This window comes from Adiantum capillus-veneris, chromosome 2, assembly GCF_014529385.1.
Source record: "Adiantum capillus-veneris isolate H3 chromosome 2, ASM1452938v2, whole genome shotgun sequence".
In the NCBI taxonomy this organism is placed as follows: Eukaryota; Viridiplantae; Streptophyta; class Polypodiopsida; order Polypodiales; family Pteridaceae; genus Adiantum; species Adiantum capillus-veneris.
In genome coordinates, this window is record NC_140932.1 from 53,209,343 (window position 1) to 53,281,431 (window position 72,089).

Genomic DNA, 72,089 nt, shown 5'->3' on the forward strand with positions numbered 1-72,089 from the left:
GATATTAGTTTTTATGACATCTTTAGCATTTTCACTTAACTGCTAAACAATTTAACTATTCACATTGCTTTTACGTAGTTTGATTCAAACATTGTCCTCTGGTTCACACAATTGGATGACACCCGTACACAATTACTAGGTTGGTAGTGTATTTCAATTTTTAGGCTATTGATGCTTTCTGTATTTTTTAAGTTTGTCAATGCTTCCTTAAGTTTAGTTTAGCTACATATTTTCTTCACTAGTGGATGCTCAATTTCGACCATTGAATCTATATGTCAAATAGATACACACTTCTTATCTCAAAGTTTGGAAATTCAAGTTATGTATTTACAATATTGAATGTACTAGATTGCACATGCTTACTTTATTCATAAGTGGTTGATGTGAATCTATATACTTCCTTGTTTGGCAATTCATCGTTCTCTTTTGCATAACAATTTTGCACTACGAGGATAACTCTTTATTCTAATGTTTTCTTCGTCAAATATGTTCTGCACTAGGTTGTGTGATCGACAACCACAACTCCTTGTTCCCTCCGACTGCGACAACACGTAACTCTCTCTCCCTCTCTCTCAAGTTTTATAAGAAGAAAGAGAAAATTAACTGCGTTTGATTTGAAGAATAAAGTTCATTTTTAGAAATATGTAAATTCAGTGAAATTGGACCATTTTACAGACATCTGCAAGCTACAGAGGTAATTGGTCACGATATATGCAATTCTTTTTTAAAAATTCGTCAATGCCCTTTGTAATTTGACCTCTGAGCTAGATGCTCGATGTCAATCTGTGAACGCGCATCAAGCAATACTAGTTGGAACTTGGGCGTCACCCCTGTTTGGTCGCCTATTCTGCCCTACGACGTACGGGCGTAGAGGTACTTGCAGTGCCGCTGCCTTTCTAGCGCCGCCTCTTGCTCGCCAACAATCTCCTGCTTGTTCGACACTGCCTTTCCCACTGGTTGAGGGAACCAATACTGCAAGCACGTCCTCTGCCGGTTCACGTCTGTGGATACCTCTCTAACAAGAGCAGTCTTCCTTCCTCGGGCTGTCCTGGTCCTACGGGCATAGCACAGCGCTTGCTGACCGCTTTGGATAGATCTCTCTGCCTGCCAAGGCTATGCGGCAGTAACCGGCATGATGGCATCAGTATTTTATCATTCTCCTATGAAGTGAGGCGCAACGAGGAGGGCAACGCTCACAGAGAGCTGGTCAAGCCCAGTTTCTCCCTGGGGGCAAGCCGTGTTTCTGCTTGCTCTCTTTCCCTAATTGGAGAACGCCAATATGTGTGGCATCCTTGCTGTGCTCTTCTGCCAGGATTGCTCTCTTACTAAGCGCTCCCGTGTTCTTGAACTCTCTCGCAGGTATCTCTCTTCTTTCACAAATCTATTCATTTTTCTCTGTGAAAGCTCAGTGCTGTCTTTTTTGAGAATTTTCTTTCGCTTGCAATGGGTTCGTCTGATTCTTTCTCTCACATTTGCAGGCTTAGACACAGAGGTCCTGACTGGAGTGGACTCTTCCATCATGGCTCCCATTTCCTGGCCCACGAACGGCTTGCCATCGTTGATCCTGCATCTGGGGATCAGCCTCTTTTCGATGATGAGAGAAAAATAGTTGTCACGGTTTGATGTTTCTCACCTTGTTTATACTGCTAAACTGGATGCATGCTTTACATACGGATTTAACCATAATTCTTGATGCCATTGGTTGCACGATTACGCAACTTTGCAGATAGGTAGCTCTTTTATTTAGCACATGGTTTGTTTACCTGAACGTTCCTTGTTTGTATCTGCATGATCTTACTACTGACTTGACCATCATTATTTGTCGTGTGTTAAGGTGACTCTTTTGTCCTCGGTAGCTCATTTATTGGGTACATGGTTTTGTTTAACTGCACGTTCGTTCTGGTCTCTCACATTGTCCTTCATGGATGGTTGTAAATCGTGCTCATGACCTTGCAAAGGAGCTTCGGTATTATGCATTATGTGCTTACTGTATGTTTTGCATGCATGCCTCCTTGTGTCCAGCATTGCTCTGATTGGTACACATGCATACAGGTAAATGGAGAGATTTACAATCATGAAGCTTTGAAGGCTGAGCTCAAGCAAACACACAACTTTCGCACACAAAGTGATTGCGAAGTTCTTGCCCATTTGGTAAGTGTATTTGTCCCTTATGTGACATACTATTGTGATGTGAAAATTGCTTGCATCGCTTTTTCTAATGTGGGTATTCTAGCTTTTTGTGGAATTTTCTGAGATTTTGTAGAAATTGCTTGACATGCTTGCCTTTCTACCAAGCAATTGTAATGGACAAGCCAAAGTAGGCGTAAGGCCATATAAGCACATAGGGTCTATAATTGCCCCCATTCTCCTCAAGCCGAATTCTCATCTCAAATGCTAAACAGCATGCCAAGTGGCTTATCTTCTCCTTCACCATTGATTTCCTTAAGTATTTCACATGCCACTTGTGAAGAGAGCGGTTTGTGTGGAGACCTCTGGCCTGACAATCCTTTTCAATAAGTATGACTTCCCGTATGTTGACCATTAGCGCATGAAATGACATCATAGAGGGCAAGGCACTGTGTTTTTAGCACATGTTTTCCCACATCATAGCATGTATGATGACATGCTAAACCTCATGTGTAGCCAACCGGCCAGCAATGGCACATGAATGCTGTGGGTTGATACTACTGCCCTTGCTTCAGTAATATTTGAGAGGTTTTTCCACCATGATCTACTAAATATCGAGGCTACAATCGGTTTTTAGTTTTAACCTACAAGCCACAGGCAAGGTGGTAAGATTATTGCAACAATCATTGAACTCAATTGAAACAAGCAAATACTTACTCTTTACAGAGAGAACACCACAGACATAGTGGCACAGTTTCACATCTAGAAGCATTGGCACCTAGGTAAGGCATCCCTTTCGGCAACTTTTTATTATTCATAATCATATGCTGGAGAGTTGCCCTTCATTCGTGCACCCATGCACTGATCCCATCGAGTTGACCGTGAAGGCTCGTATATTAAGGCACTTAGGCCTCAAAAGCAACACTTGCTCAAAGCTGGTGCCCAAGAAGCCAAATGCTTTCAAATAAGTGGCCAAAAAACAACCGGTCTAATCTACCGTGTCTGCACCTGTAAATCTTGTTGCAAATCACGCGGGCAGCCATGTTAGCATTTGATTCTCGCTCCCCCTCTTTCTGTGTGTTGGAGTGTAGTCCATTTGGTTGGTTTGCCACTTCAGCACTTTGTGAAATACCCCCCATTAAGAGGAGTATTTGCCCTCAATTACGCCTGCATAAATATTAAACAGTAAACTAGCTTAGTAGACTCTGACTCTATGCATATATGCATTTGACCACTCAAACTATGCACCGGCACAAAGAACATTAGCCACTCAACAATCACATTCACATCATTATGTCCATCGAAACGTCATACATGAATTGTGTTCATTATGACTTCCAGATCGTACTAATCTCTAACAGATGTAGCATGTCCATGACCATCCTCACAAGATTGTACATTCACAAAACATACATCTGCACAAAGCCTAGCCCACACTTGATTTCAAAATCAACATTTACATAGTTTCCATTGAACACTCATGCAAACAATGAAACTAGATCTCATCTCATCCGAAATTGTTAATGCGCGAAGATTACCAACTAGCCATCTCATCCTTTTGAAAGTTTTGATGCACTAAGGTCAGTATACAGTCTTCATAGAACTCTTGATGCAGTAGGATCACATTCACAAATCACATTTACACCAAATGAGACCTTGGCCTTCGTTTATAAAGGTGACCGGCCACATTGGCTGGGTTCACACATTGTCTGTCCGGACAATGGACACCCATTCCGACGGTGTCAGACTAGGTCCCTCTCCTTTAACAAAAAGCTTTATAAATAGAAAGCAATTTCTGTGAAGTGATTCTGTAATAAGCTCCAAAAAGCAAAAAAACTTCTTGTGCAATTATCTCTTTTTTTCTTAGATTGTTTCTCCTTTTCTTCTCCTCATTCTCGAGGACAATAAAGCACTTCTTCCACAGTCTATTTCTGCAATTTTGGTTGGATTGCTTTGAGAAGAACAATTGTTTGAGCTTTGATACCACTGTAACTGTCAAGCCACTGGCAAGACGGTAAAATCATTGCAACAATAATTGGACTGAACTGAAACAACAAATTTTAAAACTTTTTAGAGAGAACACTACACAATAAACAAGAGACATAGAGTGGTGGAGGAAAAGTGGCCCCTAAGTCAGGTGCTCCTTTCGATACTTATTTTTATACTCATAAACCACAGAGTACAATTGCCGGGGAGGCATCCTCTGCATACGTGCCCCCATGCACTGATCCCCAAGAGTAGACCCTCAAGCCTCATATTTAGGCCCTAAAAGCAACAAGTTGTTATAAGCTGGCGCTCTCAGAAGCAACTGATAAAAACTGACGTCCAAAAAGTGTGCAAGTCAATGCTTTCAAGAATCGGCCAAAAAGAAACACGTCCAATCTGCCACGTCTTTATTTGTAAATCGTGCCGCAAATCACACGGGTAGCCACGTAAGCATTTGATTCTTTCTCTCACTCTCTTTCTCTTCCGAGTCAAGGTTGGGTCTGTGTTCCCATGTCATCACTTTGTCACAATTATTAACCCCTTGGATATTTTGACTCGGAAGCTTGAAATTTATATGTTTTTGAGCATCAAAATCCAATTCAAAATCGAAGGCATTGCATGTCGAGCAAAGTCATGCAACAGAAATTATGAGGATCAACACTCTCTTTACAATCAAGTGTATGAAGTCAACAAACACATGGAGACTCTTCTAAGAAAAAGTGGTCAATAATATACTACTTATAAGCTATTAAGCTTAGCTTACTAAAGCTACGTGAGTGCAAAAAAACACCTAAATGAAAAGGTATTGGGAAAGTTTTTTTTAAAAAAGAACCATAAAAGCCTAACTCTTTGATACCTTTTGGTGGTGCATATTGGAATTGGGATGTTGTTTATTGTCTATTGCAGTTGACTGTGAGTTTAATCGGTTCGTTTTTTTAACATAATATTGACGAGCTTTTACTCTGGTGCACAGTACAAGGAGGTGGGAGAGGAGATGGTGTCCATGCTGGATGGGATGTACTCTTTTGTTTTGCTTGATACACGCGATAATAGTTTTATTGCTGCCCGTGACCCAATTGGTATCACGCCTTTGTATATTGGTTGGGGAACTGATGGTATGACTTCTTTGAGTATGCTTGTGATTGCTGTAATCTTTTTCCCATGTGATAAGTCGTGCATGAGTTGCTTTGAGTATGTTTGTGATTGCTGTAATCTTTTTGCCATGTGATAAGTCATGAGGAGTTGTTTTGATGTTTGTTTTGGTAATACAGGTTCTGTGTGGTTTTCATCGGAGATGAAGGCTTTGAAAGATGACTGCGAACAATTTCAATCTTTTCCACCTGGCCATATTTATTCAAGTAAAACTGGTATGCTTCAGATGGCCTTGTCTTTACTCGGTCGATGAGACACTTAGTAAGAGTTAGGTGTCCTTTGTGTGATGACCCCACAAAATGGGCTAAGAAGGGGTGAATGTGATCATGGAAGCTTCTCTTATTTGATCTCTTTTGCTCAATTCATTGTGAGCAGTTATTGTTTTCAAACTTCAAAAGTAAGAAAGTGTAACTAGTCTTATACACTAGTCTTATACCTGTTCGAACTTCTCTTTCATAGTTATGGTCGTGTCTCTTGATTTTGTATTTTGTTGCAAATGTTTGAACCCTTTTTATGGTTAATAAGATATAGACCTCTCTGCCCTCGTGAAGGTATAAAACTCTCAATGGAAAGAGAAGATGATGAAGAAGGATGCACTGCAAAATTGAACTCAAGATTTTACGTTTCATAATCAAAATTAGGAATGTGCTACTTCTCCAGCATGAGACGGGCGGAGAGACTTTCCCTCAAAGATTGGTGGCAATGTTGTCCATGGAAGATGCTTTCTATTGGAAAGGCTGAATATCCGCTGTTATAAAACTCCATTGAAAAATCTGCATTTTATTCCTATTAGATTCAAATCTGGAAGCTACAGCTCAGTGTATGTGTTGTTTTGTTTCTCATTTTTGCTGTTAGATTTGCATCTTTTAGCTGTGTAGGCTGTTATGTTGGCGTGGGTTGCTTATCTTGACCATTGTTAATTTGTTTGTTTTTCAACCTATTTTGAAGTTCTGGGCAGTTACACAATTAACCTGCACATGCTTGATATAAATAATTAAGCAGTCATTCTTGAGGTTCAGCGCTGATTTATCAAATGCTGACAATGACTTGAGTCTGCCCTGCATCTCTAGAGTTATGACAGAAACTCAGTACGCAAATATTTGTATTGATGTATGCTCATGTGTGTGTGCGGGAGCATATATTGGTACCTAGTTCTACACCCACTATTGGGCACTAACGACGGTAGTGGGGATGTCGTATTTAGTCAATACTATTCATGATGGAGCTGATGGTTATATTGTCTTGTGGGTGACTGCCATGAATCTATACCTTGCAATTTTCTTTAAAGGTGAATCTAGGCTTATTCTTGATTCATCTAGGTGTATGCATGTACAAGGGATCCAGCAGATAAGCAAGGAGTACACAAGCAATTGGCTGGAGCTTTAACTGCTGTTGTTGATGACAGGTGGATTGCGCAGGTATTATGAACCTCAGTGGTTTTCAGAAGCTATACCATCTGCTCCATATGATCCTCTTTTGCTGAGAAAGGCATTTGAAAAGGTATGCAGCCCACCAGTCTACATTCTGGCTTTATTGTCAATTTTGCATTTGTTTTTATTTGTGCAACATTGTCTTCAATATTGAGTGACACATAAGATGCTTTGTTTTGTATATATTATCGGGCTGAACATGTGCGCGGTGTTTTACTGAATCTCGTACATTGTCTGTTTGTCCCTCGCCATATCCATCCTACACACATGACATGACACAAGCCATACTCACACAAACACAAGCATAGAGAGTAGACATCAGACTCACCTCCCAACTATAGAGCCAATATGGGCTCACCCCCGAGCCTGGGAGCCTATAGCGCTGGTGTCCCATACCACCAAGCCACACCAAGCGTGTGGGTAGAGCTGCCAATGGCCCAGAGTCCAAGTGTGGTGATCACAAAAGAATCAAAGATGTCTCACAAATGAGTTCTCAGTCCTATTCATAGGACTTCTCAACCGTCCTTAACCTCCCTTCAACTAAGGGTGCGTTCACACGCAGGGTCGGTTCACACTTGCTGGACATATTGCAAATGCCCACCGTGATGTATGGGGACGTAACATGATAACATCTCCCCACTTATTTGTAATTGTTGTCCTTAGCAATATCGTCAGTGATAAAACCAAGGAACGAGTCGTCAACGAGCGTACTAATTCCCAAGTAGCGGGACCAGCAAGGATCCTCTTGCTTGGTATGACAAACACGTGCGCATTTGGCCTGGTATGCCTGAAGTATGTGACCCGTTGAACTGGTACGAAGTGCGGGAGGCCTGTTGGCGGTTGAAGAGACACAAGGCAGCTGGAGGTGATGGGTTACCACCCGAATTCTTTAAGCTGCTTGTGAAAGATAAGGGGCTTAGGTCGGATCCGCGTAAACCACGATCGGAGATGGGCAAGGCTTACTTGCACATGATTGAGGGCATTTATGATACCGGAGACATCCCGGCCGGCGCTAGCGATGCAGTGATTGTGTCAATCCCCAAGAAGGGCGATTTGACCAACACTGATAACTACCGCGGGATCGCGTTAATCTCCGTTGCCATAAAAGTCCTCACTATGGTCGTGATTAGGCGGATCACTAAGCTGCTTGAAAAGAGGAATTTCTTCAATCCCGGCCAGGCAGGCTTCCGTACTAATGAGGAATGCATAGGGCAAGTCGCTTGTCTGAAAGAGATCGTGAAACTCCGTCACAAGGATGGGAAACCAACTTATGCGGCCTACATTGATTTCAAGAAGGCATACGACACAGTAGTGCACGAGGCGTTGTTCCTAAAGCTCGCTGCGGCTGGCCTGCAAGGTCGAGCACTTAGATTCTTCCAAGCGCTCTACAGGTCCACCTCTGTTAAAGTTCGACATATGGATCAACTGTCGGATTCGATTCCGGTGCAGTGGGGAGTCCGCCAAGGATGCCCGGGATCGCCCTGTCTATTCAACATATACATCAATGATATTTTAGACGTAGATGGGGAAACATGGGGCCTGGAAGTACCTAACCTCCTCAAGAGAATAAAAGGACTCCTTTTTGCCGACGACTTGGTTCTACTTGCCGACTCTCCTGAAAGCCTACAAACGAGCCTTGACAAGGTAAGTGAATGGGCAAAGACCTGGGGCATGACCTTTGGAATTGACAAATGCATGGTCACGGTGTTCCACGGAGACCTGCAAGATCTCTCTATGAGGATCTTTAATTTGGGTGGTGAGATGGTTGAAGTAGGTGAGACGTACAGATACCTTGGCATCGACGTTGACTCGACCTTTTCCATTGAACGTATCGTTAAAGAGCGAGCGGTCAAGGGGAGGAAAAGTCTCTTCGCATGTCAACACCTACTGGCGAACGAGCCATCCCTATCTGGTCTCGATTGCCTGTTTTTAAGGCGTGCGTGTATCCAGTGATTTGTTATGGTGCGGAAATTATGGGGGCCCACGACCAGTGTGTCCTTCACTCTCTGCAGTGCCTCGTCGCCACCGGGATGCGAATGTTACTCGGAAAGGGAGCAAGGTCAACCTCTGTAGGGACGGCAACTCTCCATCATGAGTTCAACATACCTCCCGTACCTGCCTTTTGTGGGGGACAACGAGCACGTGCCTTTGACAAGTACCGCTCGGTTTCATCTACTTGGATAGGCTCCTTGGTAAAACAAGAAGCCTAAGAACCAACCGTTCAAGAAGTGGACTTGGACGACAAGAACCGAGAATTGGATGAATAAATATATCCCAGCGGCTGACTTCAGCTCAGTACGCTACCACGCATGGGACAAGTGGGACGAGAGGCATTCGTGCCTGGCGTTGGAGCCCTATAAGGAGGCCGGCTATGAACAAACACGTGGATACTTGCTGCAGCTCAATAGGAGCACAGTAGTTACTAGGAAGGAGGAGAGAATGCTGGCTCTCGCGAGAGTAGGTGGGCTCAAACTGGCTGATAGTTATATGCGCGGACACAGCATTTGCCCGTTGTGCTCCCAGTTAGAGGGTCGTTCGCTTTCGCATTTGCTGGTGAGGTGTCCGGCGACAGATGATTCTAGGGGGAGATGGCTAGACCAATTCAACTCCGCCTTCAACGATCTCGACCCTTCGTTGGACCTTGAAGAAAGGACCGTTATCCTCCTTGGTGGGGATGCTCGCGGGAAGCGGCTGCCCTTCTGGGTACGCCGTGATCCGCACTCGAGGGACGGAACTGCAGGGCACATGCATGTGGCGAAGTTCCTCGGTGAAGTTGTACCCCGTTATTTAGGTGCTCTGCATAGGCGGATGGGGAGATAATGCTCCCCTTCCTATACCGTTATTTTGAATCCGATCCCTTCCGGGGGAAATGACGTAATTCTCCCCAAGCGAAGCCAGATGAGCTACGAGAGCACCTAAGTGCCGTCCCCCCCCCCCCCGGGGGGGTCAACTTCACCTAAAAGGGGTTGGGAAATGCATAATGGGAGACATTACCAGCCTCAGCGGACGCCACCTGTGAGTCGACGCCCTTCCAATTGGGTATGGCATTTCCTAGGGGAAAACCGTCGGGTTTCAAAGGCAGTTCAGTGAGGTGAGCGATAAGTTACCTGGAGGAGGCAACTCCAAATTGAAGACCGAAGCAAGTCCCGCAGTACCTGGGCCTTTGAACAGAGGTACTTGGTCGCTGTCACGCCCACCGAAATGGGTCTCTCACGGGAAAAGTCATCGCCCTAAGAGTGTAGATAATTCTGGCCTTCCGAGTCCAGAGGAAACTAGTGACAAAAGCGTCTGCCTTCGGTTTCTCGGGGCATAGTCCCGGTCGTTCTTCTTGTTCACTTTTATGGTGGATAAGGGGAGCGGCCGGGCTTGCCCCGCCCGACTCCGAAAACAAAACAAAAAAGCTTGATTCATGTCGATGCTTCCACTTGTGCAAATATGCGGGGTAAGGAGTCTTTCAAGACCACTTGACCCTTTGATCGAGAACCGATTCAGGTTCAGACGGAATATAAAGAGAGGTATCCTACAAACTCAGAACTTTCTCCAGAGGAACCACTTGCTCATCTTGTCTTAAAAACCGCTCTGTCAAGCAACTGACGTAGAACAGAGGAAGATCCAATTTGTAGGAGATATCTAATTCTTAATAAAACTAGAATGGTCCACAATTGCAAGAGCATTGACAAGTACAGATCGTTTCACAATTCTTCGGTACCTTAAGGTACACCCACATCCCCTCCTGGAGATTACGAGGCTGTTAATGTTGGGTAGCATAAATGGTGGCTCAATTTTGGGCGGTCTTTATGCTTCTTTAGCGATCACAAGCATTTTCTACATGTTGTGCAAGAAATCGGCCATCTTAACCCCCTTGATTCCAAGAGCGATTGGTGTCATAACCATACATAAGCATGAACAGGCTATAGCTTGTAGGCAAGTGCTTAATATTGTTATAAGCAAAGTCATTCCGTGGAACATAACGTTTCCAATGAGATTGACGATAGGAGACATGCTCGTAGCATCTCCTCCATGGTTTGATTAGTGCGTTCGGTCTGTCCATGGGTTCTTGGATGATCCAAGGACGACATAGCTAAGTGGGTCTCCAATTTTTGGAAAATTGTTTGCCAGAAATTGCAAGTGAACTTAGGATCACGGTCACTAACAATCTCCTCAAGCAAACCATAGAACTTATATAAGTGCTCCACAAAGAGCTAAATGTTGCACAAACTTCAAAGAGCTGATTGAGCTAACTCATTGTGACATCCCCATACATTAGGATGGGCCTGCAGTTATGTTCGGCCAGTGTGAACATGGCCCTTTGGTTATGAAGTCCTATTAATCTTGTGTGATCACCACACTTGGACTATAGGCCCTTGGCAGCTCTGCCCGCACACCCGTATTGGTGTGGGCTCGGTGGTATGGGACACCGGCCCTTGTGGCAGAGGCTAGCCCGCTTGACTGCAGGCTCCCAGGACCAGGACCCAAGCTCAGGGGTGAGCCCGTATTGGCTCTATGGCTGGGAGGTGAGCCTGATGTCCGTTCACTACGTGTGTCTAGGTGTGAGTTTGGCTTGTGTCATGCCATGTGTGCAGGATGGATCAGGCAAGGGACTAACACTCATGGCTCTTTACATTGGTGTGAGTCGGTCAATGACCCAGATGGCATCATGACCACTGCTACATGCTTGGATACTCCTAGTGAGCAACACACGAATAAAATCTGCAAATAATTGAGAGAAGAAGAGAGTTGGCACGGCTCGACGGAGTTTTAACTTTTAAGCCAAGATTGTTGCTAAATTGGCTTTATTTGAAGGAAAAATAATCCTAAAATGAATTATTGGATTTATACGTGAGAGGGTTTGTCTCATTGGAGACATCCGAGCACATATATTTCTAGTGCGTCATTCAAAGTAATGACGGAGCATTGTGAACGGGAATATCTGTAAGGTCACCAAGAACGGATACTTCTGATGCGTCACATCAGCGATAGGGAGCATTGGGAAGAAGTATTCGACCATTCGGGAACTGACATCTCTGCTGTGTCATAGGATGGGCAACATGAAGCATCGCAAAGGAGATTGTACCTTAAGTTCGGTGAGAAAGGACTAGGTGATGGGTATTCTTGATGCGTCACAAGGTGGGTGACGGGTGCATTGGAAAGGGAATATCCGTAGTCAAGAGGAAATTCCGAATTGTGTTAGAATTGTGCACAAGGATGTGCAAGCACTTGAATGAAGATGGGTCTGAAATAGTTGCTTTCTAAGAAAGCAGGTTGCTTTTCGGGAAAGCATTTAAAAGCAAATGCTTTCCCGCGAGGAAGTCTGTCTGCATTGCATTTGTGCATGTGGTTGCATCCAGGGACACCTGGGAAGTGCTGTGTAAACATTGTTTTCAGCTAATAAGGTTCTATTGAGTTTAAACAGGTTCAGACCATTTTTACAGGGAGGCCGGCCGCCCACAATATAAAAAAAGTAGGAAAAACAGCAGCACCCCTTTCTCTCTCTCTCTCTCTATTTAGGCAGAGCAAAAGCGCTCTCTCTCTCTCTCTCTCTCTCTCTCTCTCTCTCTCTCTCTCTCTCTCTCTAATTGAGGCACCCTGCCTGCTATTCCTGCGGTGGAAGAGCGACCCGAGGCTCAATTCTTGCCCGGCTATCTGGAGCAATAAAAGCAGACTCTCTCACACTCTCAGATCACCAGAAAAAGCTAGCGCTAGCAAGGAGGAGATGGCTGCTGCAGATTTCCGCCATGAAGTCGATACCATCGGTGATGCCCATGGCTGCTCCGAGTGTACCGGATGACACCAAGACCATGTAGGTGAGTTCCATCGTAAAGAAGTGCTTACGGAGAGTGTTCCATCGCGACAAGTTGCTGTTTTTTTCTGTTTTCAGCCCATAAATATCATAGATGAGGCTGACTTACGAGAAGGAACGCGAGAGCACACCTCTTGTGTGTGTAGGATTGGAAGAGAGGATTCTTTGCGACGAGGACTCTTCCAAGGACTTTTCGAGAACCGAGTTGCGTTTCGAGCATCGAGATTTGGAAGGTAACATTTTTCATGTCATGATCTCTTAGTATTTGTTTGCAGGTGTACTTCCTCTTTGCGACGAAGTAGGAGCAGAGGATGGCACGGGCCTTCGTAGGAGAAAAGCGCTTTGAGAAACTAGAGCCGCGTCAGCCCAAGGGTTTTGTAACCGAGTTTGGGAAGTAGATTCACAGCTAGACTCTCGAGTTGGAATTTGGAAGTTGACTTCCAAGGAAGGACTTCGTGTCCAAGAAAGCAGTCTCTGCTAGGATTTCTACGGAAGGGGACTCTAGGAATCTAGTTGGAAAATGGATGGAGGGATGCTATGCCTTGAGTCTAAAAGGTGAGATTCTGAGGCGAGAACCTTGGTTCTCTAGGATTCAGAATAAGGAACGGAGTTCCTTGGAATAGGGTGCTGCCCTAGGAATAGAAAGCTGAGGCTTCCAGGAACCATCGAGTCTTATTCTAAAATGAACGTGGGAATACGTTCGGTTGAAGTGGTTGTATAGACTTTTCCTCAGTAATAAAGATACTATTACGCGGGGGGACCAACCCATCTTTTGGTTCCTAGTACTATGTCGATCTTCTCTCTCTCTCTTTCTCTCTCTCTCTCTATCTCTCTCCATATCCTCTGGCTTCAATATTAAGTGATAAATTCTAGTTATCCGAGTATATTTTCCTGTTTGTGACAATGGTATCAGAGCATGGTCTCCTCTCTTTCTTTATAAAGGAAGACGACTCTGGGAAGATACGGGAAGAAGCCATAACAAGCGCAAAAAGAAGTATGTAGGCAGAGCCCTAAGACCTGAAAGAAAAGCTCGCAGAGTTGAGAAATTTTTTTCTCTCTGCAGGAAGTCGATAAGTCTTGGGATTTTCTGAGAAGGTGACAAAAGCATGATGCTTAAGAACCTAGAGAATTTGAGGAGCGGAATGCTCGAGATCCTTCAGACCTAGAAGTGAGCCAAATTCACCGTTGAAATTCAGAGAAATCTGAAAGAACTTTCTCTATCATCCACTGTTTCACCTCACTCCTTTGTCAGAATATCCATGAACATTCAGTTTAGAACCATAGCTAAGAAGATCTCCTCATTTCAGGAAGGATATAAAGAGTGTCTCTAGACTTGAAAACATTCAATACCTGTGACGGAAGGGGAGATGTCCCGAAAGCTACCACTTTCATTCGACAGTGCCACAAGACGGTCACCATGTGCCAACGGAAGAGAACAGATTGAACAGACTTTTAGCACTTTAATAACAACTGAACTGAAAGAGAGAGTACATGCGACACGGAGCGACGAAATTCCACCCCAGAGAGAACTGGCCCCAAACCTTGGTGCCCCTTTCGGTATTTCTTTATATTGCTTGAACTCGGTACTCGCGCTTTGTACCTTCTCACCGTAGAGTGCTGTCACAAACAGGAGCGCATAACAATATAAAATATACTCAGATAAATAGAATTTCTCTCTTATTATTGAAGCCAAAGGATATAGAGAGAAATAGATAGAGAGAGAGAGAGAGTGAGAAGATCGACACAGTATTGGGGACCAGAAGATGGGCTGGTCCCCCCCCCCCTTAAAGAGAATTCTTTATTAGGGAGAATCTTTTTACAAGCACAAGAACCGAAGAAAACCCCTCCGTTCTGTAATCTTAGACCCGAAGGTCGTGCTTTCTCGTAAAGGGCTTGGGCACAAGGCTGTTCCTTCCCGTAAGGGACTTAGGCGTGAAGCCGTACTTTCCCGTAAAGGGCCTTCCCGTAAGACGGGAGATTCTTGCAAAACAAACCACACAAACACGCGACAACAATTCGCATGGCGAATCCACAATAGATACCTGTCGCTCTTGTGCGGGAAAAAGCGACTTCCGTGCTTCGTAGTCTCGCGATCTCTTGCGGCAGAGTCTTCTCTTGCTGATGTTGGTACCTCCTGTGAGTGAGGGCATGTGGTGCTTTTATAGCTCCCTGGCCACGGCACGAATAACTGCTCGTGTAGAGATCGCGGCCGTTTTTTTTTTTTTTTTTTTTTTTTTGGTGCGCTGTTCTACCCGAAATAGGGAGAGAGAATTCGGTGGCTGGTTTTGTTGCTTTATCTTCTAAGTGGCTGCCCACTTATTAAGTGGGCGGTCGGCATATTTTAAAATTGGTCTGAACCTGCCCAAAAACTCAATAAAACCTTATAACTTAAAACCAATGCATTTCACAACACTTCCCAGGCGTCCCTGGATGCAACCACATGCACGAATGCAATGCAAAACATAGATTCCTCGCGGGAAAGCGTCTGCCTTCCCGCGATTGTTCCTGCTTTTCGTAAAAAGCTTCATTGAACCCATCTTTATTCTTGTGCTTGCGTTCTTACGCGTATTTTCTTACTCAGTTCGGATTTCCTCCTTAGCCTATGGGATGCCCCCTTACTGATGCACCCGTCACCCATCATGTGACGCATTAGGGGCACTCGTAACTCGGCCCTTTCCACCGAACTTACGGAAACTCCTTTGCGATGTTTACCGTCACCCATCAAATGACACATCAGAGTTGTCCGTTCTTGATGGCAGTTCCTGTAGCTACAATCTTTTAACGGTTCTTAGTGCACACAATAAAATATCCTAAAAAAGAGATTAATCATTAAAAATAAGAAAATAGTCCAGTTAGCAACAAGTGCCAGAGATTGAGCCCTTTGCACTTATTCAAAGGCCCTTGGCCTTGAAAAGCAGTTTACATGAAAAGCTTGAAACTCAAAAGCATCTTGTTCAAAAGCTGGCGCTGAAAATCAGCCAACGTAAATCATGGAAATCCGTACAGGCTGCCATGTCAGCAGGAAAGAGGAAAACGCGAAAATCCGTACAGTTCTGCTTCGTTAGCAGTTAGCGCGTTTTGCGGATGTCCGTACAACAGGTGACACGTCATCAATTTTCCATGCTGTCTTTTGTGTGTGTAAGTGTCCAACTTTATTTTAATGCCTTTATATCAATTGGGTCCCATCGGACGAGGTCCCATAAGTTGGTGGGAACTCTTCTTTAAAAATAGGCCACCCGACAAGACTTTGCAAGTTGGTAAAACTTCTTCTGTGGCTTCTGCTTCTTCACTTAGGGTTTTGGCCCCTCGGTCGGGATCTGTAGGTTGGCTGCGTTCTTCAGTGGCTTGACACGTCAACAAATTGTGACAGACAGTTTGAACTTGCCTCTGCAAATGGCAATTTCTTACAAGAGTCTAAGGTGAGGCATGTGACCAAACCTCCAATGTATGAAGAATCTAATCCACATGGTGTGGGATGGGAACCATTGAACACGGAGACAACAAATTTTTGTTCTCTCCTCGAAGGATACGTTGTAATCCGGAGAAAGTTTTGGAGTAAAGAAATCAAATCTAACTTCCTAGATTTCAAACAAAAGACCCTCAAACTTTAAGTGAGAGGGTAGGTCTTTGATCAAAGTTACATCTTTGAGGAAATCATAGAGTGTGTTTCTTTTTTTCACGAGATATGCATGTGTCTAACTCGGACCGATCTCTCTCGAGTGTCTATGAGATTAGAGTCGAGTTGAAACATTGTTTTATACGATGATTTGGTTTGATCAACCATGCAAGGTCAATAAATGATTTGCTATTCGGCAACTCTCCTACAGATTACGTGCTACGGCAGGGAGGACATTACAAAGGAACCATTCGAAGTTTTCACTAAGCTTGAGTACTCTGTACGCCCACGCCGCTACCTAGTTAGGGAAGATATGGTAGTACTTTTTTCACAAGTGAATGAACACTCTCTTCATGAGAAAAGGAGCAAAAGCCGGCTATGGCTTGTGCTCATGGAATTCCAAATTTGAGATCCCAGTTTACTTGATGAGGGGGTTTGCTTCGGGACCAAGTTGAGGGATCATGTGGTCGAGCATTTTCGCTCTAAGAATCTTACGAAAGGAAGGAAATCTTCTAAGTTCACCAATGCTCTAACACAGCATGAGTATTATGTACACCTTTTGGGTATATGGATAACGCATAAAGATGGAGACCTTGTTGTCAAGGAAGTGGAATGACATTTGGGATACCTCTCTTGAGCACCTTTTTGCGTGCACGATTTTCTGGCACGAGAATCTCTTTGTAAGATGTGTTCGTTCGCTTTGAGCTTCTCGATTGGTTTACTTGATGGTCATTGATCATCAAGTACGCCAAGCTGTGATACCACTGTTACAAGCTTGGACACTCCAATTGAGAAATCAATAGCAACACACATACAGGAACTACAAAATCACTCGACTTGACGAGAAAGAGAAAGAGAAGGAGAGTCAACACGACACGGTGGAGTTTTTGCGCCCAGATGCACTGGCTCCAAAGATTGGCACCCCTTCTGGTATTGCTTTGTTATCGTGCTCACAAAGTACAACTCCCTGAGGGTCCAACTCCGTCCGAGACTCTGCATCCAGATGCTCTCCGGAGAAGTGACCCTCTGGGCAAAAGCAGAGCCCAAAAGCATTAGGTCCAAAAGCACTTGAACCCAAAAGCTTTTGCTCTCAAAAGCTGGCGTGAAAAGCTGTCCAAAACAGCCAGCACAAATCATGGAAATCTGTATAGCCTGCCATGTGGCACAGCTAGCGCAAAACGCGGAACTTTCGTACAATCCGTACGATCTTGCCACATCATCGACCATTGCATTTTATGGGATCCCCTCTCAGTGATCAAGCTCTTTACTTCTAGGTTTTTAGGCCTCTCGGCCAATGCTTCATAAGTTGAGAAGCTCGGTTTTTCTTGTCCACTCGGCCATTTCTTTCCAGTTGGGCACGCCACATGATCACTTTGTAACACTGGGGACGTAACATTGTATGCCTTGCATAATTGAAACTCATATTGACCCAAAGAGATCAAGACTTTGTAAGTTGTCTTTCACCAAGCAGTGCATTTATCATGCTCTAGATTAGTTATACAAGATGTGCACAAGTCTTGTTGATTGCCAAGAGGGATTTCTATCTCAGCTTGAAGAGTAATCAGCTATTGATTTTCCAGAATAAGGGATTGTATAGATGGGCTATCATTTCCGTAGAGTAGGGATCGGATACTTGGGGTGTCTTGGCATGCCAGAGAAAAAAAATGTAATTAGCTATCATTTTTCCAGAGTAGTGATCAGATACTTGGGTTGAGTCTTATCAGGTCAGTTTACCCATTTCAGCAAATGCAATGAGGCACTTGTTTTCTTTATTCTGGATCAAATATTCTGATTGAAACAGCACACAGGTAAAATCATATTTAGGCAGGTTTCATTCAACGGCTCAATGGCTTTCTTAAAAGGTGCCATTTTTGCTAATATCTTTTTTTAGCCCCCTTTTAGAAATGCTGGCCTTTATGAATTCAAGGAGTCATACGATAATCTTGTCAGCAACTAATAAAATGCAATGTAATGCACTTGAACAGGCTGTTGTGAAACGTCTTATGACAGATGTACCTTTTGGAGTGCTGCTTTCTGGAGGATTGGATTCATCTTTAGTTGCTTCTGTGGCCTGTCGTTATATTGCGGACACCAAAGCAGGCAAGCAATGGGGGTCGAGGCTTCACTCGTTCTGTGTTGGTTTGAAGGTGAAGACTAATTATATTATTGCCATACTGTTTAGAGCATACTAGATGCAGATGAACATTTTGCTCTGCAATTTGCAGGGGTCACCAGATCTGAAGGCTGCCAGAGAGGTGGCAGATTATCTTGGAACATTACATACAGAGTTTCACTTTACTGTCCAGGTTCAATGTTAATTCTTTCTATGTTATGTGGTGCGCATGCCCTATCAACTACCTTATCCTTGTGCTTATTTTTCCTATTTAATGCTTCTCTTAGTGATAGGCTTGACTATGACCGAGTCTGCCCTGCATCTTTAGAGTTATGACTGAATGTCAGTATGCAGATCTGTGTGTTGATGTATGCACGCTTGTGTGTGTCTGTGTGTGGGAGCATATATTAATACCGAGTTCTACACTTACTATTGGCCACTGACGACATTAGTGGGAATGTTGTAATATTCGATAAATACTATGCGTGATGAAGCTGATGGTTATATTGACTTATGGATGACTACCATGAGTCTATACCTTGCACTTTCCTTTAAAGGTGACTCTGGGCATATCCTGGATTTATACATACATACGCACATACATACTGATACCTTGTTATGCCATGGCTAAAATTTATCAAGCTGTGCTGAAATTTCCAAGTCTGTATTTACGCAACAGGAAGGTTTGGATGCGATACCGGATGTGATCTATCACATAGAGACTTATGATGTCACCACTATCAGAGCTAGTACCCCTATGTTTTTGATGTCCAGGAAAATTAAGGCTCTTGGGGTGAAGATGGTGCTTTCTGGAGAAGGTTCAGATGAGTTGTTTGGTGGATATCTTTACTTCCATAAAGCTCCGAACAAGGAGGAATTGCATAAAGAAACCTGTAGGAAGGTATGCATCATCTTCTTACTATTGGGGTACTACTACTACGTTCCGGGATCGTCATCATCTTGATATTTGTTCATACAGGTTCTGGCTTACACTGTAACTTCATGAAGAAAGCTTAGGTCTTTAGTTGTTTCAGTAGTTCTGGTTATAGTTATCTGTTTTGTTTAAAAGACGTCATGTGAAGAGACCCTTGTTTGTCTACTTTCTTAGGACTACGGTCCATTTCTAGATCCATTTTTCGTGAAGTAGCAAGCACTATAACTTCAGCGTGACTGCGCTACTTGAAGTGGTCTTTTATTCATCTTGAAACAACATATGCCGGTATAGTTCGATAGGTTTGCAAGAGTGCAATACTCCAAAGATCGCACAGGAAAAATGTCACCGGGTGGTGAAAATGGTTTTACAAGTAGCTTTGTTGGTTAACCGCTTTCTGGCCTACGTCCTCTCACATAAACATTAGGCATGCTCAAGTCCATCATGTAAACATTTCTAGGTTAGTTATTGACTAGAGGTTTCTTCTTTCATTTAATCCCTTTCTAAAGCAAGGTTGCAGAATGACTCAACTGCTTTGGTAGAACCATCCAAATCAATTGATCAATCTGGGAAAAATGATGGTTTAGTATAAAAGACACTTGCAAGGTTTTTCCTTAACAAATCAAGAATATATGGGTATTGCTATTCAGCTTGGACTGTAATACGTTACAGTAAATCAATTATCTTCTGATGGCTCTCTCAATTTTTCCTTTGTGATCCTTTAAAATTTGCCAATTAAAGGGCTTCTTACATTTGTTTGGTCTTGTTCTTCCTTAGCTTTACTGTTTCCAGTGCCATCTATCTTGCTGTGTTGATGTATACCCGAAACCCTAACCCTAACCCTAAACGTGCTTATTTAATATTTGTGGCAGGTCAAAGATCTGCATTTGTATGATTGCTTGAGAGCCAACAAGTCTACTTCAGCATGGGGAGTGGAAGCTCGAGTCCCATTCCTAGACAAGGAATTCATCAATGTGGCACTGGGTATGGATCCTGTGGCGAAGATGGTACAGTACTCCAGATTGCCTTGTTTTTAAAAAAAGTAAACTTTGAAGTTTTCACCAATGATACCTGTGGTTACAGATCAAACCCAAGGAAGGTCGCATAGAGAAGTGGGTGTTGCGCAATGCTTTTGATGATGAGGAAAATCCTTATCTGCCTAAAGTAAGCTTATTTTTTGGGAGTTTTTTCTAGTCAGTGTAAGTTAACACAAAAAGGAGAAATGATGCTTGATGTTTTTAATTCGAGGTCAAATTGAGATGCCCGCTCACATGCATGCCGCATGTGCATGTATAACAATTATGCACAACATACATTCGCAAATAGACTGTCATGTTCATATATATGCAAGCTCACATGGAAACAAACATGCAAATGGTTCACGAACTCCCTCATACGGTTCAGACTCGTGCTCTAGATTTGTACATGCACCGTGCACGTTCTTTTTCCAATTGCATACTAATATCTTATGTGTATATATATATGTGTGTTTGCGTGCGTGTCTGTGTGCATGTGTTTGTGCACTTGTATGGGCATGAGTGTGTGTACTCATGTGCACATACATACATACATCGATTACTCTCTCTCTCTCTCTCTCATACATACATACATACATCGATTACTCTCTCTCTACCACAGCACACCTTGTCGCCTCACTCCAAAGGCACACTGATCGACCGAGCGACTGAGCTGGGGAGATCCAGACGGCCACGACCACGACCACGGAGGACTACACAGCATCGACGGAGGCTACATCAGAGGATTCGGATCACTTTGGCCCGACGTGCACGACGCCCGGTCAGACTGCTGACCATGGAGGAGATTGATGAGATCTGCCAGCGACCGATGCTGGATCTCTTGTGACTTGTGATTTAGCCATCCGAGCTAGCTGCCTAGTTCACACCTATCTGTTTAGGATTCCATAGTATTTTTATTTTATCATTTTGTCATTTCATTTTGTTACTCTGACTTTGTATCAGATCCACCACATTGTAACGCTCTGGTCTCATAGGTCATTTTGGACGTTAATATAATATTTCATTTCATTTCTCTCCCCTTTTTTTTTGTGTGCGGTGTGTCTGGCTACCACACACCACCAGAGAGCTCAGCTTTTGCTCACATCTGTACTTGCTTCCCTCACATTTCCAGCTGTGACTTAGACCTACACACTTCCCTCTTCCAACCACACTGTGGGCTCTTCATTTCAATTTTCATGACCACGATCCTTGAGCATCGAGAGTTACTTATCAGCCCCACACATAAAACATCACATCTATCTTTGGTCCCATAGGTCATATTTGACCTCCTCTAATGAAATCTCTCTCTCTCTCTCTCTCTCTCTCTCGTCGGATAGATCTTTAAGGTCTCTTGGGATAGTTTCCTACGACGCTAAAATTCTCTTCTTCTTCTTCTCTCTCTCTCTCTCTCTCTCTCTCTCTCTCTCTCTCTCTCTCTCTCTCTCTCTCTCTCTCTCCCCCCTCCCCCGCCCCCGTGTTAGGGTGTGTGCTGCAGACAGAGGCGTGTGTTAGTGTTCGTGCTGCAGTCAGCAAGTGGTTTTAGGGTTCGTGCAGTAGGTAGCAGGCTGTTTTTAGGGCTCAAGGCCTGTTTTAGGGTTCGGGCAGCAGACAGAGGCCCGTTTTTAGGGTGCACGCAGCAGACAGCAGGCTGTTTTAGGGTCCTTGCTGCAGACAACAGGTCATTCTAGGGTTCGTGCGGCCAGTTTAGGGTTTGCGAGCGGACAATAGGGTTTGTGATGCAGGCAGCGGACAATGCTGACTGTCCAAAGCATCTTGGGTGAAGCAATTTGTCAGCAGTAGGCCAACTACAGTGGCAAGTCAGTTAGGGTTTCGGCCAGCGAGAAGGATTTTTCAGCAGCAGAGGAATTGCACAAATTGTGGAACAAACGCACAAATAGAACAAGCGGACATGAGGAAGCAAAATGACAAGGACGACCCCCTCGAAGATGCCATCCAAAAATGCAAAGAGGAAATGCGAAGACTTCAATGCTAGGACTGCCCATCATCAGACAATATTCTATGATACTTCAGGGAGATGCTTGAGGAGCTTGATGTTACAGACATGGGCTTATCCAGACTATCACAGGATGAGGAGCACACTGAGTATGGCAAATACTTGATAGATATGGGGACTGCACATGGATTGGCCATTTTGAATGGCCTACAGAGATTTCCTACATCGGGAGGTTTCACATGTTTTCCACACTGCATAGTTACTCGGAATGGGAACGGGAGGGTCCGGAACGGGATGGGAACGGGGAGGAGGAGGGGGCCCGGAACACTCGACTATAATAAGGCTTGAATTACCTCCATTCAGCTTAGTCGCAAATCAACTCATAAACAACCCCAAATCTGTCCCCAAATCTTCCCCCAAACCTATCCTCAAATTGTCCCAAATATGTCCCCCACACAACCACCCCAAATGCCTACTTTTGCCCATTCTGCCCCGCTGTTCCGTTGTTCTGCTGTTCCACCCCACGTCCCCCCCGTTCCTCCGTTCCGGTTACACCCCGTTTTGGAGCGGCGTTTCGTTCCCGACTCCGTTTCGGGAACGTGACTTGTCTGGAACGCCGTTTTGGAATGTTTGGGTTGCGTTTTGCCCGTTCCCTGTTACACTGCCATATCAACATGGGGCTAGCACAGTGGACTATTTTATGGGCCAGCCATGTCTCATTCCATCCTTTCAGGATTTCATCATGGGTACTAGGTAGTTGGAGTAGCAGTTGATCATGCTATCTTGTCTTTCACTCTCATGTTTCAGTTTAGCACAGCTCCACTAGGGGAGGTCTCCACACACACGCGGTATACCTTCATGAGGGAGACGGATTCTGTGTACATGGATGAGATATACAAGCAGCTATGTACCCAGGACTCAGGACGGCCACTAGATGAGCTCACTCAGATAGTGACAGAGACGCTCCATGATGCAACATTAGAGGCATATCCTCACAATCAGCTTACACGGAGACGATCTGGGAGCATGCCCCAGGATAGTTGGTATGATGATGATGAGTGTCGAGAAACGAGGATCAGATTGCAGAGGGAGGTGATCATGGGTATTACCGCACATAGACAGTCGCGGATTGTCTTCTGTCTGCTAGCGGGACGCAAGAAGAGGGATCTGTATAAGCTGTTTATGAGTCGTGACTCGGGCGAGGCATGGAGACTATTCCATGAGCATTCACTACCACCAGCATCACCTCCACAGAGACATGGGGGGAATTGCCACATCTCTCTATGTCACGGGGATGTGGCAACTGTTAATTATGTCACGAGGACGTGGCAATTGCTAACTTTAGTTGTTGGTTTCTTTCCAAGGGGTTTTGTTTTATTTTTGAGACCCTCTTATGGAAGTAGCAAACGGTCAGACATTGCATGGCCAATGTGAACGGCAGTTTCAACCGCGGATGGGTAGTGGTCGGCACAGGAATTCGTATGGTAAGAGGATGTCTAGGCTCACAGCAAGTTCCATATAGGTCCCTCCGTCGCACTTAGCAAGTTGGTGGATACTAGGAAGTGAACTCAATAAAGGCCTAAAGTCAAGGTGTGACTACCAACTGAAAGTATCCGATAGTTGGGCCACATTGCATTTTTGGATGCGGTCCCAATGAGGATAGATGGTCAGAAGACCAGTGGGACCCAACGGAAGCATCTCCTAAAATTTAGGGAATTTCTATTTTGGGCCGAGAAATGTGTTCGCGTCATTACCTCCGGTATGACTAGGGGAACATTTTACAACTCTGCCGCGAAGTCAATTGGGCAACCGGTCAGGATATTTTTAAGCGGCGAACCCGAAACGGGAAAATGCTTGTAAATGCGCCAAGTGTCGATTTCTCTTGCACTTGCCTCTTCAAGAAGAAAGGGCGCTGAATTTTAAGCTGGGAGAGGCCTTCACTTGCATTCTGTCACACAGGTTAAGAGCTATGGAGTGCTTCCTTTCCCTCTTATGTACAGTGCGGTGCCAGGAGTGATGCCTTGCACGCTACGCACTGCCCTCTCTCTCCCCTACGAGCAGTATGTTATGCCCCACTAGTGGGCTTTTCATTTGACCAATGTACAGTTATGTGGGTTCATGCGCGATTGCCAAGGCAAGAGCCTCTTGCACAGGTATTGGATTAGCTAGCGGCTAATCCCCCGCAGGTACAGGTGAATTCGGAGAGGTTTCACGCCAGAAATCTCGTCCGATTCAAAGGGCAAGTAGCCCTACAGGTGCGGGAGCTCGAGGTCTTGCTACAGATGCGACCGGCACGCGAAACGGAGCCCAAAACAGGGAATTACAGCCTGCTGTGTATTTTTGCAGGTTTAGGGTTTCGGCCCTAAACGGACCCTAATACCCCTAGGAGGTTCGGGGACGCAAGGGGACCGCTGTACAGGTGAACTGGCACATTTTCGGGGCAGAAAACAGAGAATTCAGCATGCTGCAGATTCTCGCCAGGTTTTGCAAAGTGTTCGTATGCGTCGGGAAAGTCACTTGTTGCGTGGGGATACTGACTGTGAAGCGTCCTAGTACAGTTATGTTGCCAAAATCGGGCCAGAACAGGTGTTTCTTAGCCTAGATTGTGCGGGGCAGCTTGTAGGAGATCAAAGGTTTTATTCCCTCTGTTAAAGAATAAAGAAATACCGAAAGGGGCGCCAATTTTGGGGCCTACAGGTTGTCGGTGTCTGCTCGGGGCATTCTAGCTTCTGGGCCGTGTGTGTATTCCAGTGTTAATTCCCGTTACAGGTTACCTTTGCAAAGTACTCTGTGTGTGTCTAAAGTAAAGAATTTTGGGTGAAAGCCAATGGCTACCGCCCTACGGGCCTGTTTCATGGTTCCATTGCCGGGATATCAATCACTTTTTCCTTAAGGAGTGAGCGTGGATTGTTTTGGGTAAAGACACAATGCAGGAACGCGGGGATTACACTATGGCCGACAAGGGGAAGGGAATTATGGAAGAGGGTTCCTCTTCAAAGGACAGGCAGGAGATTCCTATGGTTTTTGAGATTGGCGAGAGCTGACGGCCATGTCAGTCTGTACCTCCTGTCAACGTGAATGTCTCTCCACTAGTACAGGGCTTTATGATTGGGCAACTTGAGGATGATGCGTTCAAGACTCAGTTAGTTGCCGCGGTGAATGTCTTTTCGCAGCTGGTGCAGAATCCGAGGTTTATGGAGTTCTTGCAAGCACCACCAATGCAACAGCAAAATAGGCAATCTACGCCGCGTACGGAGCTTGTTGATGCTCAAGCCCAGGTACTTCATGTGGCGCAGGAGGAAAGGGAACACTCGCATGTTGCGGAGTCGGGGGCTCCAAAGCAGGTTTCTCCCGTGCTTGAACAGGTGGCTAGAACGTCTATTCCACAGGTTATGCCAGTTCAGCCCGCCACCTTTCAGAGCCAGCATGCTGTCTTGAATGGACAGGGAGCTGGATACCAGGCAATGCACTCAGTTTTTCCTCCACCCACGGTACATCCTGGATATTTCGGGGGTGGATCAGTGTTCCAAAGTATGGCTGGTTATGCGCCTGGAAGTCAGCCGTACATGCCAAGAACAGTGTTCGGGGGTATGCAAGGCATCATGCCAAACCCATGTATGGTAGTATCGGCATGCAGCAAGGTTTTCACTGCAACCAGGGCCAATTTGGGGTGCCACAGGGTCATTTTGGCATGGCTGGTTTTTCTGGACAGCAGCCAGATATCGCACCTCTGACGCAAAATGTGAATAGCCAAGATGTGCCGATCATGCCTACTACAGTGCCCATGCTACAGACCATCCCTTATGCCACAGGGTCATTTTGGCATGGCTGGTTTTTCTGGACAGCAGCCAGATATCGCACCTCTGACGCAAAATGTGAATGGCCAAGATGTGCCGATCATGCCTACTACAGTGCCCATGCTACAGACCATCCCTTATGCCACAGGGTCATTTTGGCATGGTTGGTTTTTCTGAACAGCAGCCAGATATCGCACCTCTGACGCAAAATGTGAATGGCCAAGATGTGCCGATGATGCCTACTACAGTGCCCATGCTACAGACCATCCCTTATGACAACTTGGGGGCCATGAGAAGCCGAAGGCTTACAAAGAAGGTGGTGCAGCTGTAAAGCTCAGTACCTTCAGTGGTTTCGAGGATAAGACGAAGGCTCTTACCTTCCTCCAGCAGTTTGATACAGCTTATGCGGGAGGGAATTTTACAGAGGCCTCGAAGGTCAGGAAAGCTGCCACTTTCTTAAAGGACAATGCGCTTACATGGTGGACGACATTGTTAATGCAAGGACAGGCACCTGCCACTTGGGTTTTCTTCAAGCAAATTTTTGCATTTGCTTGGTTGTCAAATGAATTTGAAGCCGACGTCATGACAGATTGGCACCAACTTACTTCAGCTGCGTGCAAGAGCTTGCTGGAGTACAATAGTAGGTTTTGTAAAGCGTTACTCTCAGTGACCTCCTACAGATTTGTGCCATTGACAGAGCAGATAGAGAAGTACTGTTGTGGGCTGCCTAAAGGGCTTCGCGATTACTGTACAAAGAACCGAGTGGCTACCCTTACTCAGCTTATGGAAGTTGCGAACACTGGTCTTGCCTTGTTGAAAGGAGAGGACAGTGGATTTCCGAGCAGTGAGAAAGGAGGGCAGCAAAAGAAAAATTCAGCGAAGAAGCCCTTTGTGAAAACCATAGTTACCAAGAACGGGGAACGGGGAACGGCAACATGCATGAAATGCCATTCCTTGTTTCGGGTACTCACGTTTGAAACACGGAACGGGGATTCAGAACGGGAAATTGGGATGGGAACGGGGAACTGAAAATGGCCATTCCTTGTTACTATGGTGAAAACGGCTCTTGATGCGTCACAGGGGTCAGAAAAGGCCGCCAAAGACAAGGATTCAGCCGGGACTTCTGGAGCGCAGGCAAAGAAACAGAAAATGAAGCCTTTTGTGCGCAAGTCGCTCGAGGAAAAGAAGGTCCTAATGGCTGAGAACAAATGCTTTATATGCGAGCAGCCTGGTCACTTTTCTATCAATTGTCCACAAAGGAAAAGACCAGCTGACTCAGAGGATAAAGAAGACCAGAAAGGCAAGAAGCCTAAACCCACTGCAGGTTTAGTGCCAGACATGCTAGGTGACAGGCCCAACACAGATGCCAGTGAGTTATGCAGGGCATGGGGTAAAGTTAGGGATCAAACGGCACTCATCTTCTTTGATCCAGGTGCCAAAGCCAACTTTATCTCACCAGAGGTAGCTATGAAGCTGGGCATCAGAGGTGAAGAGATGGGGTACACAGCAGAGGCAGGGTTGGCATGTCCTGGCCACTCAGAGTGTGTTACTCCCATCATTGGAAAATTGCATTTGCATATTCAGTCGTATGTGGACACTGAAGAGTTTTACATCATGCTGCTGGAAGGTTGTGACGCCTTGTTAGGGATCCCGTGGATGTTCGGAGTGCATGGAGTCTTGGATGCCTACAACAAAAAGATCACTGTACAGCATAGGGGAAAAACTCACATCTTGGATGTAAAGCTTAAAGGAGAGTCAGTCCCTATTGTATCTGCTTCTGCTATCACTTCTATAATAAAGAATCATCTTTCTGTGTACTTGATTTTTGCACGTGATGTCTCAGATAGTGATCAGTCAAATTTATCTGTGTTAGATAAAGAAAGGTCAGCATTTTTGCAAAAGTTTAGTGACTGTTTTTCTGATTCATTATCGTCGCAATTGCCGCCAGAGAGACCTGAGGACCATCGGATAGATTTGGTGCCAGGGTATAGCCCACCAAATAGACCTCCCTACAGGGATAGTGCGGCGCAGCAGAAAGAGATTATGGGCTAGGTTGAGGAGTTATTAGAGAAGGGGCTGATTCAGCCTAGTTCTTCACCCTTTTGCTCCCCAGTGCTGCTAGTGCAGAAGAAGGATGGCTCATGGCGCATGTGTATTGATTACCGTGCGTTGAATAAGAATACCATCAAGAATAGGTTCCCTATTCCTAGAATTGATGATATTCTTGACCGTTTAGAGGGTGCTGCAATTTTCAGCAGGATAGACCTTAAGAGTGGTACCATTAGATTCGTATAAGGCCAGAGGATGTGCACAAGACTGCGTTTAGAACGACATTTGGTCTTTATGAGTTTCTAGTGATGCCGTTTGGGCTAACAAATGCTCCTGCCACGTTCAACAGAATGATGGACCGGATTTTCCGCTCGCATCAACAGTTTGTTGGAACATTCTTCGATGACATGATTGTGTATTCAAAGAATGAAGAGGAGCATAGGCGTCACTTGACCATTGTGTTCAAAGAGCTGCGCAGTCACAGGTTGTCAATCCTAAGAAAAGTGAATTCTTCCTCGAAGAGATCCACTTTCTCGGCCACATAGTCTCAAAGGATGGTGTTAGAATGGATCCCACAAAGGTCGAAGCTATCAAGACATGGCCAGACTTGAAGAGTGTGCACGATGTCAGAAGCTTCTTGGGATTGTGTTCCTATTGTAGAAGGTTTATCAGAAATTTTGCAGAGATAGCATTGCCTCTTCACGCTTTGCAAAAGAAAGAGGTCACTTTCAGATGGACCCAAAAAGAGATTTCAGCTTTTAGTCTCTTAAAGGAAAAGTTGACTTCAGATGCAGTAATTGTTTTGCTAGATCTCAGGAATTCATTTGTGGTCCAGTGTGACGCGTGTGGCAGTAGCATCGGAGCAGTGCTAATGCAAGATGGACGGGTAGTAGCTTATGAAAGCCGAATTTTGCAAGGGCCAGAGAGGACTATGCAAGTCTATGAGAAAGAGCTCTTGGCCGTGATTCATGCGCTTTCTAGCTGGAAGCACTACCTCTCAGGTGCTGATTTTGTTGTCCAAACAGATCATCAGACCTTGCAATACTTCTTGACACAATCAAAGTTATCCGAAAAGCATATGCGACGGGCAAACATTCTTTCCATGTTCCACTTCCAGATTATGCATGTGGAAGGCAAGAAGAATGTTGTGGCTGATGCGTTATCAAGAAAGCCACAAATTTCATGTGTGTCAATTCCTTATCATCATGAGTTAGATGACATGAAGGAACAATATACTGTTGATGAAGATTTTGCAAGGATCTTTGAACAGTTAAAGAGGGGCAACATCACGAGCACTACCTCCTTAGAGATGGTTTTATGATGATGCATGGCAGACTTTGTGTCTCTAGGCCAATGCGACATAAGGTCATGGAAGAGAGTCATGTCCCACCGTATGCAGGGCATCGTGGCATTGATGCAACAGTTAAAGCGGTAGAGACATTCTTCTGTTGGCCTACCTTGAGGAGAGATGTGGATGCCTTTGTACGAGCATGCATAGTTTGCCAAAAGGTTTTGACAGGCAAAAGGCACCAGGGTTGTTACAACCACTGCCGATTCCGGATGGGCCATGGGAAAGCATTGCTATGGACTTTATATTTGATCTTCCAAGGACGCCAACAGGGAGTGATGGTATATGGACCATTATCTGCAGGTTCAACAAGATGACGCATTTTATCCCTGTCAGGAAGATAAAATCTGATCAGATGGGACGCTTGTTCATGTATAATGTGTTTAAGTACCATGGTATGCCACAATCGATTATCAGTGATCGTGATCCTCGCATGACCAGTTTGTTCTGGAGAGGATTGTTTGAGAACATGGGCACTACGCTCAAGTTCTCGTCTTCGTTTGATCCACAAACTGATGGACAGTCAGAAGAGGCTAATTCTACTGTCTTAGATCTGCTGAAATGCTATGTGTCAGATAATTAGGGCAAGTGGGAACAATATTTGCCTATGCTTGAGTATGCGTACAATAATACGGTGCATTCGTCTACTGGCAAAGCACCTTTTGAGATTGTTGAAGGCGGCAAAAAGGTTCCTCCCAGTTTGCATACAAAGGACAAGATCTTTGAGGCAGATCGATATGTTGAGGGTCTGCCAGGTGAGTTACCACCTGCTCGTCTTGAAGATCATACTATTGATCTGATACCTGGAAGCACACCACTGAACCGGCCACCTTACCATGTGAGCCAAGCACAGAACGAAGAGATTATGAACCAAGTGAAAGACCTCTTGGAAAAGGGTCTTGTCCAGCATAGTACTTCATCAAATTGCTCTCCAATGTTGTTGGTTTTGAAGAAAGACGGAATTTGGAGAATGTGCATCGATTATAGAGCTCTCAACAAAATCACATCAAGAACAGAGTTCTGATTCCTAGGATCGATGATATACTCGAGAGATTAAGGGATTCTTGTGTTTTAGCAGGATTGATTTTAAGAGTGGATATCATCAGATCCGAATCGCGCCAGGAGACGTCTACAAGACAGCCTTTCGTACGACTTTTGGGTTATTTGAGTTTTTGGTGATGCCTTTTGGCTTAACCAATGCTCCTGTGGCATTTAACCGGATGATGGACATGATTTTTCGAGAGTACAGGCTATTTGTTGACACTTTCTTTGACGATTTCATTGTTTTCTCCGAGAATTAGGCAGAACATAGAGATCATCAGCTTCAGGTCTTTCAGGCATTACGAGATCACAAGTTAGTGATTAATGCAAAGAAAAGTGATACACTTTTTGAGACACATTTGTGTCCGCAGCAGGAGTGCAAATGAATCGGGCCAAGATAGAGACTATTCGTGATTGGCCCGATTTGAAGAACGTCCATGAAGTTAGAAGCTTCTTGGGATTGTGTTCATACTACATGCGGTTCATTCGAAAGTTTGCAGAGGTTGCTTCCCCTTTGCATATCTTGACTTAGAAAGGAGTCCCTTTCTCGTGGGGACCCACAGAGGTGACTGGACTGCCTTTCAGACTTTGAAAGAGAAATTGACTACAGAACCAGTTTTGACTTTGTCGGACTTGCAGAAGTCGTTTGAAGTATATTGTGATACTTGTGGTCGTAGTCTGGATGCAGTCTTAATGCAAGAAGGCCAATGTCATTGCCTACGAGAGCCGATTGTTCTCAAGGCTGGAACTGACAGCACAGGTTTGTGAGAAAGAGCTTTTGGCGGCTATCCATGCTCTTATTCAGTGGCGACATTACCTACTCGAAACCGATTTTACGGTTTTCACAGATGATGGGAGTTTACGCTACTTCTTGTCACGGATATCGGAAAAAGCAGATGCGGTGGGCAAACATCTTGTCACAGTTTACTTCCGGATTGTCCATCTGTAGGGACAAAAGAAATTGGTGGCAAATACTTTGTCCCGAAAGCCGTTGGTTCTGGCTATTTCCGCGATACATCATAGAAACTTTGAGGATATGATCGGTTAGTACGCCACATAACAGATTTTGCAGATCCATTCAGTTGAATACAGAAGGCTACTTGATGAGGAAAACCATGTTGTGTGTTACACAGCCGTTGAGGGCAAAGGTCATAACCGAATGCCACTGTCCGCCTTTTACGGGTCACCGCGGCATTGCTACCACCTTGAAAGGGGTAGAGAGATACTTCTTTTGACGGAGACTCAAGAAGGATGTGGACGAGTTTGTGCGCAATTACTTGGTATGCCAGAAGGTCAAGTTTGACAGGCATAAAGCACAAGGATTGTTACAGCCTTTACCCATACCCACCCACCCTTGGGAAAGTATTGCAATGGATTTCATCTCCCGAGAACACAGCGTGGGCACGACTGTTTATTGCCCATGTCTTTAGATTACAATGGCATGCTTGAGACGATTGTCTCCGACAGGGACCCCAGGTTCACGAGTTGGTTTCAGACGGCTATTTGGGAGAACATAGGCACGCGGTTGCAGTTCTCGTCATCGTTCCACACGCAGATTGACGGGCAATTAGAGATTGCTAATTCAGTGGTACTGGATTTGTTGAAGTCTTCTTTGTTGGATCAGAAGACTACTTGGGAAAGGTTTTTTACCTTTGGTGGAATATGCCTACAGAAACACGCTTAACTCATTGATGGGAAAGGTGCCATTTGAGATTCTTGAATTTGCTACGAAGGTTCCATCCTTGCTTAGCACGGAAGATAAGATTTTTTCTTTGAAGCCGACCAGTTCACGAGGGACTTGGTCCAGAAGGCTTTGCAGAAATTTCAGGAAAGACAGAAAAAGGTAGCAGATCACCATTGTCGCGATTTGAAATTGAAGGAGAATGATTGGGTGCTCTTACATTAGGGGAAGGCACGCTTGAGAAAGAAAAAAAAGGGGAAAGGAGCGGCTTCTTTGAAAGCTTCGCATGAGATAGTGTCGACCTTTCCAGATTTTCCAAAACGATAAATGATATCTCCTTTGGACTGAAGCTGCTAGAATACTTGGAGGGTTCACAATGTTTTTCATGTGAGTCTCTTAAAGCCTTTTGAAGGTGATGTGCCCGATGATGGGAAGCTAGATGTGCAACCCGAATTGGACGAAATTGAGCAGATACTCGTTCAAGAACAGAAAGTGGCACAGAAAGAAAGAAAGAAGGTAAAGTGAATTGACGGTTCTTGGTTAAATTCAAGACCTACTTCGCAATGGATGCGAAGCAAATGGAGGAGGAAGACCTAGCAGATATTCCTCGGAATGTGAACCTTTACCTTCAAGCTTTTGGTTTAGTATAGTCTAGTCCAAATGGAACCCAGAATTCAGCTTGGCCGTAGATCTGGTGCAGTGGGTTACTCCGCTCCTTTGTCAACAGATGCCTTGATTTTTACTAATAGAGTCACTGATATCTCTTTGAGCTTCAGGGATACTGAGAGTTGACAGTATTCTGCTGGATGACTTTATGAAATGGAATTCCGGAATTGTTCTTGACTTGTTTTTAAGTGCAGGAACTGATAGACGAAATGACTACAACATTTTGGTCTAAATGATCTCGAATAGACATGGTTGCAATAGGGGTTAGTCGATCGGGCATCTATGAGGTCCCGACTGGATCTAGATGCGATTGCTAGCTACATTACCGATAAATCATGGTCTAAGATCCGAATGAATGTTGAATGTCATGTGATGTCCTGTGATGTCAAGTTATATCCTGTGATGTCGTGTGATGTGATTGTCGGCTGGTACATGTGCTAGATGTGTGTTCCTAGTACGTAGGTACTAACAGTCAGTGTCTGCTAAGACGGTTTATGGCCTCTGTCTGTTTTGCAGGCGTAATCGAGGGCGATTACAATGCTTTCAAGACGGTTTATGGCCTCTGTCTAAGACGGTTTATGGCCTCTGTCTGCTAGGACGGTTTATGGCCTCTGTCTGTTTTGCAGGCGATTACAATGCTTTCAAGAGAGGGATATGTCACAAATTGGTGACATGGCGTGCCAATACACATCCACACACCTTGCAGGAAACCCTAAAAGGTGACGTGGCTGGTTGACTGCAGAGATGACACGTGGCAGGCTGTACGGATATCAATGCAAAATGCGGCGCAAATTGCGGAATTCCACTGCTGACAAGGCAGTTTTGTACGGGCAGCTTTTTGGCAGTTTTAGGCCTTGCTTTTTCCTACGCAATTGGAGAGAGAGAAAGAGCTCTCTTGCTTTATTTTCAGAAAAGTAGAGAGAGAGAGAGAGAGAGAGAGAGAGAGAGAGAGAGAGAGAGAGAGAGAGAGAGCGCTAAAATCTCCACTTTAATCGCCAAAAGAGCAAGCGAGCTTGATAGCCGAGGTGGAACGCTTGCAAGCCACCTCAGGGATCTGCAAGATCATTGGTACTCGACCCAGCCGAGGTGATGTTCGGGATCTACTTCAGGCCCGACTCCTCTCCGATGTGTGCAAGATCACCGATGTCGAGATTCTCGGGAGAGAATATTACAAGATAGAGTTCGAGTCTCCAAAGATGACGACCAAGGTGATATTGATGAGCCCGCTCGGCATAGCAGCTCGAGCTTACTTCAGACGATGGCATCATGGTTTCGACCCCACTATAAATGTGCTTGAGGAGGAGGCCGACTTGCTTATCTCGGTCTGCTTCCCAAGCCTGAGTATCTCCCTTTACTTCACAGAATTGGTTCCATGTTCGGGCGGTTTTGGAGTGACTGTGTGGCAAACGGGAGCGTACATGAATAATAATCAAGGTGAAAATAAATAATCTTTCAACAAAGAGGGTCGAGCGAGAAGATTGACACAATATTTGGGACTAGAAGATGGCCCCCCCCCCCCCCCCCCCAAGAGAATCTTTATACAAGCACAAGACTGGAGTAAACCCATCCGTTTTAATTCTCAAACTCGATGGTCGTTCCTTCCCGTGAGGGAGATCCGAGAGACGAGCTCTCAATCCTTTTTCCATCTGTACTCGGAGTCAAGGCTCCGCAGACAATTTCCTAATCGCGTGCTCGGAATTCCCAAGCGTAGGCTGAGGCCGTCCCGCTTCTTCTTCGCAATGAAGTACTTGCAAACATACACAAACACGGGACAACAATTCGTATGGAGAATCCATGATTGATGCCTCTTGCTCTTTGCGCGAGAAAAGCGACCTCCGTGCTTCGTAGTCACGCGATCTCTTGCGTCTTTTGGTGGCAGAGTCTCCTCTTGCTGGTGCTGGCAACTCCTCTGTGTCTCAAAGAGGAGGCGAGTGTTACTTTTATAGGTTTTGAGGACCGACAGGAATAGCTGAGCACTAGCTGCCTGCGCAGAGATCGCTGGCGGTTTTTTTTTTGAAAGAAAGAGGGAGAGAGAAAGCGCTGGTTGGTTTTTTGCTGCTTTATTTTCCAGGTGATTGTCCACTTATTAAGTGGGCGGTCGGCGTATTTTAAAAATGCTATAAATTTGTCCAAAAACTCAATAAAACCTTATAAGTTAAAAACAATGCTTTCACAACACTTCCCAGGCGTCCCTGGATGCAACCACATGCACAAATGCAACGTAGGATTCAGACGACTCCTCTCTATCTGCGTAGTAAGGCGCTTATCTGGTGGCGCGACATGACAAAGAAGCCTTCGACGTGGGCTGACTTTTGTGTGAAATTCAAGAAGGATTTCGCCAAAATGGATCCTTTGAAAGCTTACGCTAAACTGCAGAGTCTTTCGATGAAAGCTCTATCTTTTGATAGTACACAACAACTTCCAAGGAAGCGCTCACCTTTTGAAAGGTGGATTCCACGCACGTTATGCACATGTACGTGCAGTGGCAAAGGCCAGGACGTTCCATTTGATAAATGGAGTGAACTATGATAAGAAAAGAAGTTCAGACCATCAATCCGGTAAGCAACCTCGATTCCAGCAAAAGTCCAAATCACCGCCGAGATCTTCTTAGGAGAAGAAGAAAGCAAAAAATGCTTAATTGCTAATGCAGTGAAGAAGGGGGCTTGCTTCGGATGTGGCCAGGCAGGTCACCAAATCAAGGATTGCCCCAAGAAGAAGACAAAGAAACCGCAAGGTTGTTCTTTGGTTCAAATTCATGAGATTCTAGGTAACTCTGATGTTATTCAAGTTGAAATCCATCATTTAGCGCACAGTTCATGCACTAACTGTACTTTTAGCACCAAAGTGTTTGATAAGCACAGATCAATGGTCACGACGTGACCGTACTCCTTGATAATGGAAGCTCACACAATTTTGTGGATGCAAAATTAGTGTAGCAACCGAGCCTGCGGACGCGGGACAGTGACCATGAGTATCTCGTGAAGATGGCTTGTGGCGAGGATACGAATGTATAGAATCGGATGGTTCTAGATTTGTCGCTCAAGCTAGCTGGTTACGAAGAGAACCTGGATTTCCACATCATGCGCCTGGATAGAGCAGATGTTATTTTAGGAATTCCATGGTTTTATGACAAACAAGACTCATTGTGTGTAGGCTATGTACATCACTCTCTTGTTTTTGCAAAATTGGTGCAACAACTGAGCCTGCGGACGCGGGAGAGTGACCATGTGTATCGCGTGAAGATGGCTTGCGGCGAGGATACGGATGTATGGAATCGGATGGTTCTAGATTTGTCGCTCGAGCTAGTTGATTACGAAGAGAATTTGGATTTCCACATCATGCGCCTTGATAGAGCAGACGTTTTAGGAATTCCATGGTTTTATGACAAACAAGACTTATTGTGTATAGGCTATGTACATCGCTCTCTTGTTTTTGTTAAACGAGACATGTCTCATGTATCTATGTCGCTTTGTAATAAGAATTCTGTAATTAATGGTTTTGCAATACCAGTTGTTATTGCTTTGAAAATGTATAAAGATACAAAGTCTTCTGAAGTTGACTTTTATCAATGTGTACCATCTGCTTGGTTTGATTCATTAGTGCTTGGTACTTCTGTCACTGAATTTTGTAAAAATGTTTCATGTTCTTCCGTTGAGCTTGGGGATTCCGACGAATCCAATCTGATCCGAGAAATCATGACCGATTTCAAGGATGTCTTTCTTGATGATCTACCTCTTGGCTTGCCGCCTTCGAGAGGAGGAGATCATGGCATTGAGTTGGTGGCTGGTAGTTAGCTCTTCTCAAAGCAACCCTATCGGTTTAGTAAAACCGAGGAGGATGAGATTTAGCGCTAGCTGAAAGATTACTCTGACAAGGGTTTTGTTTTGCCACGTAAATCCGCATGGGGAGCGCGAGTGTTACTTTTTCGAAAGAAGGATAACACCATGCGCTTTTGTGAATTACAAGGGCTTAAATAAGCTTACTGTCAAGAATAAGTATCTGCTCCCACGTATGGACGATCTTATAGATTGGCTTTGTGGAGCGTTGTATTTTACAAAGATAGATCTGCGATTAGGCTATTATCAGATATGGATCAAACTGGGAGATGTTCCCAAAATGGGTTTCCATACGCGTTATGGTCACTATGAGTTTTTGGTCTTGCCTTTTGGTTTGATCAATGCTTCAGCTACGTTTCAGCAGATGATGAATGATCTGCTGAGACCATTTTTAGGCACCTTGGTTGTTTTATTTCTCGCTGACATCTTGATCTCATGTCGAAGTTTGTATGAGCATTTAGTGCATATACGCGTTGTTCTTGAAGTACTGAGAACTGAGAAGCTTTATGCTAAGGCTTTTAAGTGTGAATTATTTAAGAAAGAGCTTCTGTACTTGGGTCACATTATTACTCGCGATGGAATTCGCGTTGACCTTGAAAAGTTGGATAAAGTGCGAAATTGGCCCATTCTGAAGAATGTGCGCCAAGTAAAGTCCTTTTTAGGCTTTACTTGTTTCTTTCACAAGTTTATCAGGGATTACTCTAAAGAAGTTGCTGCTCCGCTCACACAACTTTTAAAAGGAGAAATGAAAGGACCGAAGACTTGGAGTGCTCACCGTAAAGGTAACCCCTCTATTGTCTGGAATGAGCGTCTCGACGAGAGCTTTCGGACACTAAAGCACTTGGTGACTACTACGCCAATATTGCACATTGTGGATCCTAGCAAACCGTTTGTGGTTGAAACTGATGCTAGTGATTATGCCATTGGTGCGGCGTTATACCAGGATGGACATCCTGTTGCGATTGAAAGTAAGAAACTTTCTAACGTTGAGATGCGTATCCAACGTATGAGAAGGAGCTTTACGCCGTAGTCCACGCCTTGAGGAAATGGCGACACTACTTGTATGGCTCTACATTTGTTGCATGGACAAATCATCACTCTTTGCGCTATGTCTGTGATCAGGGCGATCTCAGAGGTGGAAAGGCTAGATGGGTTTAGCTTATGTAAGAGTTTGACTTTGAGATTTGTTATAGAAAAGGATCTAGCAATCGAGTTGCTGATGCACTCAGCAGGATTCTTGAGGTTAATACCTTGTCTATGGTTGAGATCCCGACGGATTTCTATCTCTCCCTGCGAGGGCTATGTCGTTCCGATAGCCATTTTGGCAAGATATGGAGCGAGGTCGAAGCGGGGCATGACTCGTGTACAGGCTTGGGTGGTCCGGAGACCCAAGTGAGTCGTGCTGGAGAGACGAGACAACGACAATATTCCATTAGAGGTGGACAATTGTTTAGAAATAGAAAAGTCGGCGTGCCGGAAATCGATGAGGTTCGACAAAGGATTTTGTTTGAATGTCACGATGTTCCTAGCGCTGGGCACTTAGGCATCTAGAGAACTTTAGCTTTGGTCGAGCGATATTTTTTTTGGCCAAGGATGCGCTCTTACATAGAGAGCTATATGAAGAGATGCGCTCAGTGTCAGGTCAATAAGGCAAAGCGCCTTAGGAGAGCTGGCCTGCTACATCCATCGGAAATCCCAGATGCCAAGTGGCAGAGTATTTCCATGGACTTCATCGTTGGTTTCTCAAATACTAGTCAGGGCAATGACGCCATTTGGGTTGTGGTCGATAGACTTACAAAAATGGCGAAATTTATAACGACGAAGTTGACAGTAAAACGTCATGAGTTGGCGGTTTTATTTGTCGATCAACTTTATAAGCTGTATGGTCTACCAAAGGATATCGTCAGTGATTGAGATAGTAAAGTTTACTGGCCAATTTTGGCGAGATGTGTTTGCTCATCTTCAGACAAAGTTGAGTATGTCGTCTTCTGACCATCCCGAGTCCGACGGACAAATTGAGAGGATGAAACAGACGTTAGAGGACATGTTGAGGGCCTGCCTCTCACCGGCAGTCTGATTGAGAAAGGTATCTTCTACAATTAGAGTTTGCATACAATAGTAGCAAGCATTCTGCTACTGGATTTAGCCCATTCATGCTAATGTATGAATTCGAGCCTAAATCCCCGATTGCTATTGGCTTAGAAAAAACCAAGGAACGCCAAGCTCGTAATCTCTGGTATGACGTGTAGGAAATGCTCGAATTGGCTAAGGATAGTATAAGAACGGCTCGTAATCAAGTCACTACTTATGCTAATCAAAAGAGATCTCGCAGGACTCTAGAGGTGAGACAATGGGTCTATCTGAAGATACCTAAAGATTCCAAGACCATGCGAACAAGAAAGCATTATAAGCTCTCAGCTAGATATTGTGGTCCATTCTTGATCACAAAGAAAATTGGCCAAGTTGCCTATAAACTGGCTCTTCCTTCGGATGTTAGTGTACATCTAGTGTTTCATGTCAGCCGCCTTAAAGTAAAATTGGGCGAAGCCGCCGACGTTTTGCCTATCAAGGAAAATGTATAGCAAGATATGCAAAATGAGTATATTCCTTGAGAACCAGAGGCAGTTTTAGATCATTGTACCCGTCATTCGTGCCAAAAGGCTTATGACGAGTACTTAATTAAATGGAAGGGTCAATCTGAAAGTTTTGCCACTTGGGAATCAGTTAGAGCTTTGAAAGCTCAGTATCCCCACTTCATTGATGAGGACATCAATGGTTCTTGTGGGGTGAAGTATGTTATGTCCCCCTCGTAGGAGAGGGGATCTAGCCCAGACGCCGTCGGGATGGACATTCAGTGTCCGGGCGGACGTAGTGTGGACCCGGCCAGTGTGGCATTATTATAGAGGGGAGGCCAAGGCCTCATTTGCAGTTATCCTCCGAGGCTAGGAGTGCGCGAGGTCAGCTTGAGGAGGTGAGGCCGGGTGGTATGGGACGCTCGGTCTTACAGATGCACGCCTACGTCCTTGGACGTTGGCCCCAGCTCGGGGGAGCTGCCGGATGGTGCCTCTTGTCGGGTGGTTCGTTGGACGCGTGTCTGTAGGCGGTCCATGTAGCCTGGAGACCCACTCTTTGCGTTCGTTTCACTGCCAGACCCACGGAATATTACCTTTCCATCACCCATCACATGATGCATCTGGAATATCCGTTCCCCGATCTCTCCTACTGAACTAACGATACAACCCCTTCGGGACGCTTAATATCACCCATCATATGACGATCAGAGTTTTCCGTTCTTGATGGCTTTTAATAATTCCAATAGATCTACAGTTCCTAACCTTAGGGTTCAAGTGCACACATTTAAATATTTTAATTTCAATAAAAATAAATTACTCGAGAAAATAAGAAAATAGTCCATTTAGGAACACACCGTGCACTGCAGCTTCGGTTGTGGCCAAGGCCGCAGGTTTGCCTACAGTGCGGGTTCTTGTTCGTGACAAACACTCCCTCCCGAAAAAGATACCGTTGCCTCGGGTAAGTGCAGGTTGGATCAGTACTCGGGTCTCTCGAACTAGTGTTTCATTTGCATATAGATGCCCACTTAGCGAAGGCCTGTCCTCGCAGCAGATCGCGCTCCACAGTGCATGCGCAGCCTCCCAAGACTGAGCAGGCCCAACAAACAGATACCCATGACACACAGACTGGTCACTCAACAGATGAAAGCAATCAACAGGCTGATGGTTGGCAGCATGTGCCTGGCTGCCATCGACATGGACGGGCTCGCCACAGTGCTCCCCCCGGTGGTCGACCTTCTGTAGCTCGGCAGCATTGGGTTCCGACAGGCTAGTACCTCGATAGGGGCCAGCGATCAGCTAGCTGATGGTTGGCAGCAGGTGCCTTGCCGCCACCGACAAGGACGACTCACCACACTGCAGCTCGGCAGCATTGGGTTGCGACAGGGAACTGTTTTGACCCCTTCAGCACGCCCCGGAGGTATCCCAGGAGGGGTATGTATGACTATTGCGGATTCTTGGCAGTAGGCCATTCTGGGCAGAGGTATTATTGTGTTAGGCAGAGCTCAGTGGATTACTATGCAGGTTCAGGTTGTACTTGGAGTGCCAAGGGTTTAAATCTGCACAGGTGTGAGGAAGCTCTTGAGGTTTTCTGTTGTGCATCAGGCGCACTGGTCAATTGGAGGAAGACAATTGCTTTCTGGGTTGGCAGTGCTCCTATACCCGATTGGTCGTCAGGAGAGGGTTTGAGATGGATTTTCCTAGGGACTGCAGTTTGCTACTTGGGTTGTCAGGTTGGCTTGGATTTGTCCCTTGAGCAGCAAACTGCTCCCCTCCTCTTGTCCATCAGGAGGAAGTAGCTAAATTGGAGTTCGGCACGACTCTCTTTGGCAGGCAGAGTTGTAGTGGCCAACCAGGTACTATTGGCTACTATGTGGTACATCACATCTTGTTGGATCTTTTCGAGCTCCTGTATCAGCCAGTTAGAGAGGCTGAACAAGAACTTTCTTTAGTCAGGGCGCGACCAGTTAGCCCAGGCCAAAGAAGCATGGCAGGTCATTACTCTACCATGTTCTTAGGGGGGGGGGGGTTGGAGATCATTGACCCAACATAGCAGAGCAGAGCCCTACTTGGGAAGTTTGTTGTCAGACGATTGCCTTCAGGGGAGGAGCCTTGGAAGAAGTTATTGCTTCAACGCAATAGAGCGCGAGTATCTCATCTAGGAGGCCCTTGGAGCCCTTCCATCATGTGGATCTTTACAGAGATGTGCAGAGTTGGTATGAGCAGGAGACTGGAGGATCGATTTGCTGCGAGCCTGCTTCGCTCTTGGGAGCAGCTAAGGAGTGGCCTGGAGCAACACCAACCCACTTGCATGGAGGAGCCCAGCCCCTTGTTTGGATCCCATGGTTAGCACTCAGAGAGGCCACTTGGTTGGTAGTAGGCCTCATGTTTCTCGGGGTCCCATGGCAGAGGGCCTAGCCTGCACTTTAGGCAACTGGCTTCAGTTTTTAGGTTTGCCAGAGGAGGTACAGACAGCTATGGGGCATGAGAGTTGTAGGGAGCATGTGCCAGGACATTACAGAGGCTCTACCAGCTGAGTGGCTCACCCCTTTAGAGACAACAGCTCCCAGATGGATGGGGGCCTTCACACGATTGAAGGTCCTCATCACAGTTCGTGCTTGCTCGGAGTCTGTACCCCCCATGTTCATCGAGATCCAGGGAGAGGGTCGACTTCACAGAGTCTAAGTAGAGGCTCCACATGTTGCAGAGTGCTCTTTTCAGAGGATACGAGTAGTGGGCATTTGTGGGAGGACCTGTGTCACAGATCCTGACCCAGCAGACCTTGAGACAAGCCATTGGAGGCTTTGGGCTTGGGAGAGCTGCCCTTTGGCACGAGTGCGATGGGACCCTGGTGAGTGGTTCTGGAGAGACCTCTTCTCTTCAGCCGACCACCTTGGGATCCCTTTCTTTCAGTACACTGTTTGAACTGGGGCGACACATACTGGCAACACGGAGAGAGGCTCGTCCTGCTGCAGCACTTCATTGGCAGGAGGAAAGTCTCACAGCTGAGTTCTTGTCAGGCTTTTGGGAGAGGTTGTGAGACTCTAGACAACCAAGGCGAGTCACTCGCTAGTTGCACACAGAGCTACAACAGTCGAGAGCTGGCTGGTACATACGGCAGCCTGTGCAGCTTGCGACCATCCTTTGGAGAGTCAGCGTCACTGTCTGAGGGACTGCCTGATGGCACAGCAGGTTCGGCTTTGGGTTCTTCGGCTGATGCCAGCTCTTTCCACAACGCGACAGTAAACTTGGGTTGCTGCTGCCTGGTCCACCCTCACGGGCCCGGCACTACAGTTTGAGCTATTATCCACCAACAGGATGATAGTGATCCAGGGGGTCGACCTACACTTCAACCTGCTACAGAGCTTTACCCCCCCCCCCCCCCCCCCCCCCCCCCCCCCCCCCCCCCCCCCTTTCCTCCCTACACCACAGGAGTGGTGCAGTGAGAGAGAGGTGTGTTGGGAGCTCGTTTGTGACCTGACACTCTGGTTCATTTGGTGGGCCCGTTGCTTCCGCATCTTTGAGGCTTGCCTTGTGCCACCAGCGGAGACTGTACGAGATTTTTGGCTGGAGTTGATCCATACTCTTAGGGGACAGTTGAGAGACTTCAGGGCAGCTCCGACCGCATGCAAGAGCACAAAGAGGCTTTCGTGCGACTCTGGCGCCCAGGGCCCTTTTTCACCATGGTCCAAGGTGCACCCAGATGGCACTACTGTCCACCTGTGTGGCTCTTCCCTCCTCCCATCTCGTGATTTAGGCCCCATTGTACATATTTTGTTTTCTCGCTGGGGGAGTCTCCCCTTGTTTTTGATGTAGCCCTCTGTAGTGGAGGTGGTGGTAGCCCTATGGGCAGTTTTAGTAACTAATGGAAGGATCTTTTTCTCGCGAAAAAAAGAAAAGAAACGAGACTGTGCTTGGCTGCATGAGAGAGAGAGAGAGAGAGAGAGAGAGAGAGAGAGAGAGAGAGAGAGAGAGAGAGAGAGAGAGAGAGAGAGAGAGAGAGAGAGATGAGATTCACCATTTGTTTTATTTTTCATTAATTGTGGCCCCCTACTGGCTTTTTTAGCATATTCTTTTCAGGCAAAAGGAACAATTTAGCGATGGAGTTGGCTATAGCTGGATTGATGGTATCAAAGCACATGCAGAGAAGCAGGTATGCATTTTTCTTACAGGCTTTCTGGCAGTTGTTCATGTTTGAGGTTCTGTGATATGCACTTTGCCTCTCTCTCTCTCTCTCTCTCTCTCTCTCTCTCTCTCTGCGTTCATTGAAGATTCATGTTGGTTGGTCCTCAGGTTTCAGACCAAATGATGGTGAATGCACCTTATATCTATCCCTACAACACACCGACCACCAAAGAGGCCTACTATTACAGAAGAATTTTCGAGGGACTTTTTCCACAGGTAAGAGCGTCGTCCTTGCAACCCCCTCTCCCTCCCTCTCTCCCTTTCCCTCTTTCTCTCGCATCGTCCTTACGCTGCAGACAGCTTGTCAACAAAGTGATATCTTGATGGATTTTGTAGAATTCTGCACGGACAACTGTCCCTGGGGGACCTAGCGTGGCTTGTAGTACTGCCAAGGCTTTGGAGTGGGATGAGGCATGGTCCAAGAATCCAGATCCTTCAGGTCGAGCAGCAATAGGTATACATGAGGCCTCCTATCAAAAGCCAGTTGAAACCCCTGCTGTGGAAAATGTTGGGGCTGGATCCTATGGTGAAATGCTGAAATTAGGAGAGGGCATCCCTGCCGTGCCGGTACAGTAATTTTGGGTGCTGGTTGCTGACAGGCTAGGCTGTCTATGGCCTAAAGCTTTTTTTTTGAGTGGTCTAATTGAAGTATTCTTCACTAACATGATTGGACTATTGTTATAGTGGTAATTTCCTACTCAGATGTAGATGATGTCAAAAGAACGTCTGCCTCTTGCCAAGCATCGGCTCCACTAGCTTTAGTTTTCAGAAGATTCAGAGATCAGAGAATTGATGTAACAGGTTTATTCTTCTCTTTAAAGAAATTGAAGGTTTCTACTGCGGAAACCATTTTCCTGACGTTTATGCTTAACATGCAGTACCTTATCTCTGTTTCTGTTGCATCTTCATAACTTCGAGTTTTGCGGGCATGCAGCCTTTCCTTCACAAGTTGTAGAACGATGTTGTGTGAGAAGGCTTCTGTTTAGTTGCTCTGGTGTCATTTTGGCAATTTGAGACCCAGGGATTAGGCTTAGTAACCAATAAGCATTTACATACATTTTATGTGCGTATGGAGAGATCTAAACATGTTAACATTGAAGGAACAATTTGAAGCAATCAAATATGTGTCTTGAATTACAGTATGGAGTTATACTACATTGTGAGAAAACTACAGAGGAGACTCTTTTGACCCGCTGCCCGGAACCCCTCTACTTTCCTCACTCCAAGCCCCCTTTACCTTCCTCATCGACGACAAAGGAAGTCAATAATGAAGGGGCTCAATAAACAGTACTCAATAATGAAGGTGATATATAATTGTAACCACCTTCACATGAATGTTTTTTAATATTAAGAAATATTTCATTGTAGTATTTTGTGCTTAAGCAATTAACAGGAAGCCCCTACAATATGAGCAAAGCGTGGGAAAACCTACAAGCAGTTTTATCTAATAGGATGTCATAAGCCACCCAAAACCATTCTGAAAGGCTTAACAAAGCTCTGCACTGTGGCAAACCTGTCACCTCTTGAAGATGTAATAGTTGGAACTATTAGATGCAGACGCCCTGATTGATACGTCGCAATGCCTCTGCTTGGTTGTGGGTCTACTTTTGCAGCTTATGGATGGAGGCTCTCCCACTCCGTCTCGTTCAGCTCAGTGAGGAGGTGTTCATTGCCTGTGAGCTTCAATCATTGCTTCATTGTTTTGCGTTGAGAGCTCACACGGCGACAGCCAATGCCAGGCTCACTAAGCTCTTCAGTAAAGAGAATTGGGGTTTAGCAATGTGTTGAAATGAAGAACGGTGGGCAGCAAAACAGCCTGTCAAAAGTGCAGAGTAGAGAGACCTCCAGTTTTCCTCAAAAGGATGCAAGAAAGGCACTGACCACCTTTAAAATACATGTGAGTAGGGGCCTCATCTCTACAATTGAAGAGCAACTGCCAATGAGCTTCACTAGGAAAATACAATAATTGGTTTCTCGACCTGAATATGTGAGGACAAGTATGTGTGCATGATGTTGCAATTGGAGAGAGTGATTGCCATGTGAGCTACACATGCGCTGTGATACAAACATGATCCGCATGTGATCCTTGTGCTTTTGTTTATATATTTTATTTATGCACTCCCTTTCTAGTGGCAACGAATAGCTTAGTTGTAAAGCATTGGGCTAGGAAATCCGAGGTGGTGAGTTTGAACCCTGGTGCCCCACCCATGTGGTGTTTTTGTCTTTCCAAGGCCCATAGGATTTCGTAGAATCTTAAATTATTCCTTGTGTCCATCGGACGGCCTTGGATGGAGCTTACATGCCAACCCTTGATCCCCATTGGGAAAAGCGTGTCAATTCGTCTCGTGGCACTGCCATCGTAGGGTTGAGAGATTTTAACTAGCCTTCATTTTTTGCAAGGCTAGGTTCTCATTATTATTAGATGGAATCTTCACCTATTCCACCTATACCTTAGCTTATCTACGACGCTTCAAAAATTGGAATGTGCACTGCAGCTCGGAATCAATCCTGAGTCGTCGTACTCCCAGGAGGAGATCCCTCCGCTAACCACTCAACCAAAAAAATCAGAAAAAACTCGTCGGCTTTGTTACCTCGTGACTTGGAAGGTTTGCTTTCCCACTAGGAATCTCTTATAGATTCTCAGTAAAAAGAAATTTTCGAAGATCGTTAGCACACATACTACTGGCAGCTCTTACATCTAATTAGCTGGAATCTTTGTAGATTCCTCTCCCCCTCTGGTGCCATAAGGATATGAACTCTCCAGCGTCTCCACCAATCGTTTTATTAACGGGCCGATTTAGCTAGCAAGCCCAGCACAGTGGCAATGCTGATTGAAGTAGCGACACTGTTAATATATAAAGAAAGTTTTTTTGTTATTTCTGCACCCTTTTCTGCACGATCGAGTGCCTGTCCTACTGCGTGTGGCTGTCCTTCTGTCGGCTCGTTGTCTTCACTCCCTTGCATGCTCAACTCCTCATCAGTATATCACATAGGCATGGTCAAATGGGATCAATGGTGGAGGAGGAAAAAGCGACACGTCAATTATGGATCGTCAGATTTGAGGTTGCCCCGAATTTACAAATTTGCCCCGAATTTACTAATCGGCCCACATTTACAATGACATACTCGAATCGCCTATATTTCAACGTACGCATGAGGGTGTAGTGGTTAGTGCACATGGCTCGTGGTGGGGAGGTCGGGAGTTCGAGACATGGGGTTGCGGATCGACCCGAATTTACTTTTCTTCCCAAATTTACCAAACGCTCCGAATTTACCAAATGCGCATCCGACGGCCCAGATCACCTCAGCCGTCAATCCCAATTGAGCAACCCCGTGCGAGGTAGTGTGGAGGACTGGCCCTAGTTCCGCACATTTCGCTTTTCCGCTTCAAAAAAACATGAGTATCCCCGCAAGATTCCCTATATTAAACTATTTTCCAAAATCCTTTAGCACATACTACGTAGCACCTACTGGCTGAATTACCCGAAATCTACACAGATTCCACTCTGAGGTGGACCCCTTTGAGATGCTCTTTAAAAGAGCTATGGAAGATTTGATATCGTGTCATCCCTCTGGGTATCACCAATTGACCTCAGCTATTCAAGTCGCGCATTAGGAGTGAGTTGGTGCCTCTCTTCTGAGGCTTAAAAAAAAAATAAAGTTTGTCCTGCCCTTTCTAGCTGCTGCTGCTCTTGCCAGGCACACTACCTCATCTACAACCACTTGCCCACCCAGACATGTGCTGTACGTCATTGCTTCACCACCTTTGGCATCTCATCTCAAATGTTTTATGAGGGTATCTCAAAGGATTAGTGTTTCTTTTTCAATAAAACTCAGCCCGTACCCTTCCCATTTCTTACGTTTCAAGGCCAATGTTGGACAATGGCATTCATTCTCTAAAGTGAATGAGTGAGGGTCGAACACGCGCACTTTGCACCTGCGCCAGCAACAGCCAGCTCCCCGTCCTTTGAAGCCTTCGTCCTTCCTCGCCTATCGTCTGAAGCCTCCTATCCCTCGCCTTGCCTCCCCGGATCTTGAAACGATTCCCATTAATAAAACATTAACAACAATGGGAACCCCTACTACTTAGCAAATCCAAAAGTACCTTTCTTCACGAAGGGCATTTATATAATTTGCCCATCGAAACCCCCCCGGCCCCGGGCCCCTCCCTCTTCTTCAAAGTACCTAATTGGAATGTCCAACTCTTAGAATTTGGTCTCCGGAGTCCATAACCTTTAACTCAAAGAAATCATCACTATACTAAGTTTATACATATCTTATACGTATACATCCAAAAAAACACGAAGGAAACAATATTTATGTCTACCTTTCCACAAGAAAGGTATCAATGGTGAGTATAGCATAAGCAAACAATTACAAATTCAAGGTATGCTCGTGTCCAGCCATACCTTCTCTCAAGACCCAAAGATTGGCGATGTATCGGTTGATAGGGGAGCCACCCAATGACAATGGCATAGCTATCAAAGCAAACACTGGATGAACAAGGGGAACCCTTGACTAGAGCAAGGACCCATATACTCAACCATGCAAGTCAATCCATGTAGTGGTAATAGCCTTGTTCCACTCAATAGAGTTCATCCATTCCCTAGTGGCGACAATCGATTCCCTACTTTTTTGTATAATCTCTGTGAGCCTAGCTGTTTTCAGGGCGTTCTTGAAGACGCGACTGTTCTTGACCTTCCAGATGTGTTTGAGGTAACATAATTTAACAATCTGCATACACATGAGCAATGCTTGTCTTTTGAACACTTTCCCTCCCACGAAGAGGTTCTTAAAGAACCTAGTCTTCCAGGTCTTTTTAACCCATTTGCAAATCTTCCTTGCTAGACCATAGATTATCGGGCACTCTTTAAGAAAGTGAGGGAGGTCCACACTAGCTTGTGCATTGCAAGCAACTATCTGGGCAAGTACCTCTTGTTAGAACCTTCACACGAGTAGGTAAGGTTCCCCACAATACCTTCCAAAGGAAAACCTTCATCTCATGCGGCCATTGTGGGCACCATATGTTCTTTGCAATTGACACCTATGTTCATTCCGGCCATTGCTTTGCTTGCCCCACTGCTTGTTCCGGGGGGCGGGGGGGGGGGGGCAACTCACCTATTGTGCCTCCCAGTTTCAAGCCAAGCCACCAAGGGCAAACAACATATCATGCACCTCAAGCCCTTTCCATTGGCCACCTTGCGAGGATAATTTGGCGTTGTCCATCATGGAATTTGTCATAAAACCCATGCCTGGTTCTACAGGCCTTGCAACGGACTCCCATTTAGCCCATTGCCATGGTGTCAAGTCTTTGGTGTTATTTTTCCATAAGAATCTTTTCACTAGTTTTAAAAACTCTTTTCAGTTGCATTTGGCTAACTTAAGTAGCGGACTGTTGAAGGCTAAGTATGGAGCATAAGCGAATTGATCACTTTCACTTTGCTCGGGAAGGGCAAATTTTTAAAATGACCATGTGCAACATCTTTAAAATTTGTAACTTTTTCCTTAGGCCAAAAGTGCTATGCAACGTTCAAAATAAACCTTGATTTTAACCCTTTGAATTCCACATTGCTTTATTTGTTACCATTTATCCTATATGAATTTCAACATCGTAGGTAACTATCCCAAGAGACCTCAAAGATCTATCCGAAGAGAGTTAAACTCAAGGCTTGTTATTCAAGAGGGAACTGGCATAACCAATCCACCACACTTGGGTGATAGAAAGGTTATACCATTTTCCTAACACACACACATGGCCGCCCCCCCCCCCCCCCCCCCCCCCTCAAAAACCCCCACCCCACACACACACACACACATCCCCAAGAAGAAGAGAATTTTAACGTTGTAGGAAACTATTCACAGAGAGAGAGAGAGAGAGAGAGAGAGAGAGAGAGAGAGAGCCCCGTTGTGTGTGTGTGTGTGCGTGCGTGCGAGCGAGTCTACGTGTCACCATTCATTGAGGTGTTGGAGAGTTGTACGGAGAACTTCCACATTTGCATTGCATTAATGAAGTGCATCAAGTTCGATGATTAAATGATGAGAGTCAACGATATGTTGTGGATGTCTTGCAAGGGTTGTGTATATGTGTGTGTGTATTTGAGAGAGAGAGAGAGAGAGAGAGATAAATTTCAAAATCTATAGGTGGGATTACACTAAACCTAGGATTTTTCAAGCATTTTGGCTATACTATGTTTTTTCCAAAAATTTTAGAGGGAAATTTTTGGAAAAATTATAGTTGAAGTTTTTTTGCGCTAAAATTCAATGTACTTTGTAGATTCTCTAAACTTTAAAGTAGGTTCTTTGAACTTTGAAGGTATTCTCACCCTATGGTTTGTCCTACTACCTAATGGCTTCAAAAAACATAGAATTCTTCATTTCTTATGCAATACTCTTGTCTAACCTACAAGAGTAACACCTTGCATCAAAATATGCAATTAGCACACTGTCCATTCACTCCCAAGGTCAATCACTCCAAGGAGAAAGAGACATCAACTCGACAAAGAGAGAAAGGAAGAGGAGTTTTTATTTTGTTGAGATTGTGGGAATATACTATGAAAAAAAAGAACTTTTGGCTTTTCAAAGTATTAAGCCCTTTCAATTCCCTTACCAGACTAAAAGACCTACCTTTGATTTTTCATTCGCTATCCTTTTCATTCTTTTTTGGGGGGGATAAAACTCACAATGGTGAGTATATTATTTAGCATATCAAGAAATTTACAAATTCAAGCCATGCTCAAATCGAGCCATGATGTCTCCTAGCTACCACAAATACATTGGTGATACATCGACTGTTAACCCTCACACACATTCCTATCACCTATGGTAGACGCGTATTATTTATTTGGTAGAGTCAGGTACCGGGCTTGTCAGTCCAATAGGAATGGTTAAGAGTGATCTCCGATGAGAGGTGCACTCTAAAACTAGAACCTATAATGTTTGGGTAAGATTGGCTAAGTGTGCCTGTCCAAACGTGAACGGGAAGCCTATATAAAAGTCAATCTAGATTCTAAACATAAAAAACCTCATTCTCTCATTTGTGCAATGCAAGAAGAGTGCTGCTCCATCTCCTTCTCCGTCTCCCTTGTGCACTAGTATGTGTGTGTGTACGCTTCACACACACAGAGAGAGAGAGAGAGAGAGAGAGAGAGAGAGAGAGAGAGAGAGAGAGAGAGCATTGCGGCAGCACGACGGCGGCGAGGTGGTTGAGCGTGGAGGTAGCGGCGTCTCCCTCTTCTTTGCAACGAGGAATCCTCCACGACAGCAAGCGTAGAGCGGTGAGTGACACACCATCGTCATCTTTGAGCTTACTAGTTTAGGCTAGTTTCGTGTTTGGAGCCATTTGTGGCTCGCACACAGTGTATTGGTAAGTCTCTTGCATTGACACGTGTAACAGACGCGCACATGTTTGGCGCCGTTGTCGAGGAAATGCCTTGCATTAAGCTCAAGAGGCACTCTGTGGTGTGTTGTGGTGCAATTTCAATTGTAGGAAAGGTAGAGAAGGAAGGTGTGTGTGTTGAAAAGGAGTTTGTTTTGCTGCTGTGTATTTTCTTGTTAATAAGGTATTGAAAAGTACCGTGTTTTGTCTGTTCATAAGGTATGTTCTCTGTGATAAGGTGTTAGAATTAAAGTAGTAGATCCATAATGTTAGTTCTGTGTAAAGTATAGTAAGTAGTTTTGTTAGCTAATGAGTTGCTGTAGTAGTGTGTTAGTGTGCAACAATACTTGTATTAGTTGTAGTGCACGTGGTCGCGGCGACCTTATAAAAAAAAATAAAAAAAATAAAAATTTTAAAGGTAGGAATGGGATCGGAAATATCTCCTAGACCCAAGCCCAAGCTCACGCTCAGGGTCAAGCTTCAATCCCCCTTTAAAATTACGTATTTTAGCATCACTCGTAGGTATAAATTGACCTTTTTGAGGATCAACGGAGTTTCGGCTAACCGAACACTGTGCGGTAAGGTCACCAACGATTTCTTGAGCGATACGTTCGTTTCGAGCTATCACACGCTCTAATCCACAAACCGACCATTAAAAAACGAGTGAAAACGGACGCCTAAAAAAGTAAGCTGTTAACCTTCGAGGTTATTCGTTGATGCTTGTAGGGTGCCAAAGGCACATGCATCTGCGCTCTAGTCGTGTGCTAGAGGCCGAGCAACTAGTGAGCATTTCGACTTACGCGAGTTCTCAATATTCATCTACTTTAGGTTTCGGGTCCTCGGTGAAAACCCAAGGTAGTACAAACCGACCCAAGCATAGCGGATAGTGACTCTTCTTCTGACTACGACGTCATGGAGGATTTCCCAATGCCTAATCCCGATAGCTCAAGCCAAGACATGCATGCCATGGACCCACGGTCCGGACCGAGCGTGCTTAGCCGCTTGAAGGAAACCTTTAGTAGAGCCACTCGCTCCAAAACATGGAGCTAACGATGTAAATGAGGGGGGTAGGGAAGTAAACTCACCATTCATGACCAACATAGATCCCATGCTCTTAGAGAGTGTGCACGTGAATACTTCATTCACTACACCCCTTGACTCTTCAGAGCTATTCCCCTCCGAGGTTATATACTCGTGCTGGAAGAAGCCTTGTCGAAGTGCAAGAGGTTGAGCGATATATCATTGCGGATAGGGAAAAGGAAATTGAGAGCTTACGCAAAGCGGAGCAACAAAGAGAGTTAAAAGCGAAAGCCCCTATGTCAATATCCTTGCTAGGAGAGTAATCGAGTGCTCTTGACTTAGCAACCGCTAAGTGTCAACCCATAGAGAGCAACATTGCATCTAGCTCAAAGGACACCCCTAGCACCCTAAACCTAGATGGAGCGTTCTTAAATGAGAACTGAGAGTATGAACTACAAACGGAAACTCTAACCGACCTATACACAGGTCACACCTATCACGCGGGCTGGTTAGATGTCCTACAATCCACAATGGGTGCTAGTAGTGTGGAGGATCAACAACAAAGAGTTTGTGAGGTCATCCATAGGGTCATTGAGTTAGAGAGACAGAACAAGGGGATCAACATGCCTTCAACAGGTCTCATGAGATTCTTAGATACAGAAAAGGCTAAACAACCGACCTTATTGCAAATGAAGACTCCCTTGGTAAGTCCGATGGATCCTCCATATGTTGTTTCGCCAGGGGTCTCAGTGTAATCTGAGCCCACAAATGATAGCTTTACCTTTCTAAGTCTATCTCATCTTTACCATGATGACACCACGGCTACCATGCCTACTCCAATGATGGGCATGCCAAGAAACACGCCATGTACCTCATTTGTTAGTAAAGCACCGCTACATGGTAGCTCAATGTCGGCAACAGTACCTACAAGTGTGTACCAACTGTATACACCCATGGGTCTTCGTACTCATATAGTTCCTACCCCTCCCATTGTTTCAAAAAGCTATGCTCCACAACCACAACACCCAAGCTCTTATTTCCATGGGACCATGCTGACTGACATTAGCATGTCACATCCGACATCTGCTATGCATAGGGCCACACATATGAACTTTGGGCCACCACATGGCACAACACCATACCCAACATGGAACCCAAGGGCTTCCTATGTGCCAAGCCCAATGCCATAACCTACTCCACATGTAGTCTCTGGAGCGCCTTCACCCACGGTGCCTGCTCACTTAGGTGACTTGGCAAAGTTTGCTCAAGCTATTGGTTGATCTATTGTTGAGAATATGCGTAACACACCTGATAGAGAGCCTATAAGTAAGGCAATACAAATAGCCAAGCTCACATAAAAATTTAGTGGGGACGGGGATGTGAGAAAGCATATCGAAGTGTTTGAACAAATATGCGATTCTCTAGGAGAAAACTATGACTTGCATAAGAGCCTACTCTTAGGAGACTGTTCTTGAAAGAATACATACGAGAGGGAGTGCTTTGGGGTATAGCCTCTCAGCTCCAAAAAGCCCAACGAGAAGAAGGCGAGTCGGTGAGAGACTTTATTAATCGCTTAAAGCATTTGAATTCTCGTTGTAATCCAAATGAGTGCTTCAATAATAATCAATTGCTTGATAGATTCATTAGGGGATTACGACATGAGGATATTCACAATGGCCTAGTCATTAGAGCTATCAGCACTTGGGAAGCAGTCACCACCAATGCGATCCAATTTGAGGATAATCTAATGATTCAAGGAGAAAGAGTGTCTGTTAAGCCTAAATCTACTAGCTCGCAAGCATCGGGACATCCACCAATGACCCTAAAGCCTATTGCTAAAGAGCCAAAGATATCTGATATGACTTTAGCAGATCTCACTAAGGCCATTCAAGAGAGTCTTAGGGACAATCGTGCTCCACAAAACAATCATATGTATCAAAGAAGGGAGCAACAATGGTGCTCAGTATGCTATGGTCCGCATAGTACCAGTGAATGCCGTACTTTTAGAGTGAAATTCAATGGGAATTGCAATGCCTGTGGGAGGTATGGTCATTAAGCTAAGGATTGCATAGTATGTAAGCGCGTGATGGCCAATAGACCAACCTTAGCATGGACAGATACACCTTGAGTGCCTGCATTGATACCGGCCCCACCTCTTGAGCAAACGTCACAACACATAGTCCCTAGGGTCCAAAATGTTGTTCAAACAACACCCTTACCACCTCCAGTGCTAGGACCGCAACCACCACATCCGAGAATCACTTCTATCAATCAAGTGGGTTGTGAGTCATCCATTGCTTGTGTGGAAGGCTATGAGGAAGATATAGACCCTAATATTGCCTATGGGATTGATGCACTTGAAGAAAGTCCACAATACTACATGGTGGACTATTGGGGACAAGTCAAACGTGTTTATCAAGTAGCTGCTCTTGCTGCAAGAGGCCAAAATATCAATTACACTGCCAAGAGACCACCTCTTCAATGCTATGAGTGTGGAGGTCCACATCGTGTAGCCAAGTGTCCTATTAGGCTACAAAAGAATACCACACTAATGCAAACCAATCAAGCGAGCACGTCTACAATACCGATACTCATGTGTAATTGATGTGGTATAGATTATTTGATTGCCCAATGTCCAAATAATCCAAATGTGCCGAAGATCACGCCATTATACTTGATTGAGGTTACCAAGGAGCCATCACAAAGTACACCTCTAGTACTAGTAAATGTACTCACACGATCGATGCTCCAAAAACAAAATTATATTCTTGAAGAAAGAGACGCGGCATCAATTGTCCAATCTCAGAAGAAGAACAAAGCTCGAAGGAAGAGATCGCAAAAAGCAGCACAGTCAGACCCCAGTTCAAAGACCAACATAGGGACTGGTGACGACCCCGTATATATGAATGACGTTGAAGAGGATTCTGATCTAGGTGAAACCATGGAGACCAAAACAACCACTAGGAAAGAAACCAACAAGGAAGATCGTCATGAGCCACAATGGCCAAGATCCAAGAAGAAGATATGAACTTACCCAAACCCTATAGAGGAATCGAGCGTGTCAAGGAACTAAGAAGCTTGGTAGAAGATATCCAAAGGGATCTAGAGCCAGCACCTAGGAAGATCCAGATTACAGACACATTGTTCCCTACGCAACAACAGCCTCACCAAGTCCATAGACCCTTAGCCATACCTAGTGTAATCCAAGAAGAAAGTGATTTAAAGTCATGAGAAAGTGGACGTACTCACTTCTTGATAAAAAGAATGTTTACAGAGGGACTACCTGACCCTATCGAAGAAATAGAGATCCCATCTTTCCCACATCAAGGGATTAAAGCCCAAAAGATGCCGTTAAAGATTGCCAAATTGATGGACTTCATGGTTTTCGAGGTTAGAACCACCATCATGTCCAAACTATATGGAGACCCTGAGCTATTCTTAGCTCTTCGAGCTTTCCTCAATGGAGAATTGAAGGTTGGGCTACCACAATTTGCACAGATGAATGGAGCTAGGGAGATGCCAATAGAGGAGGAACACTTAGATCCACAACCCAACCTAGATGAGAACCTTGTTGTAGAAATACTTGTTAACAGGCTGGGACAATACTTTGAGGGAGATGAATCCAATGCAACCTTACCAATCACTACCAAGGGAATAACTGTGAAGGGAATCCTTGATGGTGGCGCTGGGGTTAGCCTTGTGACTAAAAACTGTTGGGAAACTATGAGAAGACCTCACCTTGCGACCACAACCATAGTAGTAAAGATGGCCAATGGGTCTATTGTTAAACCTATTGGGATGCTGGAAGATCTCAAGATCAAGGTCTTTGGACATAAAATAAGAGTTACTTTCATTGTTATGGATTTCTCTAAGCACACTATGGCATCTGAGATGATCTTAGGACATCCTTTTATAAGGGAAGCAAAAATGGTGCATGATTGGTCTAAAAACCATGTCTACTTGCAGTTTCAAGATTCTGTCATTCGTGTGGATCTTGTAACTGGTCGAGCGCATTCTCTAGGAAACAGGTTTATAATTGATCATAGATCTGACACCACAGTTCACTCGGCCCCATTGCAGTATTGTTACACGTGTAAAGCGGATACCGATGTTGGGGAAGATTCTCCTTATATGGATGTACTATGTGGGATGACTGAGTTGGACAATGTGGATTGGGTCCACCTAGAAGTAACCATAGACACTTGGGGAAACAAGGCGACGACCTGGGTAACACCTGCGGGGGATGAAATGCCTATACCCTTAGATATGCTACAAGCAATGCATATAACTTCTGATAGGACTCATCCTAATATAACGAAGAAAACATACAAGTGGGTCCCTAAAGCTTCTTTAGCGACCATAGCTAGTGCTAAAAAACATAAGCCTTGTAAGAAACGTCCCACTCGCTCCAAGAAAAGTAAGAAAATGTGGTGGTGGATTCCTAAACGACTATTGGAAGCCCAAGGCTACTATCAAGGAAATGATCAAATCTGGGTGCCAAAACGTAGATTGTGTTCTTACCTGTCACCTGACCCATGTGAGCCCAATCTTGTAGCTCCAAACGTATTGAAGATCGTGGAAAAGAAAAAAATCACAAAATGCTACACACCCGCTTCAGAGCTAGTTTGGGTGCCGAAAAAAGAACGATTTGTTCCACCTAGCTCAGGAAGGCGCGAGTCCCATGAAGCTTCTAGCTCCTCATGTAATGCATCCATAGAGGTCAAAGCTTCTCCACAGCCTCTACCTACAATAGTGGACCTCCATGAAGCTATAAAGGAATCCACACTTCCCAATATTCAAGAATCACCTGATGAACCACTTCAAGTTCTATCCTGGGAGAGTACCTTATCACCGTTGCAACTCGATGAGACACTTAAGGTAATATTAAACTACTGGAAAAAATCCTCACCTATTACCAACTGGAACAATTAGTTTCAAAGGGTGACGAGCACATTTCAAACAGTATGACCTACCCAAGGAAGGGGGGAAGTCTTCATTCTCGTCAGCCTATTGAATTATTTTCCTCTGACCCTTCTTTCCTCAATCACCAATCTTAGGAAATGTATATATAAAGCCTTATACTCACAAAAAAGAAAAATAGTAAAGAGCAAGAGCAATTAGCAAACAAGTATGCATAATAAAAGTCAAAACATTGACCTAGACCTACACATTGACAGCCGGTACACTGAAATAGAAACCTATGTCATCAAACACCTTTGATCCTCGTCACTCGAGTGATGGAGGGTAGGTAGGATTAGTACGAGAGGAGTGTTTCTGTTTTAGAGTTTAGTGATCAACAAAGTTCTTTCTTCCCACTGATATGCCTCCTAGAGGTATTCTTTGTGTTTCCTCGTGTGTACAGGAACATGTTGCTGTTGTTAGGATTTGGACTTTAGTTCACTCCTCAAATCAAGGGCGATCATCAATACAAACAGGTGTTTCTTGTCCATTAGCATTACCCCTTATCTTTTTTGCATCCTTGTTTGTCTGCTTTAATTGTGATAAGTAGCATAATATTCAACGCATTTGCTTAGTATCAAACATTAAATTCAATGTAATTTTTTATCATAATCACTTGTCTAGGTTTAAAAATCAAGCAGTCCGACTAAGCTAGTTTGACCAAGCTAGGCGTTAGAGATCTTCTCTTAATACCATGGAGAATGCCTTCCTAATAATCAATGGCTACTTAGGTTCTTAATCCGATTTAGGTAGTATTATGTGAAATGTACTAGGGCTTAAGTATTATAAAGGGAGTTTACGAATGTGATGAGCCTGGGGAGGATAACAGTGTTATATGACCCCCCAAAGTTACAAAATTAAAATGCTGAAAACGTACAAACAATAAAAAATCAAAGTGCCACAATGTAAAATCTTAAGCTGGAAGAGAAATCTCATCTAGATTCGGTACTTCACTCACATGTATCGCCTATGGTACTAGAGCCCTAGAGATTCCCAGTGTGGGTGCTTTTCCTTGAAAAGCAAAAAACCCAAGGCATACAAAATAAGCACACACATCAAAATTGAATCACTCTGAAAATACTTTGGGGGTCAAAGAAAATGAAATAAGTCAGGCGATGATTTCATGAGAAATTCCTTTTGTTGTAGCTTAACAACAAGGTCTTCTAGGTGTAGCCTCTAGTCAGCCCTCGGACATGAAATACTTTGCTGTTACGATTAAACAACTTAATTGACCAGAGAAAATTGAGAAGCTTTACCCATGGTATTAATAGTCGATCTTTAGTGGCTTTCGATTGTTAAATTAGAGACCCCAAACTTGTTTAATTTTTTACCTTTACAACTATTTATGCGTTTGATTATATTACAATTTAATGTGTATTGGTGATAAATGGTTTAAAATTCTGTTACCAATCAAATTGTCTGCCTACAACTGCATATGCTTTTTAATTGTATATAAGAATGCAATTATTGTGCCAATTTTGTTTGATTTTGCAGTGACTGAAGAAGGCTAAGGACACTCATCTTAGGCTCTTCCACCTCGATGAACGAGCTTAAACTCAATAGCTTCCGAGGATGGAATCTACATCAGGAAGAGGGGCATGTTCACTGTCACGCACATTCCTATCACCTACGATAGACGTTGTATTATTTATTTGGTAGAGTCAGGTACCGGAATTTTCGGTCCAATAGGAATGGTTAAGAGTGATCGCCGATGAGAGGCACACTCTAAAACTGGAATCTATAATGTTTGGGTAAGATTGGCTAAGTGTGGGCGCCTAAATGTGAATGGGAAAGCCCATATAAAAGTCAATCTAAACCTAAAAAACCTCATTCTCTCAGTTGTACAATGCAAGAAGAGTGCTCTTGCTCCATCTCCTTCTTCATCTTCCTTGTGTACAGTGTGTGTGTGTGTGTGCACTTGAGAGAGAGAGAGAGAGAGAGAGAGAGAGAGAGAGAGAGAGAGAGAGAGAGAGAGCATTGTGGTAGCACGACGGCGGCGAGGCGGTTAAGCGCGGTGTAGCGGCATCTCCCTCTTCTTTGCAGCAAGGAATCCTCCACGACAGCAAGCGCAGAGCGGTGAGTGGCACACCATCGTTATATTTGAGCTTACTAGTTTAAGCTAGTTGCGTGCTTGGAGCCATTTGTGGCTCGCACAGAGTATATCGGCAAGTCCCTTGCATTGAAAAATGTGACAAATGCTATCGTGCTGTGGCACGTATATAGTGGAAACGGACATTAAACGATTTATCTTGTGACTTTTTGACGCATAAGTATACTTAATAAAATACTTATATGCATAAATAAAAAGCTTTCTACCATACCTTAGTATTACCTTTGAAGTAATATAAATGTACATTACTATTAGAAAGTACTGCAAGAGAAGTATCAATGATTGTGCCTCTTTTTGTCTAAGGAAAAAGCATTTGTATATTTCTTCTAATATTTCAGCTATACCCTACCATATATAAATTATTTTCTTCTTTTCACATTTATGTAATAATATAACCCTTCAATAATGCATACCTTCTTGGGCCTACTAGAAGACTTTATGAAAAGGAAGATCTAAAGCTTCTTGGACCATCCCAATTTGAAAATCCCGACCTAAGGGCATGGAGAAAAGGCAAAAAACAACTCAAGCTCTTTTAGTAGGCCAATTTTTCCTTTTGAAGCATGTCAATCCGAGTTACAGGTCAAAAGTTATAGGGAAACCAGTGAAAAACCCTCTCACAACTACACTGCAAGAAGAGATGGTAAACAAGTGAATCAAGTGAAAAGAGGTAATCTTGGTTTTTTTCCATAAAATAAGATATTTGGAGGATAAAAGACATAAGCATGTGAATGTGACACCTCAAAGATGCCTTGAAGGACAAGACACACAAGTTGGGACCCCCTGCTGGAGCCACACAGAATATGCCTTGGTGGGGCTCACATACATCATGCACCCACATGGAGCCTCAACGACCAAACATGCTGAATTTCATGATATTTTGAGTCCTAATACTGCCCATTTTAAAAAATATCCAAAGAACATTTGATTTGGGCTAACTCTTTAGCCTAATCAAGTGATTATGTAAACCATGACTCCCTCACCTATAAAAAGGTCAACCTTCTCTTCATTGAGGCAAGTTATGAGTGAGTGAGAATAGCTCAATTCCATATTGACACACTCATCTTAGTGCCACACTTTCTCCTGAAGAAAGGCTGAAGTCTTGCCTCATCTTTTCTCTCCATTAAGGTGGTGGCGATTGCTCTCATGTAAGATATATGTTACTAGTTTTACTTTCATTTGCATATCTAGTCCAATACTTGTCTCTAACTCTATCTCTATCTCTCATTATCGATCTTTAATACCACCACCACACTTAGATCTATCTCCAATTCTATCTTACTTCCCCTTTGATCTCTCTTGTTGTGTCCTAATTGTTTAATTGGAAGGTATTCAAGCAGCAACCTTGTCAATGTAATGGGTACAACCTTCTTGCGGGAAACAATTATGAGCACAAGGTTAGTAACCATACTTCATCTTCCACAAGAATCTCTCTCTCTTGAGGTTCTCATTCTCTTCCACAAACTCTAGAATCTCCTTGCTACAGGTACTTCTCTCCCCGCAGTATCCTTATTGTTGCCTAAGGGCACCAATAGGGCTTGGGAGAGAAACTCTCTTCTTCTTCTCCTTTCACTTCTTTCACACCTTTATCTTTGAACATACTAAGTATATCATCGATGAATAACCATAATCCACATAGGGGCGATTTCTTTCATTTCCATTTTGTGCAATCTATTAGGGTCAACATTTGGATTAGTCGAAAGATTCACTTTCAGCAACGCATAGTGTTTCTATTTGGTCCTGAAAGGCTCAACGAAATACTTCTCTCACCAGATCCCATCATACTACTTATTATTGACTATAACTTCTCTTTTGATGTGAGTGTGGTTATTTTATTATGAATCAAGAGGATTTGTACTCACAACTAATGCCCATCGCTAGACAAAACATATACATTATAGTAAGCACAAAGCTATAGTTCCAAAGAACAATCCATAGCTTATTTGGACAACAAAGATTAAATATCATTAACTCATCCATTAACCCTTTTATCCTACCCATGATACGATATGATCATAATCTCGATGTTTTCATTTTTGTTTTGTTCAAACTATCTTTCATGAGTTCTCTCCATCGAAAAGTGAGCGGCTTCTTTGGCTACATTTCTTCTTTAGCTCTAGAAGCTATGTTGTCTACATCTTAGCTCTTTCTCATAACCCTTGAGCTTCCTCACAAACTCTCACAGCAAGAGGCCTGGTGCCTTCCTGGCAAGACCGCCTACTTCTTGACATATTTTTGGTGAAGCGGACGCGAATCTGCCAGGGTGAGAATTTGTGGGTAAGCAACAGGGTATGCATTTTGACCCATCAACAATGCAAATGTTTCAAGCATTGGGAATGTTCATGCAACAACAACATGCCACTGAAAGAAGGGAGATTTCAGCAATGAAGGCCATACAAGTGGTCGTCAACAGAATGGATCAATTCAATGGCAAAGATGTAACCAAGTACTTACGCGAGTATGTGAAGAAGATGGAGCCGCATCGCGTGTCAGAAGGTGAGATGATTCAAAGCTTTGAGCTAGTTGTTGCTCCAGAAATTAGGGAGCATGTTAGGGCAATTAAAGATGGGCATGGGAGAAATTGGGAAGAACTCAAAGTAGTTTAAAGGAGGAATATTTCATGGAGGACTCGGAGAGAGTGACCAAAAGGACATTCTTAGAATGGGTAGTCAAGCCAAAGCAAGGACTATCAACAACAGAGCTACTTAGGGAATTTGAGCGGCGATATGCACAACTCACAAGGACAGAAAGGGCCACACTAGATGCAGAGAAGACAGATCTTTTCTTACAAGCTACAGGTAAAGAGTTTCAAGAAAATTTGGAGCTTCTTCTTGAAGATAAAGATGCGGAGAAAGGACTAAAGACCGACTGGAATGAGGTTGAAGGTGCTGTCTCACTGCTTGCCAAACGACAAAGAAGAAGGGACAAAATGGTAGTAAAAACAAGTCCTTCCTCCTCAACTTCTGACAAAATGGTAAAGCCTACTTTTATCGCTCCTAAGTTTGATGAGTCCATGCTAGATGAGCTTGTGAAGGGAATGCGTGACTTAAAGGTGAAGCTTGCAAAGCTTGAAGAAAAAGGCCAACCATCAGGGCCACTTCCTAGGCAAAGACAATAGCCCAAAGAAGGGTTTGTTAATAGATGTATTTGGTGTGATAGTACAGACCATGTAAGAAGGGATTGTGATGATTTTAGTGATGCTTTGTCAATAGATGTTGTCTTTTTTAAGGATGGTAAAATCCACTTAAGAGAGACAGGTCTACCCTTGAGAACTAACTTTGGGAAGGAGGGAATGCAAACCTTAGTTGACGACATGGCAACTAACCATGCCAGCTCTTCAGTTGAGGCAGCTACTTATGGAGTAAAAATTGAGCACCTTAATGATAAAGAGGCGAGTGACCATCATGATTAAATTTGGCCAAATGTCATGCAATTAGCTAAAAAGGGAAAGCTTACAAAAGAGATTCTACATGAAGCAGGTGATTGCATACGTCTAGAAACAGGATAGTATGATCCAGTGGACTCATTGTCAGTGTATGCCTACATTACAAAATGCCAAGAAAATGAGGCGATTGTAGAAGAGAAGCGCAGACGTGAGAATGTTGATAAAGGACCATCAAAAAGAGCTTTGAGAAATGGGGGAAGAAGCGACTCAATGCCTTCCCAAACACCCTCAACACAAGGAGCGTCTCCACCTGAAGTACTCGTGGAGGAGTCTACAACAGGAAAGAAGAAAGAGCCAACGAAAGGTAAGACAAAAGGCCCAACTTATAAACTACAATCTGATATTGAGGTTGCTACAGATTTAAAGAAAGTCTCGGAGGAAAGGATCTTGAATAGCAAGATTGAGTTTACTCTGGGAGAAGTTCTTGGCATTGCAAAGCGTGAATTCCATGAGGAGATCATTGACATCATCAAGAGGAAGAGGCAAACCCTTGCTGAAGTTTCTCGTCCACAGGTTGAAGGGGAAACCTCGAAGACACAAGGGATGCAGCTGCAAAATAAGGAGGATGATGGAGCTGTGGTAGGATGCTACCAATCTAGTGGGAGAGTGAAGCAAGTGCATTTCTCAAATGATGATGAATAAGTTGAAGATATTCCTAGGAGCTACTATTCACGAAGTCACTGGGCAAGGGCTACTACAGAAACTTTGGTTAAGGTAGGTGATCTTGAAGGGCCATTTGTTGCCTTGATTGACCATGGTTTAGAAATAAACATAATGTCAAAGAGTCTCTACAACAAGTGCAAATGGCCAATGGACACAGATCATGGTTGGATGGTAAAAGTGGAAAACAATTCATCCGGTGAATTGTATGCAGCATGTCCAGGTGTGAAGGTGACAATAGGTGATGTAAAGATTGACCAAAACTTCTTTGTACAGGATACATCTTCATATCATCTCATCCTTGGACAGCCCTACATTGTGGGAGTTCGAATGGAAACAAAGGTAATGGACGATGGTTCAACATATATGCTAGGATACGTAGCAAAGATGGTAAACGTGCTGTCCAATTTCTCACAGTTTGTGTGAACCATGAAAGAAATCGTGACAACCTCAGAGAACATCCTCTACCAAAGGTGAGCAAAGAGTTTCATGACCATAGGGAAATGATGGGTTTTGGCCAAGTACCATTGTAAAGCGATATTGCAGTGGTACAGAAAGAAAAAGGGTCTCGCCTGATCCAAAAATAGGTGAAACTTTTTCAACGGGCTCCTTGGTAACAAGGAATGGATCAATATGTTTTACAAAAATTGAAGATTTGAAGAGATGTGAGAGGCAATATGTGCATAATGTACAAATAGGCATGAAAAAGAGTGGGTTGCTAGAGCCTACTAAAAATGTTTTGGGTTTGTGTGAACAAGTTTCTTTTGTAGATACTATGGGTGATCTTGATGCTATAATGGGGTCTAATTTGCATCTTGAAAATGAAGTTGTGGAAGTTTGGTCTACGGAAATGTATCAAGTAATAGAAGCCTTTAAAGAAAGCCAAATAGTTGGCCCAGAAGTCCATGTTGAAACTAAATACAAGAGTGTAGCAAAGAACGTGAAACCAATAGCTTCACCCTTACCACCCAACAACAGGGAAAAGATTGAGCAGGCTTCTTTACAACCAAGTTTGAGGAATCCTAAAAAGATTGGGCATACCTTCACAAAGGAGTCTTTTCAAGAGTTGCAGATTGGTTGCGAGGAGTTTCTAACACAGGAGGAGACAAAGTGCTTCAAAGAAATGCTTTCAAAGCATGAATTTGAGCCACATGAGATAGGATGTGTTGATCCTTCTATTGTAGCTCCTATGGTAATTTTCACAATACCTCATGTGCCTTGGAATCTGCGGCCTATTCTGGTTCCAAAGGCTCATTTGCCAAAGTTAGTAGAGCTACTGAATGAGAAATCAAAATGGGAATCTTGGAGCCTTCTTGTGCTCCATACTCAAATAGGTGGTTCACAGTTTCAGAGAAGAATGGTTCTCTACGCTTCATCCAAGATATGCAACCAGTGAACAAGGTGACAATTAGAAATGTAGGTACAGGTCCAATTGTGGATGAGTTTGCAGAGGCGTTTGTAGAGAGGAAAATCTACTCAATGGGGGATCTCTACTCAGGGTATGATCAATTTCAGCTTGCAATCGAAAGCAGAGACTTGACAACCATGAGGACACCTTTGGGTTTGGTAAGGATGTGTACCTTGCCACAGGGAGCAACCAACTCGGTTGCATATATGATGAATGGGATGAATAAGGTCTTAACGTGACTTTATTCCTCAAATCACAATGCCTTTCATTGATGATTTGCCTATCAAAGGATGTGAAGAAAGTGACAAAGATGAAGCTTTGGATCTCAAGGGATGTCGCAGGTTTGTGGTAAATCACATAAATGATTGTGATAAAATTTTGTCTAGGCTGGAATAAGTGAATCTTACATTGTCAGGGAAAAAGTCTATGTTTGGTGTCAATGAAGTGCTCATGGTGGGGCACATGTGCGGGCCATATGGTAGGAAACCTTGTACCACAAAGGTAGATGCCATCCAAAAAATGAAAGAAACATGTAATAGCATCACTGAGGTTAGAAGGTTTCTGGGAGCATGTGGCTTCTATGTTATTTGGATTCCACATTATGCACATGTAGCTGATCCTCTTTATTAGTTGCTTAGAAAGAATCAAAAGTTTCAATGGACAGAAGCACATGTAAAATCCATGAAAAAGCTAAAGGAGTTGCTCCAGTCAGCAACGACTTTGAGAAAGGTAGACTATGAGTGTCAAAGACCAGTAATTGTGACAGTAGACACCAGTCCTATAGGGATTAGATGGGCAATAGGGCAAGATGACAAAGAAGGACACATGTATGTGGTAAGATTTGGAGCAAAGGTACTAAGTACTCGCCAAAGAAACTATCCACAGATAAAGAGAGAGTTATGGGGTATGGTTACAGCCTTGAAAAGTGGGAAAGAGTACCTAATTGGTGCATGTGTGGTTGTAGAAACAGATTGTCTACCACTTCTTGGGATGATTACAAGCTGCTCAACGCTAGACATTGCTATGTTGTGGTGGATTGCCTACATTAAGTCGTTAAATCCCGAGTTCAAGCACATTGCAGGTAAAGACAATACAGTGGCAGATATGCTATCAAGGGCAAGGTATGAAGATGAGTCACAGATGATTGATGAGGGAGATGATGTGGGTACAATGTTCTATTCCATCTCTCATGTCAAAGGTAACTATGTCTGCATGACTAATACACTTGAATTGTTCTTGAAAGATCTTTATGAAGGTGATTGGCTTCTTATTGGAAGCTATTTGAGTACTCTAGCAAAATAGGAGGATACGCAGGAAAGAATATGGGTACTTTTTGAGAGATGGTTACTTGTGGAAGCATCCTAAACAAAAGGGTGCTACACCACAACGGGTTATATGTAAAAAAGAGACTCAAGTAAAGCTCATACAAGAGTTTCATGAGAGTCTATGGGCTGGACACACGGGTGTGTGGGCAACCTTTTCCAAGTTGAAAGAAAAATACTGGTGGAAGGGTATGTATAAAGATGTATATCAATTTGTAGAGTCATGTGTAACTTGTGAAATGTATTCAAATGTCCGACATCGTGATGGATTGCACCCTACATATCCACTAGCTATGCAGTATAAATGGGTTGTGGATCTAGTCACAATGCCTTTAGGACTCTGGCAGAAGAGATACTTGGTTCTTGCACGAGAGGACCTAACTAATCAGGTTGAAGGAAGAGCATTAAGACCTAAAACCACAGAAGCTATGTGCAAATTCCTTCTTGATGAGGTGATTAGCCGTTATGGTTGTGTGGGAAAGATCAGTGCAGATAGAGGTGAGCTGGATGCTAAGAAAGCAAGGGAGTTCTTTACCAGATTAGGAATCAAGCTTTCTCTTACCACAGCTTACAACCCTGAAGGCAATGGAAAGAGTGAAAGAGGGCATCCTCCTATCATCAAAGCTTTGGCCAAGGCTTGTGAAGGAAGAGTTGGTGAGTGGCCAAAACTGTTACCATATGCTTTATGGGTTGATCGTACAACACATAGCTCAGTAACTGGCTACATGCCTGCGGAGCTAATGTATGGTCAAAAGCCAATAATGCCGATTGAAGATACAATTCCCACATGGAATGTACTACCTTCGCAAGAGGGGCTTAGCAGGGAAGATCTCCTTGCACTACGTATAAGGAAACGAGAGAGAAGACCTAGAGACATTGAAGCTGCAAAAGAACGACTCAAAAATGCAAGGTTGAAAAACAAGGACTACTTTGATAAGCGACATCGACTCAGGAGCAAAGCAATTGACAAAGGTGACTGGGTTTTAGTGTATGATAGTAGCCTTGATAACCAACACACAGTTTGGACCGTATGTTGTAAAGCATGTGCATGAAAATGCTACTTACAGCTTGTCTGAACTAGATGGTACAGAAGTAAAGATTCCCATTGGAGGAAAAAGGATCAAAATGTTTAAGAGAAGAGGAGACAATGATCTAGAAGATGTTGACACAGGTGAAGATCAAAGTGAACATGAAGCTCTGGAATCATCCAGTGAAGAAGAAAGCAAGGAAGATTTACAAGAGGGCTGATCTTACAAAGAGACAATATGGCACATATCGGAGGATGTGCAGGTTTAGAGGGGGTGGATGTCGTGCTGTGGCACGTATATAGTAGGAGCGGGCATTAAACGATTTATCTTGTGACTTTTTGACGCATAAGTATACTTCATATAATACTCATATGCATAAATAAAAAGATTTCTACCATACCTTAGTATTACCTTTGAAGTAATATAAATGTACATTACTATTAGAAAGTACTGCAAGAGAAGTATCAATGATTGTGCCTCTTTTTGTCTGGGGGAAAAGCATTTGTATATTTCTTCTAATATCTTAGCTATACCCTACCATATATAAATTATTTTCTTCTTTTCACATTTATTTAATAATATAACCCTTCAATAATGCATACCTTCTTGGATACATACAAGAGGGAAGGGCCTACTAGAAGACTTTATGAAAAGGAAGATCCAAAGCTTCTTGAACCATCCCAATTTGAAAATCCCGACCTAAGGGCGTGGAGAAAAGGCCAAAACCAAGTCAAGCTCTTTTAGTAGGCCAATTTTTCCTTTTGAAGCATGTCAATCCGAGTTACAGGTCAAAAGTTACAGGGAAACCAGTGAAAAATCCTCTCACAACTACACTGCAAGAAGAGATGGTAAATAAGTGAATCAAGTGAAAAGAGGTAATCTTGGTCTTTTTCCATAAAATAAGATATTTGGAGGATAAAAGACATAAGCATGTGAATGTGACACCTCAAAGATGCCTTGAAGGACAAGACACACAAGTTGGGACCCCCTGCTGGAGCCACACAGAAGATGCCTAGGTGGGGCCCACATACATCATGCACCCACATGGAGCCTCAACGACCAAAAATGCTGAATTTCATGATATTTTGAGTCCTAATATTGCCCATTTTAAGAAATATCTAAAGAACATTTGATTTGGGCTAACTCTTTAGCCTAATCAAGTGATTATGTAAACCATGGCTCCCTCACCTATAAAAAGGTCAACCTTCTCTTCATTGAGGCAAGTTATGAGTGAGTGAGAATAGCTCAATTCCATATTGACACACTCATCTTAGTGCCACACTTTCTCTTGAAGAAAGGCTGAAGTCTTGCCTCATCTTTTCTCTCCATTAAGGTGGTGGCGATTGCTCTCATGTAAGATATATGTTACTAGTTTTACTTTCATTTGCATATCTAGTCCAATACTTGTCTCTAACTCTATCTCTATCTCTCATTATCGATCTTTAATACCACCACCACACTTAGATCTATCTCCAATTCTATCTTACTTCCCCTTTGATCTCTCTTGTTGTGTCCTAATTGTTTAATTGGAAGGTATTCAAGCAGCAACCTTGTCAATGTAATGGGTACAACCTTCTTGCGGGAAACAATTATGAGCACAAGGTTAGTAACCATATCTTTATCTTTCACAAGAATCTCTCTCTCTTAAGGTTCTCATTTTCTTCCACAAACTCTAGAATCTCCTTGCTACTACAAGTACTTCTCTCCCCGCAGTATCCTTATTGCCTAAGGGCAACAAAAGGGCTTGGGAGAGAAACTCTCTTCTTCTTCTCCTTTCACTTCTTTCACACCTTTATCTTTGAACATACTAAGTATATCATCGATGAATAACCATAATCCACATAGAGGCGATTTCTTTCATCTCCATTTTGTGCAATCTATTAGGGTCAACATTTGGATTAGTCGAAAGATTCACTTTCAGCAACGCATAGTGTTTCTATTTGGTTTTGAAAGGCTCAACGAAATACTTCTCTCACCAGATCCCATCATACTACTTATTATTGACTATAACTTCTCTTTTGATGTGAGTGTGGTTATTTTATTATGAATCAAGAGGATTTGTACTCACAACTAATCCCCATCGCTAGACAAAACATATACATTATAGTAAGCACAAAGCTACTGTTCCAAAGAACAATCGGTAGCTTATTTGGACAACAAAGATTAAATATCATTAACTCATCCATTAACCCTTTTATCCTACCCATGATACGATATGATCGTAATCTCGATGTTTTCATTTTTGTTTTGTTCTGACTATCTTTCATGAGTTCTCTCCATCACGTGTGTGTTTGTAAGGAAAAGTGAGCGGCTTCTTTGGCTACATTTATTCTTTAGATCTAGAAGCTATGTTATCTACATCTTAGCTCTTTCTCATAACCCTTGAGCTTCCTCACAAACTCTCACAGCAAGAGGCCCGGTGCCTTCCTAGCAAGGCCACCTACTTCTTGACAATGCGCACATCGGCTGATAGGGGGGCCACCCCACTACAATCAAAGGAACACCAAAGCAAAGTCTGAGCAACATTGTGAGGAATCCTCAACCTGAGCAAGAACCCACACACGCAAACAACCAAGTCAATTATAGCGGCGCCAATTGCCCAATGTTACTCTTCAGAGTTCTTCCATTTTCTTGTGGTGATAATCACTTTCCTATTTTCTTGAATAATCTTCATGAAGCTAGCTGTTTCTAGGGCATTCTCAAAGATGCGATAGTTCTTGGTCTTCCACACTGTTGGAAAATAAGGTTGCAGGGAAACACACACAGCTTGGAGAAGACGAAGGAAGCTCAAAGCACACAATGGAGAGGAGTATTTCTTAGTACACAATGAAATATAAGTTAGCCCCAGAGTGATGGGCGTATATACAATGCATGGGAAAAAACCTCCGAGTGAGGGAAAAAATACCGTGGTGGTCCTAAGTGTGTTCACACACATCACTAACACATATGTATGGTAACAAATCCCCCTTGGGAGTTATGCGGTGAATGAGAGCTGGCACTAGAGTATAGAGAAGTTCCATGCCATGAGGACATGATCAATTTACAAAGGGAAGTAAGCCAAAAGCTTTTCGAAAAGCTTGAAACTTCTCACGAGATAATGCCTTTATGAAAAGATCTGCAAGGTTATCCTGTGGTGGCACATAAGCGAAGCTGATCTCTCCTACTGCGAGTCTTGTGACATAGTGATAATGTACCTCAATGTGCTTTGTGCAAGCATGAAAAATTGGGTTCCTTACAACTGCCAATGTGCTCTGAGTCTCAGTGCAGATGATGCCATGGCAATGTCTTGTCCAACACCTAAATCAACCATAAGGTATCTGAGCCATATACATTCAACCGTAGCTATGAAGACTGCCCTATACTTAGTCTCATAATTGGAAGTGGCCACAATAGGTTTCTCCTTGCTCAACTATGACATGCATGAACTGCCGAGCATGAAACAAAAACCACTTGTGAACACTCATGTACTATAACAACCAACCCAATCCGAGTATGTAAAAGCATGTAAATATGGTGACCATGATCCCCCCTTGGGATAAAATAATCCAAGATGTAAAGTGCCATTCAAGTAGCAAAAGATCCGCTTCATAGCTTGCTAATGCTTAGACCCTGGGCTTATGTATAAATCTATTGACGTGTGAGACTGCAAATTGAATATGTGGCCTCGTCTTGCATACATAAATAAGGCATCCAAAGGCAATTTGTTAAAGAGTGACATCGACATGATCACCAATATCATAAAGACTTAACTTCAAACCTGTTCCATGGGAGTGGCAATAGGCTTGTAGTCCTCAAGTCCAAACTTACATAGCAATGTCTCTATGTAACGTTTCTGACACAAGGAAATACCACCATCACACTCCTTAAATCGTACGCCGAAGTAATGATAAACAACCCCAAACCTTTCATCTTGAAAGTAGCATTCAAATCAACCTTAAATTCAAAAATATGCGTCTCATTCAGACCAGCGATCAAAAAATCATTAACATAAAGAACAACAATGAGAAGTACATCACCCTCACGCTTTACATACAAAGTTTTTTCTGTTGGAATGTTACGAAAGCCTCTTTTAACCAAATGAGTGTTAGATTTCTCATACCAAGCACAAGGAGACCACTTCAACCCATACAAAGCTTTCTTACATTTGCACACTTTATCCTCTTGTCCTTTCTTGACAAAACCACGAAGATGCATTACATAAACTTTCTCAAATATGTCACCATTGAAGAAAGAAGTAACAATGTCTGATTGATGTACATTCCAACCAAAACGAGTTGTCAATGCATATAGAAAATGCATAGTAGTCATATGACAAGTGAGAGCAAAAGTCTCTTCATAATCTATGCCTTTCTGCTGTGTATAATGTTTTGCAACAAGTCGAGCCTTATAACGATCAATCTCACCATCCGGCTTATGTTTCAACTTGTAAACCCACTTCGTACCAATGGCCTTTTTGCTCAGAGACAAATCACATAAAGTCAATGTGTCATTTTCTATAAGTGCTCATATTTTGATTGCATGGCAGCTATCCAATTTTCAAAATTCTATGCTTCATCAAAAGAAAGAGGTTCCTCCACATCATCACATAAACTAGAAATAGCATCAACATAGCAATATGATGCATGGAAAGAATTTGACCAAGTACGACTAGACAATCATGCATCCAAATTACTGTCACGCAAAGTATGCACCAGCCATTTTGGCATACCTCTAGCCTGCTCATTCTCATCCTTTTCCATATCATGTACATCATAAAAAATAGGATGATCTGTAGCATTTTCAGAAACCCCCATAGGTACATTTGCCTCATTGAAATTTACATTTAAGTTTTCGCCACTGAAAAGAGGCAATAAACTGTCATAAATGTTCTTTGAGCTTATATCGGTATCTCTAGTACATGACAGCAAAGGCTAAACATAATCTCCACAAAGACAACATTACGTGAAACCAAGATACGCTTTGGTTGTGGATGGTATAACCTGTAACCTTTGATTTCAGTACTATAGCCAACAAAAATGCATTTGATAGCCTTATCATTCAACTTTTCGCGTTGTGTTTGTGGCACCAAAGCATAAGCCAAACAACAAAATACATGCATGCAATCGATAGATGGATTTCTATCATGCCATGCTTCTATGGAGTCATAGATTGCAAATTTTGTAGGTCGCCTATTGAGTACATACGTGACACAAATGATGGCCTCAAGCCAAAACGGATGCAGCAAAGATTGACTCTTGACCATACATCGTGCCATCTCCATAAGTGTTTTTTTTTTCTTTCAGCAACACTATTTTGCTGAGGTGTATACGACACTATACATTGGTGTTTTATCCCATGACTAGCTAGAAATGCATTAAACTCATGAGACATATGCTCCCCCCCTCGATGTGAACGGAGAGTGCCATAGTAAATTTAGAGACATTTCTGGCCATAGCCAATAATTTCTTGAAGCACATAAACACTTCGG

General features: G+C 43.8%; 1 protein-coding gene across 2 annotated transcripts; it reads left to right on the forward strand.

Moving 5' to 3' along the window:
• The first annotated feature begins 757 nt into the window (after positions 1-757).
• Positions 758-44,287, forward strand: LOC147462798 (asparagine synthetase [glutamine-hydrolyzing] 2-like). Of its 2 annotated transcripts, XM_086485594.1 has the most exons (16): positions 758-1,359; positions 1,479-1,617; positions 2,053-2,151; positions 5,087-5,228; positions 5,385-5,480; positions 6,671-6,765; positions 18,097-18,258; positions 18,337-18,417; positions 18,904-19,125; positions 20,028-20,162; positions 20,239-20,319; positions 43,180-43,266; positions 43,407-43,514; positions 43,635-43,824; positions 43,983-44,099; positions 44,177-44,287. In XM_086485594.1, exons 1-16 carry the CDS (start codon positions 1,280-1,282, stop codon positions 44,251-44,253), a joined length of 1,911 nt encoding a protein of 636 aa, XP_086341720.1. In that variant the 5' UTR covers positions 758-1,279; the 3' UTR covers positions 44,254-44,287. The 2 variants fall into 2 exon arrangements, with proteins under 2 accessions (XP_086341720.1, XP_086341714.1); XM_086485588.1 differs by lacking the exon at positions 44,177-44,287 and having other exon boundaries at positions 43,635-44,156.
• Positions 44,288-72,089: the final 27,802 nt, after the last annotated feature.

Excerpts from the sequence above, each read along its gene's own strand:
- LOC147462798 (XM_086485594.1), top strand. The coding sequence starts at position 1,280 with ATGTGTGGCATCCTTGCTGTGCTCTTCTGCCAGGATTGCTCTCTTACT. Across the intron at positions 1,618-2,052 it reads AGAGAAAAATAGTTGTCACG|GTAAATGGAGAGATTTACAA; the intron begins GTTTGATGTTTC and ends ACATGCATACAG. Across the intron at positions 20,163-20,238 it reads TGGATCCTGTGGCGAAGATG|ATCAAACCCAAGGAAGGTCG; the intron begins GTACAGTACTCC and ends CTGTGGTTACAG.